The 72,089-nt window shown below is 39.8% G+C and overlaps 2 protein-coding genes across 2 annotated transcripts; both read left to right on the top strand.

Annotated features, from left to right (window-relative positions):
* Positions 1 to 29,750: 29,750 nt before the first annotated feature.
* On the top strand, positions 29,751 to 54,385 carry LOC103697705 (protein DETOXIFICATION 42-like). Its single transcript, XM_039118931.1, is given in 10 exon segments — positions 29,751 to 30,462; positions 30,848 to 30,944; positions 31,033 to 31,133; positions 32,007 to 32,141; positions 32,144 to 32,169; positions 32,501 to 32,572; positions 32,653 to 32,769; positions 33,047 to 33,142; positions 33,285 to 33,406; positions 53,233 to 54,385. Coding segments are annotated over 10 exon segments (771 nt in total). The 5' UTR covers positions 29,751 to 30,461; the 3' UTR covers positions 53,237 to 54,385.
* Positions 54,386 to 65,082: 10,697 nt separating this feature from the next.
* Positions 65,083 to 66,112, top strand: LOC120106078. Its single transcript, XM_039118932.1, has 5 exons — positions 65,083 to 65,139; positions 65,242 to 65,334; positions 65,421 to 65,522; positions 65,610 to 65,927; positions 66,038 to 66,112. Exons 2-5 carry the CDS (start codon positions 65,305 to 65,307, stop codon positions 66,101 to 66,103), a joined length of 516 nt encoding a protein of 171 aa, XP_038974860.1. The 5' UTR covers positions 65,083 to 65,139; positions 65,242 to 65,304; the 3' UTR covers positions 66,104 to 66,112.
* The last annotated feature ends 5,977 nt before the right edge of the window (positions 66,113 to 72,089 follow it).

The following is a 72,089-nucleotide window of genomic DNA, read 5'->3' as shown; positions in this document are numbered from 1 at the left end:
AAAGGAACCAACATAACTAACCTTGAAGGACCCAAGAAAACTTGAGTACCTAAGACTGTATGATTTCTTTGTGTAGGAGTGTCTTGCAACCAAGCTCAATAAACACTGTTGGTACTTAGATAGTGGCTACTCAAAACACATGACGGGTGATAAGGAGCAATTCTTCATCCTAGAGTCTAAAAAGGAAGGTGCGGTGACTTTTGGAGACAATAACCAAGGTCACATCATTGGTATCGGTAAATACAAATCACACCTTCAATCTTTGTTGATAATATTCGGTTTGTAGATGGTCTTAAGCATAACTTACTTAGCGTTAGTCAATTATGTGATAGAAATTTTGATGTTCTGTTTAAGCCATCTTTATGCATCATAACCAACTCAATTGACAATAGCTTAGTGTTCAAAGGACTAAGACGTGGCAATGTTTATGTAGTAGATCTTGAAGATCTTGCCAAAAATAGCCGCTGCTTAGTAGCTAGTGATTCTAAAGTCAATGATGCAAGTTGGTTATGGCACCGTAAATTAGGTCATGCAAGTATTGATACAATATCAAAATTAGTTAAAAGCCCAAAATTAGTTAAAATTAGTTATATATTAAATAGAGTTTTATTGAGACCAATTATTAAGAAAACACATTATGAACTTTGGAGAGATAGAAAGCCCAAAGTAAACTACTTTCATGTTTTTGGTTGTAGGTGTTTTATTCATAACAATGGCAAAAATAATTTAGGAAAATTTGATTCCAAATCTGATGAAGGTATCTTTTTGGGATATTTTACATCAAGTAGGGCATATAGAGTGTTCAACAAAAGAACCCTTGTTATTGAAGAATCTATTCTTGTTGTTTTTGATGAGACTAATGATTCTTCCTTTAGCAAGAGAGTAGCTTTTGATGATGATGCAGGAATACTTGAGGAAAAGATGGATCACATGACTCTACAAGAGGATGAACCCAAGCAAGTTGAAGAAACTTCAACAAGCCAAGAGGTAATTGCTGAACATGGGCTTACAAAGGCTTGGAGGTATGCTCACGGTCACCCTAAAGAGTTAATCTTAGATGATCCATCTCAACCTGTTAGAACTAGAACCTCTCTTAGAAACTTAAATAATCATCTTGCATTTGTTTCACATTTAGAACCTAAAAATATTGAAGAAGCTGAAAGTGATGTAAATTGGATAAATGCTATGCAAGAGGAACTTAACCAATTTACAAGAAATAAAGTATGGAACTTAGTTGAAAGACCCTCTGAATACTCAATAATTGGAACTAAATGAAAGTGAATCCTAGGTTCTTCGGTGTTTAGCATGCTGAATTTTTTCTTTTTTTTGAAAACCATGGCTGAACCTGATCGGGTTGCCTACGTACCCCTTCATAAGGGGGATCAAGCCATACGTAGTTCTTTTTAAGTTTTAAAACGCAGTGAAAAAACCGAATCAAACAATTTAATTCATGCATGCTTACAAGATCAAATCTAGAAATCAGCACCTTAAGAATATATAGGATTATGCCGGAATCGTTTAAACAATTATGCTAAAACTTTTATGCATGATTAACTATCAGATCTGAAACTTAAGAACTCTATTCCAATTAATCTCCGAATATCCATCGAATGGATTCTGGGGATATCTCTGTGAGGAGCCCCAAAAGAGGGTAAAACCTCGGGGAATTGGACCTAGACCTTGATACCATAATAAATGATTAATGCTAGATTAATACCTTTTATGATGGATGAAAGTTGTAAATCTGATTCTTGACTTCGCAGCCACGCACACGAATGGCCTCTACGAGAAGTACACGCGAAGTCCTGAAGGATCTTCTTCCGCAACAGTGCTAGCAGCTGCAGAACACTTAAAAGCTGAAATCTGCCCGCCGGGATTCAATCAACTCTTGATCAATCGTCTTGAAGCAGATAGAGATGAGGTTTGTAAGGGAAGTAGAGGACTCAGATCTGATCTTGAATCTTCTAGATATTCACCCTGAAAACCCTATCTAAAATGGAGAAGAAGAGGAGGAGGAGGCGGGTGAGGAAGAAGGCTGCAATGGATGTGTTTTTGGTGCCCATGTTTGACCCCTTTTAATGGCCTCCGAATTTTCATTCAAAATTCGAAATTTATTTTCAAAAAACCTCTTTTAGTTGGCACATGCAAAGGAATAGGAACAACCCAAATCAGATCTCAACCAAATCTGATTTAAAATTCAAATTTTAAACACATGTGCAAGAGGGAAGGAATTTGAAATCCATGCGGCAAGGTAAAACACTTCATAATTTCGAAATCACCTCTTGAAATTCGAATTTAATCCATTCAAAAACTCAGACGCCACCTTGGCTGATCGTTTGAGTGATTAAAATCATTTAACACATTGTTTAATGTTTGAATTTAAATTCAAATAACAAACAATGTCGCCATGTGTCAAGCAATGGGTCCATGTGCCATGCAATAATTTTGGTTTATTTAAAATTCATGAAATCCAATTCCATGTCACCAATAATTGCCACATCATCTGAGCCTAATTCCCTTGGGTTGCACCTAATCAAATTTGGTCAAACCCGAATTAAAACAAAGCAATTTGGTTGAACCCAATCTAATCAGGTCAGACCCTGATTGAGCTCAAATTGAATCCAATTCAATTTTGGCTCATGCAAACTCAATCAAATTGAATTATTACTTTGTGTTGGACCTAATTCAATTAGGTCAATCCCCAATTAAGAACAAATTAATTTAAAATTAATTTGATCAGCTTAAGTCTTTTTTTTTTTGGTTCTGACCTAATCCAATCAGGTCAAAACCCGGATTGAGCCCAAACTTGAATCCAATTCAATTTGGCTCATCCTTAGCACAATTACTCAATCAAATTGAGTTTATTAGTAATTTAATTACTAATTAATCCTTCAATAATTACTTTAATTATTTTATAAGATAATTTGCCAATCAAATTGACCAAATTACCCCTGAATGATTCTTAATCATTCATCAGCTTTCTTGATCAATCAGGAATCTTCTATGCGTATGACCTCATAGGTTCTAACCTAAGCCGGTAGTATAGGAATAATTTTCAACACTAATCGATGTGACCATCTAGCAATGGTACCCGACGTCCGGATAGGTCGAATATATGCGAAGCAAATATTCTGGAATCCTGAACTATGGTTACTGTATAATTCAATCCCTTTGACTCCTAATGCCAGGATGACTTAGAGCTCACTGTCAACCCTATAATTAGTACATCCATTATGTGATTAACTTTAGATATCCCGTGACTCCTCACTGGGATTACCCTGGCCAAGGTTTTGCTAAATTAATCACAAGACATTATCTCCTATTTTCAGGAGGGGTCAATTCCATCTTGACTCACAACTGACTACGCAAGTACTTGACTGCACCCAGTGACCTTCCGTCACTAAATTAGAAATTCAGGTAGTCCGGTACCAAAGTACAATGAGTTGCTTGCTAGTCACAGGTTGCGGTCTCAAGTTAGAGGGCCAAACTTATACCCATATCCACTCGGAACATCTCTCGACAGTAGAGCGTTCCGAAATTGGTCACGTTTAGTGAAATGTACTTCTACACTTCACTTGTGTGGCATACCAGTGTCTCCACACTCCTTGGTTAAGAGGACAACCAACGTATATGTCACACAACGACCTAATCTCGATAATGTTGTCGTCCTAGTAACAACATGTCATTTCGTCGCAAACAAGTTTAAGGACTCGAAGATAAATCCTCCTTTATCATAACATAAGTCCTAAGGACTTCATCATATAAGAGTTCATTTGAAGATGAAATGATGAATAATGCCAAATAACACTTTATTAATTTGTCAATTCATTTACAAAATTCAATCATCAATATGCTGACGATTGACATTTAGGATACAAATTCCAACAACTCCCACTTAGCCTAATGCCAATCGGCACAGTATCTAATACCCATCTTCGACTTGTGTTCGTCGAACTCTTTGATGCCGAGGACTTTGGTAAATGGGTCAGCCAGATTTTCTTTTGTGTCAATCTTCTGAAGATCAATATCACCTCGATCGATGATCTCTCGAACCAGGTGGTAGCGACGTAGAATATGCTTGGTCCGCTGATGTGCTTTGGTTTCTCTTGCTTGAGCTATGGCCCTAGTATTGTCACAAAATACAGGCACTGGACCATCAATGGAGGGTGTCACTCCAAGCTCGGTGATGAACTTCCGCAACCATACAGCTTCCTTGGCAGCATCAGATGCTGCGATATATTCTGCTTCACATGTAGAATCTGCCACTGTATGCTGCTTGGAACTCTTCCAGCAGATGGCCCCACCCTTAAGAGTGAAGATATATCCTGACACGCTCTTGCTATCATCTTGATCTGACTGAAAACTTGAATTAGTATATCCCTCAAGTTTTAAGTCAGAATCACCATAGACAAGCCACTGATCTTTAGTATTTCTCAAATACTTAAGGATGGTTTTTACAACCTTCCAGTGATTGCTACCTGGATCAGACTGGTATCTGCTCACTACTCCTAGTGAGTATGCCACGTCTGGTCTAGTACATGTCATGGCATACATTATAGATCCCACTGCCGAAGCATATGGAATTCTATCCATACTCTCTCTTTCTTGAGAGGTTGTCGGACAATTCCTTTTAGAGAGGTTAATTCCATGGCCCATCGGAAGATAGCCTTTCTTGGAATTAATCATACTGAACCTCTTCAGTATAGTATCAATGTATGTGGATTGGGATAATCCAAGCAATCTTCTAGATCTATCTCTATAGATCTTCATCCCTAGGATGTAAGATGCTTCTCCCAAATCCTTCATGGCAAATTGAGATAATAGCCAAACCTTTATTCCTTGTAATGCAGGAATGTCATTCCCGATTAAAAGAATGTCATCCACATACAAAATAAGGAATATAATAACTGAACCATTTGCCCATTTATAAATGCAAGGTTCCTCTTCATTCTTAATGAAGCCATATGTTTTGATTACCTTATCAAAACGTATATTCCAACTCCGTGAAGCTTGCTTTAATCCATAAATGGATTTTTGAAGCTTGCACACTTTAGACTCATCTGCAGATGTAAAACCTTCAGGTTGTATCATATACACTTCCTCTTCTAAATCTCCATTTAGAAATGCGGTCTTTACATCTATTTGCCAGATTTCATAGTCTAAATGTGCTGCTATCGCAAGCACAATCCGAATGGACTTGAGCATTGCCACAGGAGAAAACGTCTCGTCATAGTCAATACCATAACGTTGACGATAACCCTTCGCAACCAAACGTGCTTTATAGGTCTCTACCTTTCCGTCTGCGCCCCGTTTCCTTTTGAATATCCACTTACACCCTATGGATTTAATTCCTTCGGGTGGGTCAACTAATGTCCAAACATCATTGACCTTCATGGATTCCATTTCGGATTGCATGGCTCCAAGCCATTTATCAGAGTCATACCTCTGCATTGCATCCATATATGTGATCGGATCCTCATCGTTTTCATCAAGTTCGATAGGATCCCCATCCCGGACCAAGAAACCGTAGTATCTGTCCGGCTGACGTGGTACTCTACCCGATCGCCTTAATGGTGCATCTAATATGGGTTCTGGATCTGATCTAATCAAATCCGACTCAACTGGTTCAGTAGATGGTGTCGGATCTTCTACATGTTGAACTTCTCTAAGCTCAACATTAGAGCTATTTGTTCCTTCACCAAGGAATTCCTTTTCTAAGAAAATTGCTCTATTGCTTACGAACAACTTTTGTTCTTCAGCAAAGTAGAAGTAATATCCTTTAGTTTCTTTAGAGTAACCAACAAAGAAACATTTGTCAGACTTGGGTTCAAGTTTGTCTGTCTTCAAATGTTTGACGTACGCCGGACACCCCCAAATCCTAAGGTGAGAGAGCATCGGCTTACGTCCAGTCCACATCTCATGTGGTGTTTTATTTACAGACTTACTTGGAACCTTATTTAGAATATAGCAGGCTGACTCAAGAGCATATCCCCAAAAGGATATGGGCAGATTAGCAAACCCCATCATGGATCGAACCATGTCTAACAGAGTTCGATTTCTCCTTTCTGACACACCATTATATTGTGGTGTACCAGAAGGAGTCCATTGGGAGAGAATCCCATTTTCTCTTAGATATGTCAAAAATTCACTGAAGAGGTATTCACCTCCTCGATCTGATCGAAGAGTTTTAATACTCTTTCCAGTTTGTTTTTCTACTTCATTACGATATAATTTGAACATTTCAAATGATTCAGATTTATGTCTCATTAAATAGACATAACCATACCTAGAAAGGTCGTCTGTAAACGTAATAAAATATGAATACCCACCTCTAGCATCTGTGCTCATTGGCCCACATACATCAGAATGTACAAGGGTCAATAAATCACTGGCTTGTTCACCTTTTCCGGTAAAAGGTGATTTGGTCATTTTACCAAGAAGACATGATTCACAGGTTGTCAATGATTCACAATCATTAACATCAAGGATTCCCTCTTTACTTAACCTGTTCATCCTATTCTTGTTAATATGACCTAGCCTATGATGCCAAAGGTAGACATCCGTGACATTATCTATTCTAGGGCGCTTATTGGATTTATACATTACATGAACAGGCTGTGACAAAATGTAAATGCCATTACTCAGAATTCCATTCATTACAACAACACCATTCCAAATGACATTGCAATAATCCTTTTTTATTGATATTTCATAACCATTTTTGGCCAAAAGGCCTACAGAAATGATATTCAATAGAAAACTTGGACAATAGTGACAATCACTAAGGACATTTACATGAGAGCTGAATTCAAGTTTAAGAATTCCTAAAGCTAGAACTGGAACTGGTCTTCCATCTCCAACATTCAGGAACCTTTCTCCTTCTTCAAACCTCTTACTGACTTGTAGCCCCTGCAACAAATTGCAAATATTAAAAGGACTACCGGTATCCAATACCCAGGTCGAATTATCACAAATAGAAAAATTGCAAGGTGTTATCATATAAGTACCTTGATTGGCAATTGATTGCCCACTTTTCTTAGGCCGGTTCGGATCGAGGGATGCAATGTAAAGAGGACAGTTCCTCTTCCAATGTCCTTGCTTCTTGCAGAAGAAGCACTCCGCCTTGCTCTGATCAGCCTTTTTATTCTTTTTCTGACTAGGCTGAGCATGGTGCACCTGTTTCTTTTGGATTTTATTTTTCTTTTTCCCTTTCTTAAAGGAGCGACCCTTGGATGAACCTCCCACTAAATTCACCGTCTTCTTAAGAAGTTGGTGATCATTCTCAAACGTCTGTAGTAACCCCAACAATTGGTGATAATTCACTACAGGTTTCGTCATACGAAAATGAGTGAGAAAAGGACGGTATGATCCAGGCAATGAGTTTAGTATGGCATCCTTCCCTAATTGATCATGAAGGGGAAAGCCAAGAGAGCTTAGACGCTCGATCAACTCAATCATGTACAGTACATGATCAGTTACCGAGGTCCCATCTTTCATTCGGGCGCTGAAGTTGCCATACAACTAGTTTTGTGCCTCTCAACGTTGTCAGAAACTCCGAATGATTCATTCAACACTTGAATGATATCTTCCGGCTGCGTATTCTCAAAACGCCTACTAAACTCATCACTCATTGCTGCCAACATGATGCATCGAACAGTGATCCGGTCACTGAGCCACTTCTGATAACTGTCTCTGGCCGATCTTGATGCATTAGCAGCGGGCTGCTCAGGTGCTTGATCCGTTATCACATAAAGGATCCTCTCATGCTCTAGCACTATTTTCAGTTTCCTATGCCAATTATTGAAATTTGGACTAGTCAACTTGTCATTGTCCAACAATGAGCGAAGTGATAAATTAGTGGCCATTTCTGCATAAAAAGAAAATTTGGCTATTAGTATATGAATTGACTAAACACAGTAGACTTGGACTTTAGTCTAAAGATATTCCCACTATTTTATACAAATTGGTAGCCTCTACCTCTAATTCGAAAAATTACTCCTAATTCTTTAGTGGGCACTAGAACCCAATAGATCCCATATAGGCCCGAGTGTGGCTCGGCCAACCCATATGCACCTATTGGTAGGTTCTTAACCAATTGCTTCACCAAGCAACTTCTAGTGATGATTTTGCCCTAGGTTTTCCGGCAGGCGTGTGGCGCCTCCACCGAATACCCTAGTCAGGTCCAACCATTAAATGATAGGGTTAAGTCTAATCAACTAATAGACGACCAAGCCCGAGTGTGGCTCGGCTCACCTGACCGCCTATTGAAGGTACACTTAACTCATCATATATTGAATGACAATTCCAATGCTTGATAAGTACCAGGCGTGTGGCGCCTCCAATAATTATCAAAACATTGGACCCATTATCACCCAACTTAATGGGAGGCTATGACCTAGTTATCTCCATAACTATTTCATTTTAAGGACCTAATAATTTTAGAGGATTTCATAATTAGGATAAATGAGAAGATCTGGTTAGTCTAATTTCTCCCACTGACTTCACCAAATCAGATTAGACTCAAACCGGTTAAGGAGACACCTAAATCAGTCATACTAATTTTCCTTAAGGCATGGGCTAACTCGAATCATTAAGTGATCCAATCAAAATGTGATTGACCATGTCGGCCAGGTAAGTGAGATCGGTGGAAGGGATATGCCTTTAACTCGACAAAGACGAATCAGTGCGAGTAGCTCCCAATTAAAAACCACCGGTCAAAACTGCCAAACTTACCTTAGACACCGACTGGTTAATCAATTTCAATTTGATTACTCAAATGACTCGGGCTACACCTCTGAGCCTAAATCAAGTTCCATCTTGGTCTAATCAAAGACATGGAATTGATCAATCTATAACTATTGTATTTAACCTAGAGTTTCCTTGACCTAATCTAGTTACTACTTAATTAGATTTGATCAATTAACTCTAATTAGACCATGTTTGATTCTAACCTTAGGTCTAACCCAATCCTAAGAACTTGATTCAAGCTAACCCATATGCCCAAAGAATTATGCAATGTCAATTAATTGAGTTACAATTCTATTTCATAACACTTAATTCTCAATTAAGTTTAGACTTATGAAAGTTTTGATCATTGCATATTTCTTTTTAATTACATATTAATTACAATCTTTCAGTTCTTAAAACACATTTTCAGATCTGAGTTTTTGTAATTAATCACATGTAATCAAATTTAATTCATGTTTAAGTCATTATGTTTTATGTTCATGCATCACATATACATAACAACATGAATTAATACAAACAACATACATCTTATGTATTTGTTTTTTCACTTTTATTTTCAAATCTGATTTGTTCATTAAAATCAAAGATCATATGAATCATAAACTTTATTTAGATCTAATCTAAACAATATTATGATTTCAGATTTATTCATGTTACTAATCATAACACAAACATGCATCATATGCATCCAAAATTTCAGATCTACTTAATCATGCATAATCAGCAATTAAATCAATCATAAAAAGCACTTTAGATCTAATCTAAACATGTTAATGATTTCAGATTTAATTGCAAGAATTAAAACATAAAAGTTTAAACATAAACCTGGCTCTGATACCACTGAAAGTGAATCCTAGGTTCTTCGGTGTTTAGCATGCTGAATTTTTTTTTTTTTTTTGAAAACCATGGCTGAACCTGATCGGGTTGCCTACGTACCCCTTCATAAGGGGGATCAAGCCATACGTAGTTCTTTTTAAGTTTTAAAACGCAGCGGAAAAACCGAATCAAACAATTTAATTCATGCATGCTTACAAGATCAAATCTAGAAATCAGCACCTTAAGAACATATAGGATTATGCCGGAATCGTTTAAACAATTATGCTAAAACTTTTATGCATGATTAACTATCAGATCTGAAACTTAAGAACTCTATTCCAATTAATCTCCGAATATCCATCGAATGGATTCTGGAGATATCTCCGTGAGGAGCCCCAAAAGAGGGTAAAACCTCGGAGAATTGGACCTAGACCTTGACACCATAATAAATGATTAATGCTAGATTAATACCTTTTATGATGGATGAAAGTTGTGAATCTGATTCTTGACTTCACAGCCACGCACACGAATGGCCTCTACGAGAAGTACATGCGAAGTCCTGAAGGATCTTCTTCCGCAACAGTGCTAGCAGCTGCAGAACACTTGAAAGCTGAAATCTGCCCGCCGGGATTCAATCAACTCTTGATCAATCGTCTTGAAGCAGATAGAGATGAGGTTTGTAAGGGAAGTAGAGGACTCAGATCTGATCTTGAATCTTCTAGATATTCACCCTGAAAATCCTATCTAAAATGGAGAAGAAGAGGAGGAGGAGGCGGGTGAGGAAGAAGGCTGCAATGGATGTGTTTTTGGTGCCCATGTTTGACCCCTTTTAATGGCCTCCGAATTTTCATTCAAAATTCGAAATTTATTTTCAGAAAACCTCTTTTAGTTGGCACATGCAAAGGAATAGGAACAACCCAAATCAGATCTCAACCAAATCTGATTTAAATTCAAATTTTAAACACATGTGCAAGAGGGAAGGAATTTGAAATCCATGCGGCAAGGTAAAACACTTCATAATTTCGAAATCACCTCTTGAAATTCGAATTTAATCCATTCAAAAACTCAGACGCCACCTTGGCTGATGGTTTGAGTGATTAAAATAATTTAACATATTGTTTAATGTTTGAATTTAAATTCAAATAACAAACAATGTCGCCATGTGTCAAGCAATGGGTCCATGTGCCATGCAATAATTTTGGTTTATTTAAAATTCATGAAATCCAATTCCATGTCACCAATAATTGCCACATCATTTGAGCCTAATCTCCTTGGCTTGCACCTAATCAAATTTGGTCAAACCCGAATTAAAACAAAGCAATTTGGTTGAACCCAATCTAATCAGGTCAGACCCTGATTGAGCTCAAATTGAATCCAATTCAATTTTGGCTCATGCAAACTCAATCAAATTGAATTATTACTTTGTGTTGGACCTAATTCAATTAGGTCAATCCCCAATTAAGAACAAATTAATTTAAAATTAATTTGATCAGCTTAAGTCTTTTTTTTTTGGTTCTGACCTAATCCAATCAGGTCAAAACCCTGATTGAGCCCAAACTTGAATCCAATTCAATTTGGCTCATCCTTAGCACAATTACTCAATCAAATTGAGTTTATTAGTAATTTAATTACTAATTAATCCTTCAATAATTACTTTAATTATTTTATAAGATAATTTGCCAATCAAATTGACCAAATTACCCCTGAATGATTCTTAATCATTCATCAGCTTTCTTGATCAATCAGGAATCTTCTATGCGTGTGACCTCATAGGTTCTAACCTAAGCCGGTAGTATAGGAACAATTTTCAACACTAATCGATGTGACCATCTAGCAATGGTACCCGACGTCCGGATAGGTCGAATATATGCGAAGCAAATATTCTGGAACCCTGAACTATGGTTACTATATAATTCAATCCCTTTGACTCCTAATGCCAGGATGACTTAGAGCTCACTGTCAACCCTATAATTAGTACATCCATTATGTGATTAACTTTAGATATCCCGTGACTCCTCACTGGGATTACCCTGGCCAAGGTTTTGCTAAATTAATCACAAGACATTATCTCCTGTTTTCAGGAGGGGTCAATTCCATCTTGACTCACTACTGACTACGCAAGTACTTGACTGCACCCAGTGACCTTCCGTCACTGAATTAGAAATTCAGGTAGTCCGGTACCAAAGTACAGTGAGTTGCTTGCTAGTCACAGGTTGCGGTCTCAGGTCAGAGGGCCAAACTTATACCCATATCCACTCGGAACATCTCTCGAGAGTAGAGCGTTCCAGAATTGGTCACGTTTAGTGAAATGTACTTCTACACTTCACTTGTGTGGCATACCAGTGTCTCCACACTCCTTGGTTAAGAGGACAACCAACGTATATGTCACACAACGACCTAATCTCGATAATGTTGTCGTCCTAGTAACAACATATCATTTCGTCGCAAACAAGTTTAAGGACTCAAAGATAAATCCTCCTTTATCATAACATAAGTCCTAAGGACTTCATCATATAAGAGTTCATTTGAAGATGAAATGATGAATAATGCCAAATAACACTTTATTAATTCGTCAATTCATTTACAAAATTCAATCATCAATATGCTGACGATTGACATTTAGGATACAAATTCCAACACTAAATGGATATACAAAAATAAACTTGATGAAAATGGAGTTGTGGTTAGGAACAAGGCTAGACTAGTAGCAAAGGGCTATAATCAAGAAGAAGGTTTAGACTTTGATGAGACCTTTGCTCCTGTGGCTAGACTTGAGGCAATTAGATTGTTACTAGCATTTGCATGTTATAAAGATTTTAAATTATTTCAAATAGATGTAAAAAGTGCTTTCTTGAATGGGTATATTAATGAGGAGGTTTATGTAGAACAACCCCCTGGTTTTGAAAATTATCAATATCCCAACCATGTTTACAAATTAAATAAAGCACTTTATGGTCTAAAACAAGCCCCTAGAGCATGGTATGAAAGACTTAGCAAATTTCTATTAGACTATAAGTTTTCTAGAGGGAATGTAGACACAACCCTGTTTTTGAAGAAGACAAACAAAGATATATTAATAGTGCAGATTTATGTAGATGATATAATTTTTGGTGCCACTAACAATCATCTTTGCGAAGAGTTTGCTGAATTAATGCAGAGTGAATTTGAATGAGCATGATGGGAGAATTGAACTACTTTCTCGGACTTCAAATCAAACAATCTAAGAAAGAGATCTTCATCAATCAAGCTAAGTATGTCAAGGAGATGCTCAAAAAGTTTGATATGGATGGAAACAAGTCAATTAGCATACCCATGAGCTCATTATGCAAACTAGACAAAAATGAATCAGGCAAGTCAGTAGATCAAAAGCTTTATAGAGGTATGATTGGATCACTATTATATCTTACAGCAAGTAGACCTGATATCATGTTTAGTGTTTGCATGTGTGCTAGATATCAATCTAATCCTAAGAAATCACACCTAATTGCAGTTAAAAGAATTTTTAAGTATCTAATAGAAACAAAAAACATAGGTTTATGGTACTCTAAAGAATCAAGCATAAACCTAGTAGGGTACACTGATTCTGACTTCGCTGGATGTAAACTTGATAGAAAAAGCACCAGCGGATCATGTCAATTCTTAGAAGAAAACTTAATTTTATGGTTTAGTAAGAAACAAAACTCGGTTGCATTATCTACGGCACAAGCCGAATATGTTGCTGTCGGAAGTTGTGCTCAAATTTTGTGGATCAAGCAACAACTTGAAGATTATGGCATTAAACAAGATAAGCTTCCCATAAATTGTGATAATACAAGTGCCATAAATCTAACTAAAAATCCAATTCAGCACTCAAGAACTAAACATATTGAGATAAGACATCACTTTATAAGAGATTATGTATTAAATGGTGATGTGATGCTTGAATTTGTTTGTACTGATGATCAACTTGTTGACATCTTCACAAAACCATTAAGTGAAGATCGATTCTCTACTCTTAGAAAAGGGTTAGGAGTGATTGACACATTCATTTGATTATATCCCTTCATTCATTTATTTTAACTATTAATTTATGGTTGATATAGCATTCCACGTCTATGATCATCAAATCATTCTTTGAGATTCAAAGATTACCATATCCCTCTTTTGGCACGGTAATAACTGAGATTTTGGTTATGTGTCAGAGTTAGAGTCGACTTGAATGGATGTAAGAGTCGACTCGTATGCGAGTCGACTCGCGCATATTCAGGAGTCGACTCAAGGTCGAGTCGACTCGCACCTTACCGGAGTCGACTCGAGGTCGGAAATCCGACTTTTAACCCTAAGCAAAATATTTTTTTCTCCACTTCTATTTTCAGCCGCCACTGTTCAAAAGCCCTAGAGTCGTCTCCTACATCGTCCCCGACCCATTTTTGGCCCTTTCTCTCGTGTTTTCTCCCATTTTTTCTTGTCCTTCCCTCGGTTTTTAGGTCAAAATGCTTAGGAAAACCGTTGTTCCGAGCCGAAAGAGACCTTTCACCGCGAGCGCGCCGAGAGACGGTCCAAGGCACGGAACGAACCCGTGAGGCCAACACCTCCGGTTCCTTCTCCGCCTAGGCCGGTTCCCTCGCGTCCGTGCGTCGGAAGGGTTGTCTCTACCGAAAGGAAAGTCAACTTTGACTTCCTCTCCCGAGAAGGGTTCACCATAGGGCATCATCTTAAGGCCCAAAACCTAGAATATTTTTACTCTCTTGACCTCCCTACCTACCCAGGGCTAGTTAGGAAATTCTATGGGACCGTCACACGGGGTGGCGGTGGTATTTAAGGGACAGTAGCAAATGTCCCTATCTTTGTCTCGGAGGATCTCATTGCTCGAGTCCTCCACCTCTCTCACGAGGGGATTGCTCCCACGCATCCTACCAATAGGATGGAGGCCCTTACGGCCATTCTAGGGAGACCACCCCAATCCCCTATAGAGGAGGTGTTCGCAAATCAGCTTTCGGCTGAAATGCGACTCCTCCTGAGCATCATCTCTAGGACCCCTTTTCCTAAGACCGGTAGGTTTGACTTCATTTCAGAAAAAGACCTAGCTTTGATGTTCTATATTTTACATAACATCCCCCTGAACTTCCCCAAACTTATCTATAGATATGTCTGTGAACCCCTAGACAAACCTAGGTTGAGTCTCCCTTATGGCATGCTTTTCACACTCATCTTTAGGGAGTTAGAAGTCCCTATCCCTAAGGGAGAACCCTCTCGTTCCCTCAGATACACTGACCACATGGGTGAGGGGACTCTCCACCGAATGGGTTTCCACAAGGTGGAGGGTGTCTAGGTTAGGAGGACATCCACATCCACACCATCTAACCCCACTACTCATCACTCACCTAGCTCTGATCATGACCAGGACCACTCTATAGATCCTTCCACCTTCCCATCCACATCTGGTCCTTCAGTCCCTGCTGAGCCATCTACTTCAGCTGGACCCTCTACCGTACCACCACCTCAGCAGCCCCTAGAAGTCAGGATTAGCCCTGAGCAGCTCCAGAAGCTGAGAGATGAGATAGTGAGGGAGCTGAGAGGTGAGATAGTGAGGGAGCTGAGAGGTTCATACAGTGCACCCTCCACTGACGTCATTCCCTCCATAGCAGCGGTATCCATGATGATTGCAGAAGTTAGGGAGGACATGTCAAACATGAGGAACCTAGTTCAGGGTCAATACTTGAACCTTACAGTCATAAAGGAAGACACGAGGCAGATGCGAGACAGCATCAGAGAAGAGATGGGAAGGCAGAGTAAAGGTGCGGAAAGGCTTGCAAATGCCGTAATCTTCTAACTTGACACCATCCAGGAAAGTGTGACCCAACTAGCGGAGACACAGGCTAAGGCAACCTCAGAGATCATTACACAACTAGGAAATGTATCTAAGGGGATGAGCCTGGTCCTCCGATCTCAGCGACTAAATTTAGGAGCCTCATCCTCCTCAGCGACTAGACGATCCTAGTGTATTTTTATTTTTATGATGTACAGTCCTTTGTGGACTTTCTGAAATGTATTCCATCTTGTACTTAATACAATGAATAGAGATTTACTTTAAAAAAAAAACTATGCAATTTGACTTGTTATCTCTTTCTATGTTATGTGCTTTTTGCTATGATGACAAAAAGGAGAAGAAAAATGTAAAGGAATATAAACAAGAAACATTCTTAAGCAAAAAAAAAAAACTAATGTAATTCGTTTTTAGTAGATTCAATACCTCGAGGCTCATTATCTCTCTGTTGGGGCTCCTCAAGGAGTAATCTCCAGAATCTATTCAAGGAATATTCGGAGATTAGTTGAATCACATTCAAGAATAAATCGTCAGATTTTTTCTTCTATAATTAAGAACTTAAGCTCAAGTTTAAAACATTAAAAGAAAATTCAGAAAACTTGAACAAAGTTCAAACAAAATTGAATGCACATATTGAGGAGGAGAATCTGAAATTTTAAGAAAGCAAATTTATTAAATACATATAAGCCAAACAATTGATTGAATGATTTGAATGCTTATATAATTCCAAATGAAAGGAGGAGCTTTAATTTTAGAGTTTACTGACTCATACCTTTGAATTTTGGATAAATTAAATTACTAGACATTTGAATTCACTTCAAAACTTCGCTATGAATCACCTCTTGGATGAGCAATTCACTTTACAAATACTTAATGTTTTGTTATTATCAAAAAGGAGGAGATTGTGAAGTGATTGATTATACCCCTATTTGATTTTGATGAGCTCAAAGCATTTAAGTATATTTTATGTTGTACTAATGAATTCAATCTAGTGTTTCAGGCAAATAAATGTGAATTTCTGCTTAAGTGCCCGAGCCTTGGTTCAAAGAAATTTGGCTAAGTATTGAACTCAATTTAAACCAAAGTCTGAAGCTCGAGTCGACTCCAGAAGATTACGAGTCGACTCCAAGTGTTTCAGAGGTTCTGGCACAAGCTCGAGTCGACTTTGGTACACTACGAGTCGATTCTGACTGAGAACAGACAGAAGGACAGAAAGATGAATTTCAGATCCTGTCACCGAGTCGACTCCAACAAGTTTCGAGTCGACTCCGATGCTTGTCGAGTCAACTCCCGACGGTTCCGAGTCGACTCCAAGGAGTAACAAACAGAAAGACAAAGCGATGGATTTTAGACCCTGTTACCGAGTTGACTCCAGAAGGATGCGAGTCGACTTCGACGTTTGACGATTCGACTCCTAATTATGCCCGAGTCGACTCTCAGAAAAAAGCAGACTGAGAGGCAGAGAACCATACTCAGTAACCCTCTGAACGAGTCGACTCCAAGAATTCCAGAGTAGACCCCCAAGTCAGCCGAGTCGACTCCAACAAAGTGCGAGTCGACTCCGAGGCAGTTCAGATCAACAGACAGAGGATCGGCTTTTCGGACTCTGAGAGCCGAGTCGACTCCAAGAGAACCCGAGTCGACTCGAGAGAAAAAAGCAGATAAATGGATTTATGGAACCCTGAGAACGAGCCGTCTCCTAAAGTGCCGAGTCATCTCCAGATATTGGCGACTCGACTCCAGGACAGGACAGCACTTTAATTCAAATCCTGAATAGTGAGCGAGTCGTCTCCAGTAAAGCATGAGTCGACTCAAGCAATAGCCGAGTCAACTCCAGATCGAGCGAGTCGACTCCGACCCCAACGGATACATTGTCAGGATGTGCAGACTGTACAGAATGGGTACAAATCAGTTTCTAACGGCTATTTTCCGTAGAGAACAGTTTAAATAGCCAGAGTAACAGTAGTATAAAACAAGAGAGCTATTCCATTCAAGCAAAAAGGCATTTCCACCGACCAAGAGCTTCTTAAGAGTAAATACAAGAAAAAGAAAGAAGAGGTGCATTCAACTCAATCTGAGAAGTACTTCTTTCACATTCAAGGCTCTACTACTGTCCTCCAATCTTCAGTCCTTTCAAAAGGAGACTCAAAAATCGAGAAGCCCCCTACTTTCCCAACTAAACTCTGTTTGAGGGCTTCTAACTTTACTTTGCATTTATTATTTTCACATCTGCTTTTTTAGAAGCTTTCTTTGTGAAATTCCAAACTTTGTTTTTCTTACTTGATTCAATCAGAGGATTGAATCAAGGGTTGTAAGGTTTGTTGGTGAGCCAAAGGAAAAACCAACGGTGTAAGGTTGTGGTTGGTGAACCGGAAAAAACCAACTGGGTTTGATTGTGAACCCGGAAAAATAATCGGTTGGTTCTAGTTGGTGAGACTGGAAAAACCGACCGAGTTCGTTATGATCTCGTGAAAACAACAAGTTAGGTTGTGAGCTTGTAAAACAACCAGCTGTAATCCTAGAGATTATAGTGAACTCTCAAGTGCGGCTTGGGGAGTGGACGTAGGAGTAAGGGTTGTCTCCGAACCACTATAAACTTTACTGTGTTTGTATTGGCTAATTATCTCTTTCTCTCACTTCACTCACTGCATCTAGTAATCTAACTATTCTGCTTGCATTAGATTTAGTTAATTACTCATTATACTTTTAATTGGTCAAGATTTAATTAAAACCCAATTCACCCCCCCCCCCTCTAGGGTTGTCTCCTTGGGCAACAACCCTTTTCCTTCATCGCCGCCGGAGAGAAAAGCCGTCGGACCTTCGTCGGGGCTGAGGTAAGGCCTTCTCCTCTTCCTCTCTTGGTGATTAGCCACGGTGTATGGGGGTTTTGAGCCGGCCGATCGCCGGATTTTGGCCCAAAAAGGGATGCTCTGCTTCGGCTAGGTGCTTTAGCCGCCAGCGTGTTCGCCACCGCCAGCCGCTAGGGGTGGTCGAGCTTGCTCCGCCGCCTCCTGCCGCCGTCGGGGCCGGCCACCATGGTCGCCCCGGAGTCCGACCGAGAGGGAAGAAGAAGAAGAAGGGGGGGTGTCACGGGACCCCTTGTTTCACCGAAGGAGAAGAGGGAACTCGGGAGAGAAAAGAAGAAAGAAGAAAAGAAAAGAAGGAAAAAAAAAGAGAAAAGAAGAAAGAAGAAAAAAAAAGAAAATAATAATAATAATAATAAAGAGAGGGAGTGGTTTACGGGTATGAACCCAAACTCGGAGTGCTAGGCACTCCAGCAGGACTAACCATGGGAGGATATTAAAAATTTAAGTCTTTATATATATATTATGATGAATTTTAAAAGAAGAATATGGTTTTTGAATTTTAGGTTCTGCAAGAAATTTGCGGAATTAATTGGATTTGTTGTGGATTGCGTTCGCAAGGTAAGTGATGTAACATCTTTTCTAGATTTATCGGCAAACTATATATCTATTTTACGAATTGAATTATTCGTGATTTCGAATTTGATGCATGGATTATATGTATATTTTTATAATATTGTATGACTCTAATTGAACGTATTTGCTTCTGATTTGAATTGTATTTAATTGCTCTGACATTATACTTTTCGGTTTGGAACACCGAACACAATATAAGAAAAGATCATGACTTGAAATAGATTCAGACTTGCAGTCGGGCTATGTTGAGGACCCTGCCAATGGGGGCTAATACATTGGTACCGCAAGAAGAATAGTCGGAGATATGATCCTACCATAGGGAACATGTGGTCATAGTTCCTGGCTGTTGAGTTGAATCTGATAAATTAAAAGAAATTAAGATATGAACGACATTTGGTTTTGACACTGTATGTTTTTTTTATATAACTGAAATATGAAATAGAGAACAAACTGAACTTCGACCTGGCTATGTTGAGGACCCTGCCAATGGGGGCAGATACGTTGGCAATTGACTGTCCTGAAGGACTCACCGCAAGAAGATTAGTCGGTGTTGATGACCCTGCCACAGGGAACATGTGGTCATAGTCCAGGATCGACAAGATGAATTGAATATGTGAAGAAATCTTGAAACCGCGAAAAGAATCTTATAAATTTAAGAAATATTTGACTTATACTTTGGAACTGCATATTTATTTATTTTTCACATATTATTGCTTGATTTATCTAGCTAGAGTGTTCATTATTTACTGGGCTGTTTAGCTCATTATACCATCTCTTGTTGTTTTACAGATTTCGAGAACTAGTCTATTGGGGATTCAAAATGGGAGAGCGACTAGAAGGATTGTGGCACAAGTTATCTTAGATTAGGATTGTTGGGGAGAAAAATGGACCACCCCACAAATATAATTAAAGCACCCAAATCCGACAGCAAGGCCGAGCTCATCCAGGTCGAGCTCCGAAGGCTGCCGAGCACAGAAGGCCGAGCACAGAAAGCCGAGCACAGAAGGCTGCCGAGCTCCGAAGGCTGCCGAGCTTATTCAGGCCAAGCTCATGCAGGCTGCCGAGCTCAGAAGGCCGAGCTCCGAAGGCCGAGACCAAAAGGCCGAGCACACAAGGCTGCCGAGCTCCGAAGGCTGCCGAGCTCATTCAGGCCAAGCTCATGCAGGCTGCCGAGCTTAGAAGGCCGAGCTCAGAAGGCCGAGGCCAGAAGGCTGAGCACAGAAGGCTGCCGAGCTCCGAAGGCTGCCGAGCTCAGAAGGCCGAGCTCATGCAGGCTGTCGAGCTCAGAAGGCTGCCGAGCTCAGAAGGCCGAGCACAGAAGACCGAGCACAGCAGGTCGAGCCCAGAAATCCGAGCTCGTCGTCCACATGCTGCGGCCATGCCCTGCAGTAGCCTCACCGCACCATGCTTTACTTGCCGGCCACGTCACGACATATCAACCAGGGACCATATCCTGCTACGACTGTCAACGCCTCACCATTCCCAAGAATGGACTGCACTGCGCGGCACAAGCAAGCTCTGGCTGCACGCCATCTCCTTCTATGATGGGAACGGGCCATCCACGGTAACTCATTACTTCCACGCCTACGTCGAATCGTGACGGTAACCTATTAATTCGTCCAGTCACATCACATGTAACCCTGGCATTCCCCCTATAAATGGGGAGCTTCTCCCTCTAAAAAGGGGCTTCTTCCTCCCAAGGGAGGGCTGGGGACTTTTACATACAGTCCATCTCCTTCTCCAAAATTAAGCCCCCCTATGACTTAAGCATCGGAGGGCAGGCGCCGGAAACCCCGGCCACCGGCATTTTGCAGGTCACCTGGAGGACCCAGCCCGCCGACGGACCGCCGCTCGCCAGTGTTCGCCGGAGCTCCTTCTCCTCGGTCCGCGGCCGCCCCCGGGTCCAATTTTCAGCAATAGTTGGCGCTAGAGGAAGGGACTTTTACATACAGTCCATCTCCTTCTCCAAAATTAAACCCCCCTCTGACTTAAGCATCGGAGGGCAGGCGCTGGAAACCCTGGCCACCGGCATTTTGCAGGTCACCTGGAGGACCCAGCCCGCCGACGGACCGCCGCCCACCAGTGTTCGCCGGAGCTCCTCCTCCTCGGTCCGCGGCCGCCCCCGGGTCCAATTTCCAGCAACAATTGGCGCTAGAGGAAGGGCCCGAGTTGCGGCCATGAAACGAAGGAGCAAAGGAGCCTTTAATGCCTCTCGGCATCATGCTCCAAATTCCAAACGCTCAGTCCAGAATTCACCACCAAGATCTCCGGTAGATCAAGTTCCACAAGTCCAACCCGAGCACTTCGACGCACTGATGCAGCAAGTCCAAGCACTAGCCATTGCAGTCCAAAGCCTGCAACAAGTGGAGGCCCCTCCTGTGCCACCTCCACGGGTTCATGTTAAGCAGAGGAAGAAACTTTCTCCCGAGCCATCTCGAATCAGGCATGGCTCCCACTGCAATGACGTATGTGGGGGCAACCAGTGAGAAGTAGTAGCCCAAGTCTCACGTCAACGAGTTGGAGGGAAAGAGAAATAAAAGCTGAGGTCTGGAGAAGGAGAGTTATGGAGCTTTAAAATGGGATTGTAAGCCTCTGTGGCAAAGGGTACAGCCCCATTAAATCCCATTGCCCTTCAAACTCTTCTGTCTTCCGGCAGCAAGAAACCAGCATGTACTCCCTCCTCACGGGTGTAAGTCCTCAGGATGGCGCCCGCGACGTTGCTCTCCTTCAGAGCGTCGCCATCACCGAAGCCCCCGCCGAGCTCATGCAGGCCGAGCTCGTCATCCACATGCTGCAGCCACGACCTGCCGCAATCTCATCCAGGCCGAGCTCATGCAGGCCGAGCGGAGCTCAGAAGGCCGAGCTCACGCAGGCCGAGCCGAGCTCAGAAGGCCGAGCTCATCATCCCCATACTGCAGCAACGACCTGCAGCAGTCTCATCCAGGCCGAGCTCATGCAGGCCGAGCCGAGCTCAGAAGGCCAAGACCAGAAGGCTGTCGAGCTCATAAGCTCGAGCTCATAAGCCCGAGCGCAGAACACCTCTCCTAAAAAATCGAGCCAAAGAAGGCCGGTGCTGAGCCAAGTTCTGAGGGACTTCGAAGCTCGAGAGCTATCAAAATATCTCCAAAAAGTACAGGACGCAACTTTAGCTTCAAATAATTTCAATATTTTATCTATTTTCAGGTCGGAGAATCCAAAAAACGACCTACGGGTATCTCTATCTCCAACGTCGCCCCGCTCTGAATAAGGGCGCACGATCTCCAATGATGCCTCGACCAAGTTCGGATGCCCCAGCTGGGCCTGGAACGCCCCGCCGTGTCGATATCGAGCTCGGTCTCGATCTCCCTCAAATACCTCGACTAAGGTCGGGATGCCCCGTGTGTCGATCGTAGAGTCCCAAACTCCCTCGACCTCGGAAAGCGTCGCAGGTCGACAGTGCGTTCCCAGACCCCTCGACCTTGCGCACGATCCCTCGACTAAGGTCGGGATGCCCCGTGTGTCGACCGTAGAGTCCCAAACTTCCTCGACCTCGAAAAGCGTCGCAGGTCGACAGTGCGTTCCCAGACCCCTCGACCTTGCGTACGATCCCTCGACTAAGGTCGGGATGCCCCGTGTGTCGACCGTAGAGTCCCAAACTCCCTCGACCTCGGAAAGCGTCGCAGGTCGACAATGCGTTCTCAGACCCCTCAACCTTGCGCACGATCCCTCGACTAAGGTCGGGATGCCTCGTGTGTCGACCATAGAGTCCCAAACTCCCTCGACCTTGGGAAGCGTCACCGGGTCGACAGCAAGCCCCAGCTCCCTCGACCTTGTGCTCGATACCTCAACTCAGGTTGGGATGCCCCGTGCGTCGACCGTAGAGTCCCGAACTCCCTCGACCTTGGGAAGATAAGAATGGGGTAGTACCTATGCGGACCCCCGAGGCATTCAATGACATTCGACGACATTTCGACAACATTCAACGCCATTCGACGCCTCCTACGACGACACGCCCCGATCTAAGTGGAGGCACCCTGCTGAGTCGACCACAAGCCAAAGAAGGCTGCTGAGTCGACCTGAAGCACTTAACTCCAACTGCATGAGAGGTACACCCTACTTGGCACGCATATCTCTATATATATATTTGGCTATATTACACGATGATCGACGACTGGACTACTTTCTTCGCCCGAGCCAAAAAGCGGCTCGAACTCGAAAGTCGGGGGGTAGTGTTGGGGAGAAAAATGGACCACCCCACAAATACAATTAAAGCACCCAAATCCGACAGCAAGGCCGAGTTCATCCAGGCTGAGCTTAGAAGGCTGCCGAGCTCAGAAGGCCGAGCACAGAAGGCCGAGACCAGAAGGCCGAGCACAGAAGGCTGCCGAGCTCAGAAGGCCGAGCTCAGAAGGCCGAGACCAGAAGGCCGAGCACAGAAGGCTGCCGAGCTCAGAAGGCTGCAGAGCTCATTCCGGCCGAGCTCATGCAGGCTGCCGAGCTCAGAAGGCCGAGCATAGAAGGCCGAGCTCAGAAGGCCGAGACCAAAAGGCCGAGCACAGAAGGCTGCCGAGCTCATTCAGGCTGCCGAGCTCAAAAGGCTGCCGAGCACAGAATGCCGAGCACAGCAGGCCGAGCCCAGAAGGCCGAGCTCGTCGTCCACATGCTGCGACCATGCCCTGCAGTAGCCTCACCGCACCATGCTTTACTTGCCGGCCACGCCACGACATATCAACCAGGGACCATACCCTGTTACGACTGTCAACGCCTCACCATTCCCAAGAATGGACTGCACTGCGTGCCACAAGCAAGCTCTGGCTTCACGCCATCTCCTCCCATGATGGGAACGGGCCATCCACGGCAACTCATTACTTTCACGCCCACGTCGAATCGTGACGGTAACCCATTAATTTGTCCAGTCACATCACAGGTAACCCTGGCATTTTCCTTATAAATGGGGAGCTTCTCCCTCTAAAAAGGGGCTTCTTCCTCCCAAGGGAGGGCTGGGGACTTTTACATACAGTCCATCTTCTTCTCCAAAATTAAGCCCCCCTCTGACTTAAGCATCGGAGGGCAGGCGCCGAAAACCCTGGCCATCGGTATTTTGCAGGTCACCTGGAGGACCCACTCCGCCGACGGACCGCCGCCCGCCAGTGTTCGCCGGAGTTCCTCCTCCTCGGTCTGCGGCCGCCCCCGGATCAAATTTCCAACAACAGTTGGCGCTAGAGGAAGGGACTTTTACATACAGTCCATCTCCTTCTCCAAAATTAAGCCCCCCTCTGACTTAAGCATCGGAGGGCAGGCACCGAAAACCCCGGCCACCGACATTTTGCAGGTCACCTGGAGGACCCAGCCCGCCGACGGACCGCCGCCCACCAGTGTTCGCCGGAGCTCCTCCTCCTCGGTCTGCGGCCGCCCCCGGGTCCAATTTCCAGCAACAAGGGTTATTTAAGTTGATTTGTTATTATGAATATTTATTATGATTGATGGACTTTTGTTATTTTAAGAACTAGGTTTCTGCATGTTGGTAAATGATTATTCCGCTACGTATTTAGACTTGTGAGACCTTATGACTTGAGTTAGTCAATGGAATAAGATTGCATTTATTCAGTTAAATTATTTTAGAATTACATAATTGAGGTGTTTGGTTTAGATGCCTTGCATGCTCGTGGGGAGAGTTTCCTACGGGTGTGCAGCGGTTGGCGCGACCCCAGCTCACGATCTCGGGCCGGGGTGTGACAGATTTGGACATTAATTAGGATGTCCTCTATCAGCTCTTGTCTTAGAGCAACCCTGTCTTTTTCTAGCTTACTTGTAATCCTTTATTTTACTGTATAATTATTAGTATCAACTGCTATTCAAAAAGAGACAATTAAAGAAACAAAGTACTTTCTTTCCTTTGAGGTGCTGGATGCTTGAACTAAGACAGCTGAAGTCTTGCATCGTCACCCTGATTCTTTTCTTCTTCTTTTTTTATATATACTATTCACGTCGAAGCGTGATACCTCATGGACAAACATTCTCATTTGGTCAACTGGGCAGCAGAACTGTGCATTCTTGGATGGCCGCCATCGGTGGATGGCCGCCATCTACCAATGCATACGTACCTGTGTACATGCACCACAGAAGATCCATATGCTACTTTGGGAGTTATTCCGTAATTTGTCTAGTAAGTGAAGTGACATCAGTCAACTTGCTGACCCTTTCTCCCTCCTTAAAAGATTGCATCCTCATAGCTTTCTTGTTTAATTCGGAGGGTTTTAGATCTCTAACTGTAAAATAAGGAAGATGCGGATGGCCAAAAGGAAAAGGGCAACTATGCATAAATTTGCTGCCAATTGAATTGATCTGAAGGATATATAGTAGAGTCTGCAAAAGTTTTGCTCCACTGACCTTTATGAATTTTCATCATCAAATAATAATGCATGAATATTGGTGGATGACAATGAGATGGAGTAGAACTCTGCATTATCTTTGACTTATATTTTGGAGCCCCTTGTGATATTATGATTCTGTCTTTATGCATTTAGTCTGAATCAAGAGTTCTATGTCAGTTTTAAAGGTCTGGGTTGTTGTCTCCTTAATGTTCTCTACTTCTAGGTTGCTATCCGCAGATTATATTGTGTGTTTTGCTACATTATTTATAATAACTGCTTGGTCTGTTTGACTGACAAATAATCATTATTTATGCATTCACATGGTTGCATTTCTTATTGTGTGTGTATGCACAAATTATCCTACCAAATAGCACAAATGGATAGCATTGTTACCAATTTTAAATTTTTGTTATCGTTAAACATAGTAAATGCCAGTGAATTTTCCCTTGCTAATTAGTTTCCTTATATATTAGGATTCTCCTATGCTAACCCCAGCATTACGGTACTTGACATTGAGATCACTTGCCTTTCCTGCTGTTCTCTTGTCCCTGGCCGTGCAAGGGGTTTTCCGAGGGTTCAAGGACACCAAAACTACCCTATTTGCCACGCCCCGAGCTCGGAGCGCGATAGATGCCACCCGCCTGCATGGTGGACCGTCCAGATATACAAGGCACCGGAACCATATCAAAGCAATGACAAATTTTTTTTTTTTTAATCAATAATTTATCTCAAAGCAACATATGACAATATAAATCAATTACTTTAACTAGCCTAACTAAAATTCCAATAATCGAATAAAATCTCCAGAATTTAGCGCACTCTCCAAGTCCCATGAAATCACGTATATGAATATGAAAAACAGAAAAAGATGATAATAAACTACACTAGCCCAGTAAGTAACATGATACCCCAGAGTAGGGTCAAAGCATGCTAGATATTTAATCAAAATACAAAATAATGATTGGAAAATGAACCACAAATAACATATTTTATTTTTTGAAACTTATTATCATTTGCACAAAAACTCTAATACTAAAGTCTCAACATAAATCGGCTAAGGCCACGTAACTCAATAGCATAAGTTGTACAAAGTGCCAAATCCACTATTATTAACCACCGGTGGCAACAGTATCCAAATCCACTATTATTAATCACCAGTGGTAATGGTATCCAAATCCACTATTCTAATTATTAGTGGTGCGGTGTCAAAACTTCTCACGCATACAAGTCGACAGGGCCAACGAATAATCTCTATTGGCGGGGCCAGAACAGATCATAACCATGCTGAGAATATATATATAATAAATTTTATAAGTTGTTTAGTCATATTTTACAGATTTTATAGCATATAACAAAATTTTTAAATAATATTTAACATGCTTGATCCATTTTACTAAGTACAAAATATATTTCAAAATTAAATCCACTAACAATTATTTTGCCAAACATTTTGGAAAATATACTTTGAAGTATTAAGTTACTTACCTCTTTTCGCTTTAAATCCCATTTCAAGCAAATAGGTCAGATACACCTATTTAATATCATTAAAATATTATTAATTTTTACATAATTTTAGAAGTCACAATTAAATACTATGGTTTAATGCCCCCAGATCAGCTCGGTTTGAGCAAGGAAGATTCAATGGGTCAGGAGTGAAGATCGAAAGTGGTCAAATCCAGCTAGGGTTGAAGTTATGGCCGGTCTACTGCTCGGATATCGGAGCGGTTCAGGGTCTCCAAACTAGGTCAACTTTGATCTGAGTAACAAGAAGAACAGAGCTTACACTAGGATCCCCAAGCATGTTTAGAGTAAGAAAAAGAGAAGAGATAATCTCAGCTTGGGTCTGAATTTGGTTTGATCCTGATCTTAGGCTTGGTATGAGTGGTTCGAGTCGACCATTTGGGGAGGTCTAAATATACTCAATTAAAGAAAGAGTTTTTTGCATGAATATCCTTCTAAATATCGAATTTTGCGTGAATACCCATCCAAAATTGATATTTGCATGTATACCTCCGTAAAACTATGTTATTGTACAAATAGTTTTAATATAACAGTTGTTCTAATGGTGTTAAAAAAATATATATTTATATTAATTAAAAATAAAATAAAAATTTGAAATGATGTTATTGCCCTTACCCTCTCCTCTTCTCCCCTCCCCTCCCCCCACCCCCTCCGGCGCCCGGCTTCAGCACCCCCCGCATCTTCCCCCCCCTGGCCCCGGCCCCGCCCGCCCCCCACATATCGGGATCCCAATCGCGGGCATTTGCCCACGGGCGATCGCGATCGCGGGCGTTCCACACAGCTGTTCTTGTGCCAGAAGAAGAAGAAGACAGGAGCTCCACACAGCTTTGCTCTGCTTCAGAATCTCTTGGGCCCAGAAGAGAGAGAGAGAGAGAGAGAGAGAGAGAGAGAGGACTGCTGGTTTGGGGGGGAAAGAAGGTGGCTTGTCTAAGGCCCAGATATGATGCTAAGTAGGTGGCTTTAGCAGCACTAAGTTGGTGGTAATGGAAACAGAAAAAGAGAAACAAAATCAGGATAAAGGCTGCACAAAGCCACCTAAAATCCAGCAAAAGCTCGGAGAAATGAGTTTGCTTTGTGAAAACAAGCAAGAGAGTCTCTTCTTTTCTTTGTGTGTGGGTGGTGGTACTATTGGTCGCTTTTAAGTGAATTTATGTCGGGTTTTCAAGGCAGGCAGGAAGGAGATATGGGTTTCTTAGGAGCTTGTTAGCTTGCTCCCATGGCCTTATTATTCTCTAAAGGGATGGGAAATGCCAGCCAACGAGGAGGAAAAGCCCAGGGGAGTAGGGTTCAAGTGTGGAAGGATAGCAACAGGCATAGGTTCACAGAATCCAAAGGAACCTCGGCCCGTCAGGATTCTCTCTCGATCTATTACGCTGTCGATGCCTCTGGTGTATCGGTTAGCTGGCTCTTTTTTTTTTTTTCCTTCTGTTTTTTGGTTTTTGTTTCTTTTAACTTTTGAAGGGAGAAATTGAGGGAACACTCAACTAAATATGGGTCGTGCCAGTTTTCTGCAATGGATTGGATTTTGGAAGAAGGTCTAGGATTTTTTTTGTCCTCTTCAGAGGGGAGCAGGGAGACACCAAGTTCCATCCAATCAGTCATTTCGACAAAAAATAGTGTGATATGAAATTTGGCTTGTAGACGGCCTTAGTTAATAGGTCATGGGTCAGCTATTCTGAGAGGAGGTCAATTGCAAGTCTTTCAAGGGTCGCCCAGCACCTCATAATTATGGTATGACCAAATTAGATTTACCCAAATTGTTATTCAAAATCGTGGTAAAGTGCCCAATTACTTCTATACTCTTATAAAAATTTCTATTTACACGCCTACCTACTAAAGATATTTTAGTAATTTTAATTTAAAACTATTAATTTTTTAACGGCGTTAGATAGTATGGGTACATATGCAAAAATAAGAATAAAAAAAAGATAGAATAACAAAACAAATATTTTACGAGAATATACATGCAAATATCAATTTACGCAAAATTCGATATTTAGAAGGGTATCCATGCAAAACACCCTTAAAGAAAAGTGAGGGGCTAGGCTCCACAATGATGGTGAGGCCCAAGATGAAAATGACCCACAATAGGTGAATAGGGCTCGAAATAAATACGGCCCAACAAGGCCCGAATAGGTAAACGGCCCTATACGCCCAAATGGATAAATGGTCCAATATGGCCCAAATGAGTAAACGACCCAAAACGGCCCAAATGGATAGCGGCCCAACATGACCCAAATGAATAAATGGCCCTATACGGCCCAAATGGATAACAGCCCAAATAGGTAAACAGCCCAATAAGGCCCAATGGATAAACGGCCCGACAAGGCCCCAAACGAGTAAACGGCCCGACAAGTCCCCAATCACTGAACTGAGCCTAGATATGAACAGGGCCCAAATGGCTGTTCACGGCCTAAAATGGTTTTCATCCCGTTAAGCTTAGGGCTCGTTTGGTTCGCGGGAAAAGAAGGGGGGGAAAGTGTGGTCAACGGAAAAGTAATGAGATGCCTTTTATTTGGTTGAAGTTTTCAAAGGAGAGAGAAGGGAAAGTTGTATTCCCATGGGAATGTGATTCCCACATTTCATTGGAAAGCCTTTCCCATGAGAAACATGGGAAAATTACTTTCCATGAGGCGGGAATCACTCCATTTTTACTTTTTCCCAAAAAGTCCCTTCAACATTAAAGAAGCATTAAAGAGGCATTAAAAATCTAATTTTTATTAAGAGCATAATAGGAATTATATATAACTTTCCTAGGAAAGTGGATGGCCAACCAAACATAAGCACCTTGGAAATTTGTTACTTTTCCATGGTCAACCAAACATGCCAAAAGTACTTTCCTAGGCATCTTCTTCTAGAAATGCCACATGATTTCGCGGCTCATCACTCGGGAGATTTTCTTTGGGTAGGCCACGAGGCTGTGCCTGCGTCTTTGCGCAGTATATTGTTTTCTGATTTTGTAGGCCAGCTTCACGCCCGTCATGTGTGAGCGGCCGATTTACCAAAAAAAAAAAAAAAAAAAAAGAAAGAAAGAAAGGAAAATGCTTCCCGCGAACCAAACGAGCCCTTAGAAATAGGGAGGAAAGGATGGAAGAGATGGAGGAGGGACGGAGCTCTGGCAGTGGCCGGGCTTGGGTGGCCGGACGTCGATGACCACCTGACCGCATGGCAGCCGGCGGCTGTTGCAGTGGCCGGCGGGAAGGAAGACCGAGAGCTCTCGGTTTGGCTCGGAACAGGGGTAGACATACTTCGGTTTAACTAGAAATGGAAGAATAGAGAGAAGAGTGACTCACCGGCATGCTGATGGAGAGGAGGATCTCGGCCGAGGATGGCTTGGTCCGGCGGTCAAGTGGCTGTGGCGGCGGCGCTTCTGGCAACCAAGTGGATCTCGGAACAAAGGGAAAGGAGGGGAGAGAAATCTCGGTGGTGGTTCTTGGCCGGGATGGCACGTCGGCCACCGGAGAAGGAGGAGAAGGAGGGAGGAGACGGAGGAGAGAGAAGAGAGGGAGCTCGGCGGTGGGTCAATGGCAGAGGAAGAGGGGGTTCTTATAGTGGGTTTCCGAGGGGCGGTCGGCCCGTTCACGAATCGCGGCGGTTGAGTGGGATCGACGGCCGTTCAAGCGGCCGCGGGGCGGCCGCGGGGGGGCTGCAGCGCTGCCGGCCGTTACGCCCCGAGGAACATGGAGCAGAGGATCGCGATTCGCTTTTCCTTTGGGCCAAGGGCTGGAGTCGGAGGGTCTGCCGACTTCAGCCCATTCAAGCCCTAGTCTCACAGCAAGTGAGTTCAGGAAGTTGGATTTGACTGCGGTTTGAGACAAACATGATTAGAATGTTGGTTCTAGATTCTTGGCCAAACTCTATATGCATCGAGACTGAGGACAACCTATCTTGCCGATCATCTCCTGGACTAAGGGATGCCTTGGCCATCCATTGGACACCTATCCAAGCTACTTGACATCAAGTTTGAAATCTGATCATACAACATTTTCAAGCATTAGGGTATCATGTCTTAATTTGATAAACCAAACCCAGAGAATGGGATATGGCTTGTCATTTGTAAAGTGGTTGCTCCAAGTGATAGTAAATCTACTTTGCTGTTTCACTTTTCTCAATTTTTATGGCGTCATTTTAATTCCTGCAAATTTCCTTCCCTGACATTGTAGTGGTGGGAGATGTGACCAACATCATTTTAGATCCAATTCTGATATATGCTTTACACCTGGGAGTCAGTGGTGCAGCTATTGCCCATGTTATTTCTCGGTAAGTGCTACTTACTTTAGTCACCTATTCATTATCTTGGAATTCTCTTCGTTCAGATGTTGATGTCTCACGAATTTGCTCCTTGCAGGTGCCTTATTACATTGATATTGTTATCCAGACTAGTGAAACAAGTTAATGTCGTGCCACCTAGTATCAAAGCCCTGAAATTTAGTCGATTCCTCAGATGTGGTAAGATTTCGAACCATGCACAGTGAAACACCTAGCAAAAGTTCTGTAATATCAAATTAATATTAGCTTACATCCTCTGCTTAAACTAAACTGACTTATTGATGTTTCTTACTATGTGTGAGACTTCAGCTTATTGCCTGATGAGATTTCTGATTAAATCTCAACCTCAGCTTACTCTGGCCAATTTAAATCGCATGCTGGACTTAAATTTAGATTCTGTATGTGCATGAGATTTAGCACATAAAATTGGACAAATATTAAGATCAGGTGAAAGAGTTTGCTTCATATTAGTCATTTCAGGTGGCATGTTTAAAATATTGTAATAGGTAAGTTGATAGGTTAGAGCTATGGTTTCAACAAGCATTTTGTTGGTTCCAGCTCAGAAGGCATGGACCTCCAGATTAAGGTTAAGAATGAGATGGATGCTTGTAAGGATTATTGGTTTGAGGTTCTGAAGGACCTACACTAGGGTAGTCATGAGCTCTTCCACAATGGCATGCAGTAATAGCTTAGAGCATGGATCCTCTGTGGTGCACCGCAGAGTGCTGTACAACACTCGATGGCAATCATTAGGAGATAGACAGCCATCAAACAAGGCAGCCTTACATGTCATACACAGCACACCTTGTTTGATAACCATCGAGTGCTGCGAGCACTATGCAGTGCAAACAGCACACTGCAGAGGATCCTGGGTTGATAGCATAATAGTGATATTTCTTATTTAAAGTGAAAGTGGCAGAAAGATTATACAAAAGATAATTACAGAGCTAGGTATTAGCTATGGAGCATGGGTAAATACTGACTTCTCTCTCGACATGCTTTGATTTCCAGTTCTAATCAAAGTCGGGTTTACTGTTTTTTTATGGAACCCAGGATTTCTGCTTCTAGCGAGGGTGATAGCTGTAACATTCTGTGTAACGCTAGGAGCATCATTGGCTGCACGCCACGGACCAATTATTATGGCAGCATTTCAGATATGCTTGCAGGTTTGGTTGGCTACATCTCTCCTTGAGATGGTCTGGCCGTTGCAGGACAGGTTAGACCTCCATTCTCATCACAGCATATGACAAACATGCATCAGTTGGAGGAACCATGTGAAGTTATCACACTCGGTTATAGTTAATATCTGCTTCCACGTAGACCTCCCAACTTCTTGTTATATGCGTGTCTGAAAATTAATTGGCTATAATGATTTCAACATACTAATAGAAATTCATAAGCAATGCAACTGGATAGACTGGCTGCAGAAAGACTTTTCTCTAGATTCATAATTATGTTATCTTTTCTTTTTAATCAACAAAAGCTAAAGTTAGCGTATTTTAAACCCTGATTGTTTTTCTGAGCAACTGAACTTTGCATCTTTGCAGGCAATACTTGCCAGTGCATTTGCGAGAGGGGACTATCACAAGGTAGTAGCTGCTACAGCTCGTGTATTACAGGTATCAGAAATTCTGATTAAAATTCTTCTCCCTTTTTCCCCCTCAATGTATTATTAACAATTTTAATTCACATACTGCAGTTAAGCATTGTACCGGGAATGGCCCTCACACTTCTGCTAGGAGTTGGACTGCAGTTTGGATCAGGAATATTCACAAAAGACATTAATGTGATACATATAATTCACAAAGGAATTCCGGTATATCATCTTTGCAGTTTATCATGATGTATTATACAGTAATAGAAAAAGTACCCTTAAAAGTTGAAGGAAAAAAGGTCATAAAGAAAGCATGAACTTCAAGCTTGAGTAGACTAATTTTACTTCAAAAGCATTAGAACCACAATCAGAGAAATAAAAAATGCAATAGACCGTATTTCCTCCAACCTTTTTTCTTGAAATTATAATCATGATTCTCCCTGACTTGTATAAGTATCTGATACATCTTCTGTCGAAAAATTTGATATTTGTGACTCAGTTTGTTGCTGGTACACAAACGCTTAATTCATTGGCCTTTGTATTTGATGGCATCAACTTTGGAGCATCTGATTACACATTTTCTGCTTATTCTATGGCAAGTCCTTATCAACCTCAGTCAGCATATTATTGAAATCAACTTCTCTTCAATTATAAATCCTTCTGATATATTTTTCCATCTTTGCTGGACTAAGGCTTGATTATTATGGTTATATTTTTATATTATTCTCCATCTTTAGGTTGCCGTTGCTGCTGTTAGCATTCCATGCCTGATATATCTTTCTTCAACTCATGGATTCATTGGAATATGGACTGCACTAACAATCTTCATGAGTGTAAGAACGTTTGCCAGTGCTTGGAGGTACTTTTCTGTCATGATAGCATTTTTCTTCTTTTTTTTTCCGATGTAAAGGGAGGGTATAAAACCCACCCAGGTTTTACCTATAGAGAAGTTATTTACAATATCAATGTGAAAGTAAAGGTGATTGTACTGGAGTTTTAATTAAAAAAGATTTAAATTTTCTTGTTTTCTAAATTTTTAGTTGTTGTAAATGTTTTTAAATACCCTTTTATGTGACGCCTCTTTTAGAAGAGTTGTGACTCTTCGAAAGAAAATATTGGTTTTCGAAAATATATGGTGTTTTCGAAACATTACGTATCTTCAGAATATCAATTCTCTTCGGTCTTTGAAATAGAGTCTATAAATAGACTCCTCCGAGATTAATCAAAAAATAATTTGATCTCTTTCTTTTTATTAGTACTTTGTCTCTCGAGAATTTCTTCCACAAACAGAGAATTTTTCACTTTTCAATTTTCTGCTTTCTATCTTTTTTTATTTTCTGGCCATCTGAAGGAGTCGGTCAGGTCAAGCCTCTACAGCAATCGTGCTCGTTAGAAGAGGATCGGATTGAGCTGGATTGCTGTACCTTAGGAACGAGATCGCCACAAACCTACACGTAAGGGCGAATCATGTTCTTAGGGCAGTATATCACACGCCTCGATCCAGACAAGCTCTTTTCAATCTTTTGATTTTATTTTAGTATATTATTTTTTTATAATACTTTTATAAAATAAAGATATAGCAGTTTCTAGACAAAATATTTTCAACTGTCAAAGAACGTGATTTTAATTACACCAGAAATTGCTATTTGATCATTTATCAAATTTTGTTCAATTGCATAAGACTAAATTTAGTTTTAATTATATAGAATTAGAAAGCTGCATTTTTTTATTTACAAAAATCAGTCCTTTTAGAAAGTCATATTGCTCTGAAAATTGTGCAAACAAATTTTTTACAACTTTAAAAACTATATAGAAATTTTCTGCAGATTTAAAATATTTGCAAATATTTTTTGCAACTTTAAAGTCCATGTAGAAATTTTTTACAGATTCAAAATCTGTGTAGAAAATTACTGTAGCTTTAAAATCCATGCAATTTTTCTATATTTTAAAATTATATGCAATCTATTTTCTGCAATCTTTAATTAATGGGCAAAATTTTATCTTTAAAATCTATGCAAAAAACTCCTACCCTTTTAAAAGCTGTGTAGAAATTACTGTTGTTTTGAAAACTGTGCATATATTAGTTCTCAAAATATATACAGTTGCTTTGAAAAATATGCAGAAATTACAAAGTTGCATTACTTGTTATATTTCTTAGTACAGTTATTTAATTTTATTGATATTATTGCTCTTTATTGCATTTATTTCAAAATCTAGAATCTAACTTAAAATCTTATGAATCAAAAGCGTACTAACAACAAGATGAATAAGAATATTGGAATTCATCATAAATTTATAAGATAACTCAAAAAGAGTAATGCCATTTTCTTGAAATTTGTCAAGTCTCAAAAAAACTTTATAGATCATTTAACCAAGGGTTTGTGTAGGAGTGGAGTTTTAGGATCATCGAGGGAGGTGGGCCTTAAGCCCACATTTGGTCACCGAGAGTGGATACCCAACATCTGTGATTTGAGATCCCACGAAGGAGGTTCAATGTAGTAGAAACAAAACTGATTGAGTGATTGTGTTAGAGCACATTTTTTGGGAGTATATCTCCTCCCATTCCTATGATGAGTGCTCTTATCAATGACAAAAATATATACTAAAAAGGTTGAGTTATACTCTTAATGAGTCTAAGATAAAAAATCTACAGGGTATTAGGTTATAAATACCCTTGGAGAACTTACCTATGTCACAATTGTTATATGGGCCACGACTAGGGGTTTGGGCTAATCCTAATAAAATTCTTATGAAAAATCAAGGTACTAAGTGATAGACCTTTAAATGGAACTAACCGCATAGAGACCCAATTAATCCATACTGTATGTGTGATAAGTTGAAGTTTGAGTCAAATGACCTAGTTCAAGGTCTAATCCACTATGATTCTTTTAGATAGATACTATCAACTCTAAGTGAGGTTCAAATCCATTAGACACCTTACCTATTGCACAATATAAATTGCCTAGAAATTTTGCTTTAAAATTTTCAAAACAATTAAATCTTTTATGGAAGATTGTTGGAGTTTTAATTAAAAAAGATTTTATTTGTTTATCCTCTAAATTTTTAGTTGTTTTAAATGCTTAAAAATATCCTTTTGTGAGACGCCACTTTCAGAAAAGTGGTGACTCTTCGAAAGAGAATGTTGGTTTTCGAAAAAATATGGTGTTTTAGAATTATTACATTCTTCGAAACCACTGCATCTCTATGGTCTTCGAGATAGAGTCTATAAATAGACTCCTCTGGAATTAATAAAAAAATAATTTGATCTCTCTCTTTCTTACTAGTACTCTATCTTTCGAGAATTTCTTCCATAGACAGAAGTTCTTTTACTCTTCAACTTTTTGCTTTTTATATTTTCTTATTTTCTTGGCATTTGAAGAAGTCGGTCGGGTCAAGCCTGTATTGCGATTGTGCTCGTTGGAGGAGGATCGGGCTAAGCCTGGTTGTATCTAGAGACAAGATCGCTGTAAACTTATATGTAGGGATGAATTACGTTCTTAGGGTAGTGTATATCACGCGTCATGATTTAAGTAAGCTCTTTTCAATCTTTAGATTTTATTCTAGTAGATTTTTCTTTTATAATACTTCTATAAAATAAAGATATAGCAATTTTTAGGCAAAATATTTCCAACAGATTGTTCTGTTGGAATATAGGAAGAGAGATTTTCCTAGAGAGGAAAGGATGAAGAGGTCAAATATTTTAAAAAAATTTCTATTCACTTTAGCTCTTGTCCCTTGCCAAAACAACAAGACTTATATAGAATTTATAGGACTCCTAGGTATACATAGAAAACCCAAATACATGAACCACCTAATGCACATTGAAAACCCAAATGAATGCACATTGAAAACTCAAATACATGAACTACCTAAATGCACATTAAAAATCCAACTGAATGCACATGGAAAATCTAAATACATGAACCACTTAAATGCAGATTGAAAACCCAAATACATGAACCACTACTCTTAAGGTGATCCTTCATATATTCATGAATCTCCTAAAAAATATTTATTAAGTTTATTTTCTCAACACCTCCCTTTAAACTTAATTCCTCGTAACTCCAAGCATTATCCTCAACTTGCTAAAAGTGTCATACTTGAGAGGCTTCATAAAAATATCCACAACTTAATCATGGTCTTCACATACTTTACTTGCACTTCGTTCTTCACAATGCAATCTCTAAGAAAATGGTACCTCGTATATATGTGCTTGCTTCTATAATGGAAAACAAGATTCTTTGCCAATATAATGGCCGACTTGTTGTCAACAAAAATCTCCGTAACCTCCTCTCGTGGCATGTGTAACTCCTTCAACAATCTTCTTAATCATATGACATGACAAACACAAAATGCAGCGGCAATATATTCAGCTGCACAAGTAGAAAGTGTCACAATTGATTGCTTCTTCGAACTCCAAATAAAAGGCGTATTTCTAAGTAGAAAACAAAGCCGCTAGTGCTCTTCTAGTCATTCATATCTCCGGCCCAATCACTATCACTAGAGCCCACAAGCTTAAATTCATTAGAAAATGAATAAAGCAAGCCAAAACCATTTGTACCTTTGATATAATGAAGAATTTGTTTCGTCGCTTTGAAATGTGCCATGTTTGGTGACTCCATAAATCGACTAACAAGCCCAACTCCAAAAAGTTTGTCTGATCTTGTACAAGTTAGGTATCTCAAACTTTCGACTAGACGCTTGAAGGTTGCAGAATCTACCTTCTCTCCTTCATTCTTAGACAATTTGACTTTGCATTCCACCGAAGTGCTCACGAGTTGACAATCTTCCATCTTAAACCTCTTAAGGATCTCCTTGGCAAAACCTTCCTGGAAAATAAAAATTCCATCTTCTATTTGCTAGATCTCAATACCAAGATAATAAGACATGAGACCAATATCCGTCATTTCAAATTGTCTAGTCATAGCTTGCTTAAACTCTCCAAACATACTTGTATTATTGCCCGCAAAAATCAAATCATTAACATATAAGCAAACAAGCAAAATATTTCCATTTTTACGCACCTTAGCATAGAGAGCATACTCATGTGGGCACTTGGTAAACCCATTCTCTTGGAAATATTTATCAATCTGACTATTTCAAGCTTTTGGCGCTTGCTTCAAACCATACAAGGCTTTCTTCAACTTCAACACTTTGTTTTCATGTCCTTTGATCACATAGCCCAAGGGTTGTTCAACATAAACCTTTTCGTCAAGAATGCCATTCAAGAAAGTCGATTTGATATCCATTTGATAAATCTTCTACTTTTTTTGAGCCGCAAGTGAAATTATTATTTAGATGATCTTCAACCGTGCAACAGGAGCAAACACTTCACTTAGTCAATCTTAGGATGTTGGCTATATCCCTTGGCTACCAACCTTGCCTTGTATCTCTCTACTTCACCCTTAGCATTCTTCTTTTCTTTGAAAACCCACTTCACACCAATAAACTTTTGACCTTTCGACATGGTTGCCAACTCCCAAGAGTCATTCTTCTCAATCGACTTGATCTCCTCATCCATGGCAATTCTCCACTTCTCATCTTTTACTGCTTTTTCAAAAGCTATGGGCTCACAATTAGCAAAGTGACAAAAAAGAGATAGATTATTACTTAAATTTTTCGTTACCTCATAAAGATCTTGAAGACTCCTCATTTGTGGTTTCCTTTCATTTGAGCTTCCACTAAAAAATGAAGGTTTACTAGATGTTGTTGGTGATCAAGAAGGTGTTGTCGGCTCTTGAACTTCACTTCTTTGCTTATGCTCATCAAGGAATGGACAGAAATTATACCTCTCTTTATCTTCATTACTCCAATCCCATAAATCTTTTTCATTGAACTCCACATCTCTACTAATAGTCGCCTTGCCAACACTTGGATTGTAGAGCTTGCAGCCTTTGGAACATTGATCATATCCAATGAAGATGTGCTTCTTGCTTTTATTATCGAGTTTGGACCTCTCTTGATCGGGTACATGAACATAGCTAATGCTCCCAAAAACTTTTAAATGAGAAACACTTGGCTTTCTTCCACTTTATGCTTCTAAGGGAGTTTTGTCCCGTAGGATACTTGTTGGACACTGGTTCAATAAATACACCGCACAATCAACTGTTTCTGCCCAAAATTCTTTCGGCATCTTCTTTGTCCTCAACATGCTTCGAGCCATATCGAGAATGCTCCTATTCTTCCTTTCGACAACACTATTTTGTTGTGGAGATCTTGAAACAGTCAAGAGCCGTCGAATATCATTTGCTTCACAAAACTCATTAAACTCATTAAAAGTAAAATGTTCCCCTCTATCCGTTCTTAAGGCTTTAATATAATAGCCACTTTTCTTTTCAAGAAGTGCTTTAATTTTTTTAAAAGCACCAAATACTTCAGATTTTTCTTTCAAGAAATAAATCCAAGTTTTTCAATGAAAATCATCAATAAAGAGAAGAAAATATCAATTGTTACCAAATAAAGAAGGCTTGATTGGTCCACAAATATCGGCATGAACAAATTGAAGTGGCTCACTTGCTCTTGAAGTAGTTTCTCTTGCAAAGCTCTTTCGAAATTGTTGGCCAACAAGACACCCTTCACATAGTTGATGTTGTCCAAGGTGACAACCCAAAAGGGGGGTGAATTGGGTTTTCTAAATTTTATGATCTCAAATTAATTTGTAAATGAATACTCAATCTAGCCTATGTGAAGAGTATAAGTGCAGCGGAAGCGAGAGTAATTAAGCTCTAGGCAATTACAATTAAATCACTTTAAGAAATCAAGCTAGAGCAACTACTCAATATAATAAAGAAAATAAAGTAAGTGGCACAAAGTAAACATAATGCAAACACAAGCACGTATAGTGATACGGTGCACTCCAAGGCACCTACGTCCACTCCCCAAGCATTTTCTTGGAAATTCACTATAACCTCTCGGATTATAGTTGGATTGTTTTACCGGGCTCACAATCCAAAATTCTAACAGTTGGTTTTGCAGGATCACCAACAAGAACCTACACCGTTGGTTTTACGGGCTCACCAACAAACCTACACAGTTGGTTTTACGGACTCACCAACAAGAACATTACAAGAAGAAAGTGAATCAAAGTATTAAGCTCCTTAATGAGCAAATAAAATAAGTATGCACCAAAGAGAAGAAAAGAGAAATATTATCGCTTTGAAGGTGCTTTTCATTTCTTCACTGAGATTGCTTCACTCTTTAATGAATTGGTTGAGCTCTTGAAGGCACTTGAATTTTGCTTAACACCCTTCTTTTGGATTTGAACTGAAGCAAAAAATGAAGCTCTCTTGAATATATCTTTTTCTTGAATGCTCACTTAAATTCTCAAAAGGATAATTTTTCTGATAAATAGTAGCTCTTAAATACTCCTCCAACCTCCAAAAATCAGTTCCTAGCCATTGGATTGAAAAAACTAGCTGTTTATAGTCGTTGGAGCCTTAACAAGTACATCTACAGAACTAGCCGTTAGGCTGTCAGTCGAGCTCGGGACGACTTGAGCTTGCCTGGGCTCGACTCGAGCTTTGATGGAGTCGGCTCTGACAGGGAATTCCAGAAAACACTTTTCTGATGATATAAGCTGAGGTCAACTCGAATTTTGTTGGGTCGACTCGAGCATGGTTGGGGTCAACTCGAGCTTTGGTGGAGTCGGCTCTGACAGAAAATCCAGAGAGCACTTTTCTGTTGAAACTGGTTGGGGTCGACTCGAGTACTGTACCAATTTTTCTGGGGTGGACCTGAGGCCTCTGCCAAGTGTGCCAAAGTGTGCCAAATGTGCTAGAGTTGGCTCCAAACTTTTTGAGGTCGACTCTAATCCTGATTTTCTGCATCTTAAGGTTAGATTTGTATATGAAACTAATAAAAGACATTACAAGTAGTTTATTTTTATTTAGGATGCTTGGCACAAAAAAGAATACTTTTCTTTAACTATAGAAAGGACAGAATTGCCCTTTAACAAGAAAAACTTGACTCTTAACTTTGTCAAACTGAAATTTAGGTTTTTCCTCAAGTTTTTCTAATAAATTTGTCTTTAGATGAGTTCTTGAGAGTGGTTTTAATGGTATATGTAGAGCGTATCAAGAATGTATTTCCCTAAGTGTTTATGTACTAGATCAATTGAATTAATGGCATTAGTACTACCATATGATCTCAATGGCTTTGTAAATGTCAAAGTCACACTAGGGTCAACAATCTCCCTATTTTTGATGATTACAAAACATTGAGTATAAGCAAACTAACATTCATATTAAAAGTTAGGTTTAGTATTAATGAAGTTCTTTTGATTCAAGAGTATCGAGATAGTGTCAAGATTGGATCAAGATCGTCTAATTAAAGACCGTATCATATAGCATGGGTTGAACCAAAAACTCCCCTTATCTTATCCAAATAGGTGCCAAAAGAATTTTAACTTTTCTCTCCCTTACTCTTGTGTATCATTAAAGCAAAATATTCAAAAGTTTGTGCCAAAATAAGAGTTTCAGGTTATGTATCGAGGCAAGGCAAATCTCTATAATTAAATATTAGAACTTAGGCAAGATTGCATGGATATGTATCAAGGCTTATGATTATGTGCCAAATGCTTATGTATCATGCCTTCTTATGTATTTTGACTTATGTATCGTGAATTCTTATGTATCATGAATTATGTATCAAGAATTTAAATTTCAGATTTTTTTTTTGTCATATGTCTCCCTCTTAAGTATATAATATATGCCTCTTTGTTTAAGGGTTAATACTCATATTTTCTCACTTGTTCTCATATTTTCTTCCCTATACAATCTTTCTTATAGAATTTACTTTTTGGTTTATATTTTATATTTTCTCCCCCTTTTTGTTATCATCAAAAAGAATAAATGAATGAATGAAAGGGATACCATCACAAAGATTATAACTCAAGAAGAAACATTGTATTTCATCTATGCCAAAAGTACAATGTTCTAGATAAGAAATACAAACTACTACAAAAGATTAAATTGTATTCCGTCAATTAAAAGTAGTTCAACAACAAAAGACAAAAGTCAAAAATACATACAAGAGCTAGAAAAACTCTTATCACTAATCAAGAGGTGCTCCTGTAGTCCTATCACTAGGCCTAGATGGATCTAATAGTTGAGATGGAACTCTAGATCTCCTAGTATAAGTAGTGAGGGAGGTCTGGTCTGATGAGAGTGAGACGGTCTGCGAGAAGAGGAAGCACTGAGAACTGGCTGGCTCTGTGCTGAGACCTCAGAATCAACTGCTCGAGATGCAATGTGATCATGTAGCTCTCTCTCAATAGAAGTCAGCCTATCTGAAAGACTCATCACCTATGTCGATATGCCTATGATCTGTGCTGACAATCTGTCTGATAAGTTCTCTAGCTGACCCGTCAGCCTATCTGTCATCACATCAGCCATCCTACTCAGTTGCTTATCCGTGAAACTAGTAGGTGCTGATGGCTCTGACCTATGTTGTGGTGCTGATGATGAAGGTCCTACCTCTGTCTGTGAAGATAGATGTTCCGCAGGTGCCTCTGGCTCTGGAATGGAGTCTCCGGGCTCTAGTAAATCAGGCTCAGTTGCCTGTCTCTTTGGCTCCTGCCTTGGAGCTCTACGTACCCACTGCGCTTCCAACTTCTAGTACCCCATGCACTGGAGTGTCCGTTCGTTGTAAGTATCCATAGTAGGCCTCTAGAAATCTCTCCATCTAAACTGATCTGATGTTGCCAAAATATCAAGGTGAGAATCATACCATATGGTAAGGAAGCCTTCATCCTAGATACGGCTTCGCGCATCTGCCTCAGTATCATCGCAGGGATATTCAGGAGAATGCCCTGAATAACATACTCCATGATAACCAACTTCCGCTCCGACACAATCATAATGCCCAACCTTCAGAAATAAGATCCGACCAATGAAACTGTGAAGTAGGTGCATCTCGGCTGATAGTGAACTCGCAATCAGATCATCAAAATAATCCACATCATCACGCTTCAACACCAACTGTAACTGTAAGGCTTTCAGTTTGACCTCTGATCTCACGGATATTGAACCCTATCTCGGTAAATGTAGAAGTCGATTGAAACTCTTCTTTGTAAGCATAATCCGGACTCCTCGGACATCTGACTCGATCCCGCTCGACCCTACTCGGAGTGAAGAGTAGAACTCTCTAACTAATCTAGGGTATGTTGGTACATCCAAAAAGCACAGATACTCCCAACCTTGCTGATGAATCCATGATCTCAAATGGAAGCCCTCCCGATCTAGAAATCCAAAATCAATCTTCCTTCCGGTGGTGACGGGCCTTCCGGCAAATCTAGCAAGTTGAACCAATGGGGAAGGAGGTTGCGAAGACTCTATACGTACCTCGGCTTATGGAGAAATATCATCTTGCCCTCTTTCTCGTTCCTCAGCCGTAGATGAACGAGTCACCCTCTTAGGTCGCTTGGCCACGGTTCTTTTTGGCCCCATCTTCACCCAATCCTTCCGTACAAGATGATCTATCGGCTTGGGAGAGGAAAGAATAGGGTTTTACCGGTGATTGGAGGTCAATGGAGGAGTGGAAGGGGGTTTTCTAAGGGGTTAGAGCTTGTTTGGAGGAGTGAAATACCTTTATTGGGGGTTTTGGCCGCCCTTAAAAAGAAAGGATCCTGCCGTCAAGTCGACTCAAGCCATTGCTCGGGTTGGCTCGAGGTGGAGTCGACTTGACCATGGTCTCTGGTCGAGCCGAGATCAACCCCACCATTTTTTTTTTTTGATAATTTATCACTGATCTGATCCTTATGAATTTTCAAGGGTCAACAATGCTCATGAGCAGATGTTCTAAATTAATCATTTGAGCAATGTTTCAAATCATATGAAAAGATTTTGGAGATGAGAGGAGTGTATCATGAAACTTTTGACTTTTTCTATGCAAAAGGGTCGCATACTCCTAATTTTCTTCTAAGCATGCAAAATCTATCCTCACTAAGGAATTTTGTAAATATATCTGCCAATTTTTTTTCAGTACACACATGTTCAACATTTATGTTTCCATTTTGCACATGGTCTCTAATGAGTAATATCTAATTTCAATGAGTTTTGCCTTAGAGTGTTGAACTGGATTTTTAGTTAAATTGATTGCACTTGTATTATCACAATTTACGAGGATTTTATCAATTTTAATTCCATAATCTTCTAATTGTTGCTTAATTCATAGCACTTGAGCACAGCAGCTTCCAGCTGCAACATATTCGGCCTTAGCCGTTGACAGTGTAATTGAATTCTGCTTTTTACTGAACCATAAAATTAAATTAGCACCTAAGAATTGACATATGCTACTAGTGCTTTTTCTATCTAGTTTATATCCAGCAAAATCGACATCTGAATATGCAATTAAATCAAAATAAGAATCTTTAGAGTACCATAATCCTATGTTAGATGTCCTTCTTGGGTATCTAAGAATTCTCTTGACATCAGATAAGTGTGATTCTTTAGGATCTGACTGATATCTAGCACACATACCTACTCTAAACACTATATCAGGCCTACTAGCAGTAAGATAGAGCAGAGGTCCAATTACACCTCTATAAAGTTTAATGTCTATGCTTTTACCCTTTTCGTCTTTGTCAAGCTTACTAGAAGTGTTCATTGGAGTTTCCATTTTTTTGTGATCTTCCTTTCCAAACTTTTTGAGTATTTTCTTTGTGTATTTAGCTTGGTTGATGAAGATCCCTTCCTTAGTTTGCTTGATCTGGAGTCCGAGAAAAAAGTTGAGTTCTCCCATCATGCTCATCTCGAACTCACCTTGTATCAACTTAGCAAATTCTTTGCAAAGAGAATCATTAGTAGCACCAAATATAATGTCATCTACATATATTTGTACTACTAGAAGATTTTTATCTTTTCTTTTTAAGAACGGTGTTTTATCAACATTTTCTTTATTGAAATCGTTATGTAGCAAAAATTTACTTAACCTATCATACTAAGATTTAGGTGTTTGTTTTAAACCATACAATGCTTTATGCAATTTAAACACATGATCCGAAAATTCATAATTTTCAAATTGCTCTACATATACCTCCTCTGCTATATAGCCATTTAGAAAGGCACTCTTTACGTCCATTTGATAAAAGTTAAAATTCATGTAGCATGCAAATGCAAGTAATAATCTAATAGCTTCAAGTCTAGCAATAGGAGCGAAGGTTTTCTCAAAGTCAATCCCTTCTTCCTGATTGTAGCCTTTTACCACTAGCCTAGCTTTGTTCCTTATTACTATTCCATCTTTATCTAATTTATTTCTAAAGATCCATTTGGTTTCAATTACAGAATTATTTTTAGATCTTTCAGTTAATGTCCATGCATCATTTTTTTTAAATTGATTTAATGCTTCTTGCATAGCATTAATCCAATTTACATCATGTTCTGCTTCTTCATAAGTTTTGGGTTCTATTTGAGATAAAAAGCAAGATAATTATTTATATTTTTTAAGGAGGACCGAGTTCTTACTCCTTTCGATGGATCACCTATAATTAAATCTTTAGGGTGTCCATGCGCATACCTCCATTCTTTAGGTAGGTCATGAAGTTGTAGTAGACTTTGATCATCATCTTTTTCCTCCTCATCTTCTTTTGATGTATCTACTTGTTCTTCCGTTGGTATATCTTGAATAGTCAGTTTTTCAAGCTCGAATCTGCCCACATCATCATCAAAAACATCCTCTTTCCTAGAAGATTACTGTCAGACTCAAAACAACATACATTGATTTTTCAACAACAATAGATCTCCTGTTGAAAACTCTGTATGTCCTGCTAGAAGTAGAGTATCCTAAGAAGATACCCTCATCTGACTTTGCATCAAATTTACTTAATTTCTCCTTGCCATTATTTAGTATAAAATAGCGACAACCGAAAACTCGAAAATATTTAACAATTAGTTGCTTATCTTTCCAAAGTTCATATGGGGTTTTCTTTGTAATTGGGCGAATCAAAACACAGTTTAAAATGTGACAAGCAGTACTCACAGCTTCAGCCCAAAAGTACTTTAGAAGATCTGACTCACAGAGCATAGTACGTGCCATTTCTACTGAGGTCTTATTTTTTTTTCAACAACCCCATTTTGTTGAGGTGTTCTAAGGGCCAAGAAATTATGAGAAATACCATTTTTATTACAAATCTTTTCAAAATATTGATTTTCAAATTCAGTTCTATAATCACTACGAATAGAAACTAAAGTAGTATTCTTTTTGATTAAGACATTTTTATAAATTTTCAGAAATATCGAAAATCTTTTATCTTTATGTGCAAGGAATGAAACCCATGTGTACCTTGAGAAGTCATCTACAATTACTAGGCCATACTTTTTTCCTCCCGAGCTTGCAATTCTAGTAGGTTCAAATAGATCCATGTGGATGAGTTCTAAGGGCTAGAAGTTAAAACTATATTCTTTGATTTAAAAGAAGTTCTTGTTTGCTTACCCAATTGACATGCATCACAATTTTATCTTTTTCAAACATTAACTTTGGCAAGCCTTTTACTAAATTCTTTTTAACTAGTTTTGAAATTAAATTCATACTTGCATATCCTAGTCTTCGGTGCCATAACCAAGTACTCTCATTTACTTTGTCCTCCATAGTAACTAGGCATTGACCATTCTTCTTGGCTGGATCATCAAGATCAACCATGTAGACATTTCCATATTATGAGTACAATACTATTATCTTTGGAACTAGTAATTATGCATACCGATAATTCAAAAAATACTTTAAAATCTTTATCACAAAATTGACTAATGTTAAGTAAGTTATGTTTTAGGCCATTAACTAACCAGACATTATCTATGAAAGTAGATGGAGTGATACGGATTTTATCCTTTCCAATTATGTGACCTTTGCTATTGTCACCACCATCTTTGGATTCTCCGGTGATGAATTGATTGATATCACCTGTTATGTGTCTTGAACAGCCACTATCTAGATACCATAGCCGATTCTTCTCATTAGCTGTAAGACACACCTACAAATAAAATCAAGGATCCATTTTAGGTACCCAAACTATGTTGGGCCCTTTAGGGTTAGTATTTATGGTTCCTTTTGTAACCCAATTTTTTTGATATTTTGTTTGCCTTTTTCATTTGATTTGTTATTAAATTTTCTAAAATCACATTCATCAGCCTTATGGTCTACTTTGTTTCAACAATAACAAGTTGTGTTTTCATTCTTGGATTTTACAAATAAGTTCTTTAGGTATTTTTGTTTTCTTTTTGTTCTATATCCTAATCTTGTTTTGTCATAAACAGCTCTTTGACTATCTAGAATCATATTTAATTTATTTGAGCTGAGTGTGAATCTATCTGCTAAAGATTTATATTTTTCAACTTCACTTTTTAGTTCAATATTTTCTTTGATTAAGGTTTCAGTTTCATTAGTTAATTTCTTACTTAATGTTTCATTATCATTAGATAGTTTTAGTTTTTCTTCTATTAGGGTTTGATTTCATTCTTCAAGTTTTTATTTTTGTGAATAAGTTTTTTGTGTTCTTCCATAAGGCCTAAAAAGACATCATGCAATTCATCAACAGTAAAGTCACATTCAAGTTCAGTATCTACCTGATCATCATCATGTGCCATGAAGCAAATTTGAGCTGTATTTTGCTGCTCTTCTTCATCTGAGCTCGATTCCTCACTTTCACTCCAATTAGCCATGAAAGCTTTCTTCTTGAATTTCTTCGGCCCCCATTTCAACTGTGGGCAATTTATCTTGAAGTGTCCGGGCTTATTACATTCATAACAGTTGGGCATATCCTTTTCTTTTTCCTTGTCCTTTTTCTTTTCTTTGCTAGAGCTACCTTTGAAGAAAGACTTCTTTTTGTAAAACTCATTTTTCTTCCTCATAAACTTTCTAAACTTCTTTGCAAGCATTGCTACTTCTTTTTCATCATATTCATCTTCCTCATCAGAGTCATCTGACTCAGTGTCTTCTCTAGGAATGGTAGACTTTAGAGCAATGGTTTTCTTTTTCTTGACCTCCTCTTTAGAATTCTGCTTCATTGTTAACTCGAGTCACAAGTGACCCTAGAAGCTCTTCTAGTTGAAATGCGTTGTGGTCCTTTGCCTCCTGAATTGCTGTTACTTTGGCCTCCTACATACGAGGCAGAGACCTGAGAATTTTACGCACCAATTCAAAGTTAGAATAAGATTTACCTAAACTCTTAAAACCATTTATTATATCTGTAAATCTAGTAAAAATTTCAGTTATTGTTTCAGCAGACTCGTTAACCTGATTGGTACCCTCATGAGTAATCTCTAATCTATTCCAAATTTCTTTAGCAGAATTACATTTTGAGATTCTATTAAATTCATTCGCATCAAGTGAGCAATAAAGAACATTCATGGCCTTAGCATTGAGTTGGGTTCATCCTTTTATCATTGTCATCCCAATCCTTTTCGGGCTTAGGAATGACCATGCCATCTATACTAATAATGGGTGTGTGTGGTCCTTCAACTATGATATTCCATATATCGTAGTCTAGTGCTTGTATGAATATCCTCATTCGTGCTTTCCAGTAAGTATAGTTTGTGCCATTGAATAAGGATGGTCTATTTGTTGATTGTCCCTCAGATAAAGAACTACCGACTTGTGTTGCCATAATCTTTGGCTTTTGATCGTGAGATCAACAATTAATATTAGAGCACCTGCTCTGATACCACTTATTGCCCAATATGACAACCTAAGAGGGGGGTGAATTGGGTTTTCTAAATTTTATAACATCAAATTAATTTGTAAATGAATACTCAATCTGGTCTATGTGAAGAGTATAAGTGCAGTGAAAGCAAAAGTAATTAAGCTCTAGGCAATTATAATTAAATCACTTTAAGAAAACAAGCTAGAGCAGCTACTCAATATAATAAAGGAATTAAAGTAAGTGGCACAAAGTAAACACAATGCAAACACAAGCATGTATAGTGGTCCAGTGCACTCCAAGGTACCTACGTCCACTTCCCAAGCATTTCCTTAAGAATTCACGATAATCCCTCGGATTACCGTTGGATTGTTTTACCGGACTCACAATCCAAAAATCTAACAGTTGGTTTTATGAGATCACCAACAAGAACCTACACTGTTGGTTTTACGGGCTCACCAACAAACCTACATAGTTGGTTTTACGGGCTCACCAACAAAAACCTTACAAGAAGAAAGTGAATCAAAGTATTAAGTTCCTTAATGAGTAAATAAAATAAGTATGCACTAAAGAGAAGAAAAGAGAAATGTTATCGCTTTGAAGACGCTTTTCTTTTCTTCAATGAGATTGCTTCACCCTTTAATGAATTGGTTGAGCTTCTGAAGGTACTTGAATTCTGCTCAATACCCTTCTTTTGGATTTGTACTGAAGCAATGAATGAAGCTCTCTTGAATATATCTTTTTCTTGAATGCTCACTTCAATTCTCAAAAATATACTTTTTTTGATGAATAGTAGCTCTTAAATACTTCTCCAACCTCCAAAAATCAGTTCCTAGCCATTGGATTGAAGAAACTAGCCGTTTATAGCCGTTGGAACCTTAAGAAGTACATTTGCATAACTAGCCGTTAGGCTGTCAGTCGAGCTGGGGTCAACTCGAGCTTGCCTGGGGTCGACTTGAGCTTGCCTGGAGTTGGTCTGACAGAAAATTTTAGAAAACACTTCTGATGATACAAGCTGGGGTCGACTCGGATTTTGTTGGGGTCGACTCGAGCTTTCGTGGAGTCGGCTCCGACAAGAAATCTAGAGAGCACTTTTCTGTTGAAACTGGTTGGGGTCGACCCGAGTACTGTGTCAATTTTTTTGGGGTCGGTCCGAGGCCTGTGCCAAGTGTGCCAGAGTCGGCTCCAAACTTTCTAGGGTCGACTCTAACCATGATTTTCTGCATCTTAAGATTAGATTTGCACATGAAACCAATAAAATACATTACAAGTAGTTTATTTTCATTTAGAATGCTCGGCATAAAAAAGAATACTTTTCTTTTACTATAGAAAAGACAGAATTGCCCTTTAACAAGGGAATCTTGACTCTTAACTTTGTCAAACTGAAATTTAGGTTTTTTTTTAAGTTATTGTTACCCAAAGGTGCAGCCCAAGAGAGGGGGTGAATTGGGTCTTTTAAACTTAATAATGTGAAGTGAATGAGTTACTGAAATCTTCTAGTAACTTGGAGATTTAGCAGCGGAATTAAAGTTGCACAAATAAAGCAGTGAATAAGATGAGGAATGTAGTTAGAAATATACAGTGGAAGAAGAGAGACAAGTCACACACAAACACAAGAATATATAGTGGTTCGGTGCACTCCCAGCACCTACATCCACTCCCCAAGCAAAACTTGAGATTTCACTATAACCCAGCAGATTATAGCCTGATTGTTTTCCAGGCTCATAATCAGAAACCCAGTTGGTTTTTCCAGGCAACCAACCAAAAACCTATCACCATTTGTTTTTCCGGGTTCCCAAACAACCTAGTTGGTTTTTAGACAAACCAACCAAAAACTTTACACTGATTGTTTTTCCGGGCTCACAAACAACTTAGTTGGTTTTCAGATAAATCAACCAGAAACTTTCTCTTTGCTGAATACTTCTGATTCAGCAACTTCCAATCAAGGTTTGGAAGTGCCTTTATAAGTTTCAGATGATGAAACTGTTACAGCAACAAATAAACCAAACAAAAGATTACTGCAACCAGAAAACTAAAACTTCATAACATATAAAATAAATCAATAGAAGCAATGCTGAAGCCGATGAAGAGATTGGCCCATGATGTGAATCTCAATGCCGAACACCAACTCTTCTTGTTGTAATGGATGAGAGGTTTTGACTGATTTTCTCACAGGAGCAAGTTTCAGAGGAGTGCCGATGAGGATAATGAACTTTTTAGCTTTTTCCTTCTCTTTTCTTTTCTGAAACTTTTCTTTCTTGATAGAATATTTCTCTCTTTCCTTATTGTTTTCGTTCTAAGGTTTTCTTGAATTTATAGACAAGTTCTTTAGAGGGATTCAAATTCCTTTCTTGTCGTTTTGATGGGAATCTTTTCTGTTACATTAAAAGACAAAAGTTGTTACAAGCTTTCCGTTGTGGTTCCAGTTGCACAGTGGTCGACTCATGTAACTCAGAAGTCGACTCATGTTTATTCTGGGTCGGCACTTCAAAATATTGAGACGGCTCTTGTTGTTGTGACTTCAAAGAGTCGAGTCTTTAACCTTAAGGGTCGACTCATCTTGTTCAGGAGTCACCTATTTAAACACAAGGGTCGACTCATCCAATTATTTTTCTGGCCAATGCTGAGACTGGACTGGGGTCGACTCTTCAAACACAAGGGTCGACTCTTCAATGTCGGGGGTCGACTCATTCGGAACAAGGGTCGACTCTTCAAATCTTGTCTAAAGCGGTAAAAGCTCTCTGTTTAATTTGAACTACACAAGGATCGACTCATGTTTTACAGGGGTCGAGTCATTGACTATGCCATTTGAAGAAAACGTGCTAGAGTCAACTCAAATGTCTCAAACAGAAAACTTTAGACTTCATCTTTGATCTTCATGGATTGGATTAAGATCATTTTCCTTTTAGAACATATCCAATAAAGTGTTCATGAAGAATTAAGGATAATGATTTTGTAGTGCTTCATTTCTTCTGATTTTTCTTGACTTATAGTACTTCACAATTGAGCTAACATCATTAGTACACAACATTATCTCAAGTATTTTGTAATCATCAAAATTCATCCTTTAGGGTTGACAGTTATTCTAATAAATTTGTCTTTAGACGAGTTCTTAAGAGTTGTTTCAATGGTATATGTAGAGCGCATCAAGAATGTATCGTTTTTTTCTTCCTTAAGTGTTTATGTACTAGATCAATTGAATTAATGGCATTAGTACTACCATATGACCTCAATGGCTTTGTAAATGTCAAAATCACACTAGGGTCAATAGTTGATCCAGTTGGTCAATAGATGGCAAGCCCTTCAACATCCCTTTCTGACCCAATAACTTCAAGCCTCCAAAATTCACATGCTCGAGCCTCAAATGCCACAGCCAAGAAGAATCTTTTACACACATCTTGAGATATTTAGCAGCATCAGTTTGGATATTAAGCAAAAACATCCTATTCTTTGTCATGGGCACCTTACCAATCACATTCTTCCTATCATCTTCAAGTAAGAGACTACGATTTTTCATATAAACCTCGTATTTCTTCTCCAAAAGTTGTCCCAAACTCAAAATGTTACTTTTCATACTTGGAATAAACATTGCACATAAGTTGATGGCCACTATTTTTCATACGAATTAAAATCATACCTTTGCCTTCAATTGAAACTTTAGAGTTGTCTCCAAATATGACAAACCCAATCACTGATACGTCAATCTCCACAAACTTGCTTTTATCTCTACACATGTGTTTGCTTGTGGCATTATCAAGATACCACAAATCTTTCTTGCTTCTTTTCTGCTTTGTAGGGTGGCAACAAAGTGGCCTCCATTTCCTCATTCTCTACATAATTAGCCTTCTCTTCAATATTGCTAGGGGAACTCCAACACTTCCGAGCATAATACCTATTCTTTTGGCAATTGTAACGCCAAATATTGGACTTATCATTTTGCCTTGTGTAGTTTTCTCTACCACGTCCTCTTGAGGAATGCCCCCTTTCTTCATTGTTGGAGTTTTGATTGCCTTGTCCGCCTCTTCCTCTTCCTCTTCCTCTTCCTCTTCCTCCTCTCCTTTGACCTTGTCCACGTCCATGTCCTTTTCCTTGTTGACTTTTCTCACGCTCCTCTTCCTTCTCCTTCACCGAGAGCTTGGTGGCTAGAACTTGCTCGATCGACTCCTCCTTCTTGTTGAATCTCTCTTCATGGGCTTGTAATGAACCCATATGTTGATCAACCGTCATAGTCTCCAAATCTTTGGACTACTCAATGGCTACGACGTGTAGTTAAACTTCGAATGCAACAAGCAAAGAATCTTCTCAATGATCCGGACATCCTCCAATCTTTCTCCATAACTCTTCATTTGATTCACTATGGCTAACACCCTCGAAAAGAAATCCGCAAGGGACTTGGATTCTTGCATCGTCTACCTTCGCAATCTCCTCGTAATATTTGAAGTCACACTTTCTTTACTTTATCAACTCTTTGGTAAGAATTTTGTAAGATTTCCCATGCTTGCTTGGCAGTGGTCGCATTAGCCACTCTTTCGAACATGGCTTCATCCAAACATTGATGGATGAGAGTGAGAGCCTTCCATTGAGCAGGATTCATTGTAGCTTCTTCACGAGACTCCTAATAGCCTCTATACACGATCTTCCATACATCTTGCAATCCAAGCAAAGTCTTCATACGAATGCACCCATTCTCATAATTCTCTTTTGTAAGGCGAGCGAATTGAAATGGGAAGGTAGAATTGGCCATCTCTAGGATCAAGAAATTGTGGCCATCTCCAGGACCAACCATTGATAAATGAGAGTGAGAACTTGTTGGTCCTTCTAGATTTTCTTCTTCACAACATAAGGGACAACAAGGTTGAACATTTAATCTTCTTTTCTTTAGATTATCTACGGTCTGAATTTTCTTCTGTAAGGTTAAGCAGTGAAAAATCTTTGCTTTTTCTGGAATTAGAAGCTTCCATAGGATTCTAGCAGTTGCTGAAATAACTCTACCGTAGCTCAAGAATTTGTAGCACTTGCATGCAGTGAAAGTATTGTTGTTTTCCCATTTCCAGGTGACTGTATCCTTTCTTGTGTTAACTTCCGTGCTGTTCATCCATTGATGTAGTTCCCTCAATTCTCTGTTGCTGTTAGTGCTGAGGGTGTGGCGAAGGTGGCATTTAGTATCCTTGGTGTTCATAAAGCTTGCAACTGAAATCTCTGGTGCACAGGTTAGTAGGAATAATCCTGGAAATTGGTCTTTAAGATGTCTTTCCCCGGACCTATGATCTTTCTAGAAAGCTATTTCTTTGCCATCTCCATATTGAAAGGTTACCCTGACTCTGAAGATGCTAGTCACCATCACCACACTTCGCCAAACAGCCGGCGCTTGCTTGATATCTTTGCTTTCAGTTTGAGTAGGTAGTTTGTTTTTGTAGTGAAGTCTCCTAATCACCTCTTTCCATGGTTGGAGATGCTCTCCGAAGAAGTTCCACCATGGTTTGATCAGTAAACATGATAACATCATCTAATCGTATATAAAGAAAAGGTCTTTTAACAAACAACTTAAGATGACAATTAGTAGAATGTTGTGCAGCTGTTACTTCAAAAACACAAAAATGTCAGAAGGTTTCCATTGTTTTGTTACCCAGTAATGACTTGATTATATGCTCTGGTCAAGTCATAAACATGCCTACTTCTAAAAACTCGTTTCCATGATAGAATATGCCTAATGTGTTAAGTTGGATTGCAACAAAGTCACATGACAATGGAAAAACCACACGTTTCATGAGAACAGGGAGAACCTTTGCCCAGACTCTTGTGCTGGAAAGCTGAAAAAAGGCATCCTTCAGATAAAACTACATTGCTGGAATTTCCTCTCTCTCTCTCTCTCTCTCTCCACCCCCACTCCTGTATAAACGACAATAACTGCCCTTATTTATGGTACCATCTATCCAGGACTCAAAACTCATTTGTTTCTGCTTGTCCTTTGCGGGATGGGGGCAGCAAGGGGGCCCTGGACTTTCATCCGGAGATGATTTATACTCCCTTGTGACAAAGATCAATGACTTTGCTTAGGAAGTTATAATTAATGTGGACTAAACAATATGTGTACTATGTTTACGTCACTTTTTGTTGCACATGGACTTCTTTTCTTATAGTCGTTATACATGTAATATGGAGGCTGAGGCTCTTGTCATATCATGTCTGTCCTTGATGTTGAGTAAATCTTGTGTTGTTATTGTCAGACCCAAGCCCGAAATGCCGCAGATGCTGCACACCTGTACAGCGGACTATACAGATATGCAAGGCAACAAATCATATCAAAGCAATAGCAAATTCTTAAAATTTATTTAAGAATTAACTTATTTAAATGGCCCTTACAAAAGTTTCAAAGAACATATGCAAATATAAATGCAATAATTTAGCTAATCTACCTAAAATGCCAATAACTGAAGGAATCATCAGAAAATTTAGCAAATCCCTAAAGCTCCGAGTGATCATCCCTCTATACATTTGAATTTGAAAAATAGAGAAAACAGAATAATGAGCTACACTAGCCCAATAAGCAACATAATATTCCAGGATGGGGTTAAAGTATGTCAGATATTTAATCAAAACACAAAATAATGATAGAAAAAAAATCACCAATAAACATATTTTTCTTTTGGAATTTATTATTATTTTCACAAAAACTCTAATACCAAAATTTCAATATCAATAGGCTATGGCCACGTAACCCAGTGGCATGGGTCGCATAAAGTGCCAAACACCATTATTATTAGCCACCATATTGTTTTTAATGAATATCTTGTTCTATCTCGTATTAAATTTCTGTGACTTTAAATGAGATGTTTATACAACTGTTCTTCATGGTCACTAAGTAAATATAAAGATCATCCATGCTTAGGGAAGATGCGATGTCCTGCCATATTAGTTTAGGGTAGATATTTCATGCCAACTGAAAATGGATGTTCCTAAATTGCTTTTGTGAAATTTTATTTGAATGCTGATTAGGCTTGTAGCTAATTTGCAGGTTAATCCAAGAATAAATTAAAAAAATACAATTAATCTTTATTGCCATGTTAGCGGTGAATTTCTTGTCCTAGGCTCTTATACTTATATCATTTCAATTGCATTTCTTATTAAATTACTTAGTTTAATATTCTTCACAAATTCTCCTTTTCACATATTTTTACGAAAACAATCGTACTCCAATTCCTGTGGATCGATACCCATAATCACTATTCTACAAGATACGTGTTATTGCGTAGTTTTTAAAGTTGACTATCAATTTTTGTGGCGCCATTGCCGGAGAATCACGGAAAGCTGGATTGGCTTGGACGTGGGACTTTACATGCGAACGGCTGTGTGGGATGTGCGGAAGAAACAGGATGATGTGGAAGGAGCTGTGGACTTTGAATGGTTGATTGCAAATGGGATGAAGGCTGATCTACGGACGTGATACGGGCTCAAATAGTGCAACGTGGGAGAGGATGAAGCTGAACTCGAGAGGTTGAACTCGATTGGATGCGGAGAAACTAATCCACACATGGATGAAATGGGGACTGTTGGGACTGCTCCGTGAATAGGATAACTCGATCCTTAGACTCGACCATTTGAATTTGAAATCCATTTTGAGAATTTGACTAGACCTGCACATATTAGACTCGACCAATAAGACAAATCAATCAGAATTGCCTCTGATAATTTATTAAAATGCAATGGTGAAGGGAACACATTGTTTCCAGGTTATATTTACATAATATGTGCATGAAAATAATGATATGTGCTATTAGAAAGAGGTTAATTTACGCATTATTTAGCACTTATCAAGGTCTCTTTCATGATTTTAATTATTTACATCTCATACAAATAATAATCTACCCGCTAAATATAAACATAAAATAACTGGTGATGATCATGGATCCAGGATGAGGGTCATAGTACAAGCACATACACGTCAATTAGTTAGCTCATCTTCAACTCTTGATTCGATCTTGAGCATCCTTGATCCAATCGCGATCAACTCCTTGATCCATCTCCAATCAACTCTTGATCTTGATATGCGCAATTCGTGCTTGTAGAGGTATGTATCGATCAATCTTTGACGTGCAAACATATCATAGATTACATCCCAAAAAACTATGCTAATTAAAACAATAGTTACATTTCTTTTTTCATGAGACACGTAGGTCTCTAATACATCAATATAAGATACACGCAGGCATCTTAAATTCTGAATTACATGTCATCTTATAACATCACATCTGAATATTTAACAGATTATATCATCATATGAGTTGCTGATCATGCAAGACATGATTCCCTCTCCCTCTACTTGATGCCAAGCAGCATGTCCGATCCACGACGTCGTCTTTGGTTGGAGACAAAGTGCACTATGAAGAGGTGGGTGAGCTGCTTGAAGGAGTGAATAGACTCGGGCCGAAGCTTAAAGAACCAGAATGAAGCCACCTTGTGAAGGGTCGTAGGGAATGCTTTGCAAAGTACGACATCGGTGGCTCTGTGCAGCATCATGAGAGCTTTAAAGCTCTCGAGGTAGACCAAAGGATCCAAGGTGTCGTCGTACATCTCCACTTGAGGCATCTTGAACTGATGTGGGATCGGTTTCTCCATGATCTACCAGGAGAAAGGAGGCTTCGAGAAGAAGTTGAGGTCGTTGCACGCCCTCAGAACCTGCCTTTTGAGGACCTAAATTTGGCGGCCCCTTTCTCGATCCTCCTATCGAGTTCGACACCCCGCTGAGGCGGGGGCTCAATATGACGAAGAGGCGAGAGGCTCTGGACAAAGTTCTCGCCAGAATGGAGGCTTAAAGTGCACCATCTCCCATTTCAGGAGGGGTTGTCGGGTGTGCTGACTCTGACGCGACCGCTTAGGATCCTGGTCCTAAGAGCGGTGGCTATCTTAGAGCATGTAATGTGGGGTTGTACTGGCCAGGTTCCGGTTTGGCTAGCCACGCCATTATCTACTACAAGCTCTAGATCATCATGGTCAACGTATGCACATATTAAGTGAGCAGGTTGAACTGGTCATTGTCTACAGGCATAGCGGACTACTCCAAAGGAGCAAGTTCGAAGCTCTACAACAACTCTTGAGAGGTCGAAGCACGGTGTTGCGAAGCACGCGACACACTACGGATTTCTCGTGATTTCATGCTGGTTATCTTTTCCTTCAATTGAGGTTGATGTAGCTGGAGGCTAGGGCCCTTCCTCTATGCCAATCTTTTGCTACCATATCCGGATCAAGGAAGGAACGTAGCTCGGATGATTTTGAGATCGGCTGGAGACGGACTAAGCAGGCTAGTTGAGGCATAGGGCACTGGACTCCTCTGTTGGGTGGCCTACAAGAAGTCCACTTGTCGGAGTATTTTCGATGGAGGATTCTCTGATGCCTAAGTCAAAAAAATGGAGACAACAATATGGAAGGCAGAGATTTCAGTAGAGTCAGCGCTCGGTGAAGAGAGTAGCAAATTGCGTGTATATTGCGTAGCTGAGGTCCTCTGGGTTGCTTTTGTTATATAGAAATGTTAGTTTGTCATTATCTGGGCCGATGTGGCGTGCAATGATGGCCAAGCAGTAGTTGATGGTACAACTGCAGCATGCGTGCCAGGATATGACGCTAGTAGGGCAGAGTACGCTAGTAGGGCGTAGGATATGACGCTGTCGCGACTGCAGACTGAGAGGGCTATCGGCTGTTGAGGCTGTCAGCTCTTGTTGACGCATGCCGATTGTTCTCCGTGACCGGCGACTCCTCGATCAAAGTCAAAGTCATTTACCGAGATGAAGTCATTTGCCTTAGTTTACGACTGAGAACAAGGAGGTTAGTTAGGCTCGAGGTCGGGGTTGTCCAGTATTTCTCCCATCGGTTACCTCTTCTGACTTCAATTTAAAATTGAAATCTCATTACTTTGGAAATATGTTTTTGTTCTAGTTTACCATTGTAGGACAACTATTGATAGACTTTAGATTCTATTTGTAGTCGATGGATGCTGCTTAGGTGCTTATCGAGGTTATCCGTTCCTATCAGCAGAAGTTGAAGAGCATTGACCATCATCTCCAAGAGGCAGAGCGAGGAAGAGCCCGTGCCAAGGAGCAACGGGCTACGACGATGAGAGAGAGAGAGAGAGGAGGCGGAGGCACGAACTCACCTCTTATATGCAAGGGCCGAAACTGTCGAGGCTGAGCTGAATCAAATGGCAACAAGTTTCTAGGGGATGCAACGGGCCATTGTCGAGGAAAGGGCCCATGTTCAAAGGGAGGCTGAGGAGGAGATCGCTCGACTGAAGGATGTTGTCGCTGTGACCAAGTTCCGAACCTCTTAAGCTGAGGAGAAATTTACCTATGCAGAAGGCAAAGCTGCCTAATCTGAGGAGAAGGCTGTCCTTGCCGAGAGGGAAGCTGCTCGAGCTAAGGAGGCTTCCCACACTGAGGAGAGGGTCTAGCGCACCATCAGGGAGTACGAAGCTTCGGGAGAATTTTGCAACGAGATGTTGGTGGCCATCGGAGATTCCTTGAAGATAGGTTTCACCATTTGCCAAAGAAGGGTCGGCAAGCTACTCCTTAAAGATGATCTCAATTTAATTACTTTCTCAAAGGAGTGTTCCGATGAGGGAGCCTTCTTCTAGGTGTCCAAAAGTGAGGCTGAAGAGGAGGAAAAAGAATACAGAGGAGAGGAGTATTCTTTTCTTTCATCTTTATCATTTTTGTAATCCTCCTTTTTATTGAATGAATGAAATTCCCTCGTTGTTTCCCATTTGTTTGCTCCATTTTCTCTAAGTGTCTATCTTGAAATTTCTCAATTGGCAGACTTCCCCGGTCCGAGGTGAAGCTGCTCGGTACCTTGACCATTGCATAATCCGCTTCAGGCCCAAGGTAAGGCTACTCAGTGCTGGATGATGAGAGCGTCATGGCAAGCGCGAAAGTGCCCTACCTACCAGTCATTTTGTGGCTGGGCTCTTTCCATTCCCTCGTGAAGGTGCAAATGTTGTCATGCTGACCTTCATTTGGAGCTCCAAGAGACTCTTTTCGAGCGAGGATTCATTGAGCTTTGTGTCATCTTTATTTAGATGATGACATTGAATGATGCCATCTCAGCAACCGACTCATAGAAAATATTTTCTGAAATGAATACGGGTGGCCTAGAACTCGATAGCTGGACATGTGGCGAGCAATTATGTTGGGAGGCTCTGATCTCAGCTGTTTGTACCCTCTATAAATAGAGTACGGATCCACCTTTCGGGGCAAGGGATCGATCTCTGTGACACTTCGTTGCTTTCTTTTTTCCTTCGCTTGAGCTAGAGGGGTTGTTCAATCGCTAGGTCTATTCCGACCCCCTCTAGTGGAACTCTTAATAGGTCATGAAGCGATTGGCGAAAGTTGAAGATAGATCCGTCATTCTCCAAAGTGGGCTAATTGTTGTGAAAGTAGCATCTGGCCACTGTAGGACAACAAAGGCAGAGCTGAGGATGGATATTGTTAGCCTAGATGCACAAATATAATTGATAAATTAAATATTTCTAGTATTCAAAAACAATAAATAAAAAGAATAAACTAGCAAATAACTAACTTGACAATATAATAATAAAATGAAGAAAGAGAGAGAAGATGGCCTGTGGATCGAAGCACGCTGATGCGCTGTCCCAGGAAAGTTTATGCCCCCCACGCACGGGTCTGCTGGCACAGATCTCCTAGAGATACGACGACCCAATACAGAACCACGTCTTCCCCGTCAGTGCGCCTCCAGGGAAGAAAGAAGAGCACGTTCACGCTTGCAGATAGCTCAAAAGAAACTTAGAAAAATTATGAGGAGAAGAAAAATTTTCTTTATTTCTTTTCTCCCCAATGATCCCTAGAGCCTTTTTTATCTAGACTCTTGGAATAGGGAGAAGAGAAAATTTTGATTGTCCTTTGAAATGATCCCACTACAACAAATGTTGGTTTTGCCGACTAACTTTTTCCGACGCTAGGGGAAAGCGTCGGTAAAGGTTGGCTCACAGCCAACCTTTCCCGACGCTTTGGGTTAGCGTTGGAAAAGCGAAACAAACAACGACGCTCTAAAGCGTCGTTATAAGTTTAAGAAACAACGACGCTTATAAGCGTCGTTAGAAACCTCAACACCTCGCTCGATCGGCCCCCTCCCCTGATTTGCTATCTGCAACGACGCTCTAAAGCGTCGTTATAAGTTCAAGAAACAACGACGCTTATAAGCGTCGTTAGAAAACTTAAAACCCCACACCTCGCTCGATCGGCCCCCTCTCCTCATTTCCTGTCTGCGAGCCCTAGCCCCTCTCCTCATTTCCTATCTGCGAGCGCGCCGACTTCCCCGCTGCCGTCGAGCTCTCCTTCTGAGGTAATCCCTAGCTCGATCGGCCCCCTCTCCTTCTGAGCCCTAATCTCACCTCCATCCCTAGCCCCGATCGTCGATCGAAGACTCCGCTACTCCGCCGCCGTCGAACTTGCCGTCGTCTGAGGTAAGCCTCCTACTCCTCCTTCTCTTCCTTCTCCTCCTCCTCCTCCTCCTCCTCCTCCTCTTTGTTTTCTTCTTGTCTTTAACTCTCGCCCGGCCCCGTCTCCTCATCCTCTGCCGGTCGGTGCCCTAGCGCCGACATCTCACCTCCATCTCGAGCGAGCCGTAGCTACTCCGCCGCCGTCGACATCGCCGTCGTCTGAGGTAAGTGATCCTCATACTCTCCGTAAATAAATTTTCGGGTAAATAATTCCAGTTTTCATGTTACTAGCAGAAATTCATTGCTATTTGTATGGTATTTCCGATGATTCTGTCATAATAATGGAGTCTATTTCATTCCTTAGCATCAGGTGGTCTATTTTATCTAATTATTTCATTGACAGTCTAATTTGGGTCCTGACATAAAATTAAAATATGTGGGAGAATAGACTTAAGTTATCAATGTTCAGTGATTTGAGACTTCAATGTTCAGTGATTTGAGTCTGATATCTTCAAGTTAGTGAAGACTTCAATGTTCACTAACTTGAGACTCAATGTTCAGTGATTGGAGACTTCTGGCATTTGAATTGCCTCATGTATTTTTTTTTCCGAATTTCTTTTCTGTTTGGTGCTCTTTTTTTTCCAGCAAAAGCATATATTTGTTATAGAATCTCATTTTTCTATTCCCTTCCTTTTTTCTCTTGGTTAGTCAGTTCAATTTTCAAATTGCAGGTATTTTGTACGAAGATGGAATTTAGCAAAAATCTAAAATTAGGATTTAAGTTTATAAGGCTACCATACTTTAACTTCAAGGTTACCCTAGCCGCACTCTATTTGTTTAGATATGTACTTCCAAAAGAGAGAGGAAAGGTGAGATTCCCTATCATCATAGACCCCCAGAAAACTATTCCCCAAACCGTAAGATTTCTTTGCAGTCTTCTACTTACCAAGTGAACTCAAGAACATATATTAGAATTCCTCGAGAGTGGAGGTTATAAATAAATCAATTCTTCAGCATAGCCCTCTTTCTAGTTCTTCCGCTACTCTTAAGTTGATCTCTGATCCACCTTTACTTCAAGATGCAAAAAAGCTAGGGCCCACAAAGGAGCCCTCCCCCGTGATCGACAGCCCAAAGCAAAAGGAGGAGAGACGGAGAGGGAAAAGGTGGTGAAAAAGACTATAATAAGAACCAAAGGAGGAAAGCAAAGCTGGCATACTCCTCCATTTTAAACCACCCTAACCTTTCCTCAGAGCCAGAGTAGCCATCCAAACAGCACAAACAAAAGAGAGGGAAACTAAGGGAACGAGAGAGATAGATAGATAGATAGAGAGGAGGAGGAGGAGGAGGAGGAGGAGGACACATGAAAGGAAGAGTAGGAGGAGGTGGAGGAAGAGGGAATAATGGAGGGGCAGCAGCAGACTTCAAGTTAGTGATTTGAGTCTGATTTGGGTCCACATTGATAGCATGATGCACCCAATTATACTTCATAAATAACTGAAGTCTCCAATCACTGAACATATATGGGATGATATCTTACAATTAAGTTATCTTTGTTGTTAGTTATAACAATACAGAAACATGGCTTAAATCCTAAAAAGAGTCCCTAGAAGATAGCATGAAACACAGTTTCCATAACTTCAAATAAGGAATGCTCTAGGTCGCTGATCAAATCTCTTAAAGTGCATACAATCTCACTACCATGCAAATAGAATTCCTAAAACACATTACTTTTGTAAGATAATATGATTACTGATGTTTCATATCCTGCAAAGGCAGTTCACTTGAAGATAAACTCTGCCGCAACGTAAACATCAATATAAACAAAATCATACCTTCTGTGAACTGGTACTCTTCATGTGCCACATGTTAGCTGGTGATATCTATTTTGGCGAGGTGTCTGTTTGACAAAGGAGGCTTCAGCTTTTGTCGTGTATCTTTGCTGTTGTGTTTTTATTCCGGATTTTCAGATATCGTAACTTTTTTGCTTATATTGTTGATTGAGTTCTTTATTATGTGTGACTGCAAGTACAGGCAACCTAACAAATGACAAGGAGAGCTCTTTCCTACATCAAATGCTTCTTTTATAAGAATATTAAAAGTAATGTACTTTTAATATTTAACTAATATTGATTCTTTTTTGTGCATACTAGATTACAATATGCCGCGAGGAAGACGTTTCAGAAATATTGAGTTTCAGCACACATCTGTGGGATCTACTTCTGATCGTTCCCAACAGCCCGATGAGCCCCATACTCAGTCCGGGTCCCAGTCGGAGCACGCTCCACCTGCAGATCGTCCAGACACGGATGACGTGGACGTCCTGGGTAATTTGATTTACAATCCTTTGCCTTTAAATCATTTGCCTTTAAAAAATTTCTAGATTAAGGAATATAATCTATTTTATGCATAATTAACACTAAAATTGGATATCTGGACACGAAGAATGTACCTCATATTATTTTTGGTAAATTATGGATATCTATTTTGTCTTGCACAGATTGGAAGACCTTGTCCATAGCCAAATCTTTTATATGACACCTTTGGAGAATGAAGGACAACTGAAGGAGAACAAACTGTGTGCTATGCTTTCATAGGACCCTCTTGTACTGTGTTATCTATATTCTTTTGTAGTCATCTCTCCAGATTCCAAAACCAACCTAACCATCTAGGATAATCCCCTAATCTTTCTCCTGTATTTGTGCTCCTTATTATTTCCAATCTTTCAGTTTATTTTCTATTCCCTAAAGATCTAAGCATTTTAATCTTCCCTCGTGTACGCTAGAAAGCCTAAGCGGACAATTTAAAAGAGGTCACTACTGATTATGATTCTTAATTGCAAAAGACAATGAAATAGAGAAGATTATGGAGCCCAGGAAGAGGAAATATCATAAATTGCTAACTAGATCAGAAAATTGAAGCCTAAGTCTGTACACCTCTACAGTACTAAATTCGTTAATCTCTTCTTCTAGTGTCAATTTCTACTAAACATCCCAGAACTCTTATGGCATCTTATAGACAGATGAACCCTTGGCAAAATTTTTGATTTTATCATATATTATGTATGTTTGCTGAAAGTGAACTTTTCACTTGTTATTATAAAATCTCATGATTGTTTCTGTGTGGTTCTTTTTGCTGGGAAAGAATGGCAACAAAATTTGTGATAGTATAGATTGGCTATATTTCTGAACTTTCTGCATCTTTCTTTTCCAAGGACGCAATGCCAGATATTCAGTTAGGAGGTCATACTGTAAGATCTCATGGAGCTAAAGTAGCAAGATTCCATATGCATGACTGGATTGTAGTGCTGCTACTTATGGTCATAGATATCATATTGAATGTCATAGAGCCTTTCCACCGCTTTGTGGGAGAGGACATGTTGACAGATCTGAGATACCCTCTAAAAAGCAACACTGCCATTTTGGGCAGTTCCGGTATGTTCTTGTTTCTCTTGCATGAGTATTAACTTACGGAGAAAGAAAGTTCTCTTGGAAGATAGCAGCATGCTCCTGCATAACGTAACGATGATCTCGTGCTTTCCTTTGGACATCTGTTTCTGATGATCTCGTGCTTTCCTTTGGTGGGTCCCCTCAAGGGAAGTTGTAAAGGTGGTCCATTCACTCTTCTCACTCAGCAACCAGCCATTTTGTTCACTGATGGTTGGGTGACCTCTTTGCCATGACCAATCAGTAACACAATAGTAGAGGTCTGTTTGCTGTTCTAGGTGAGACAGCTGAGATTATATTTTCAAGAAAAGTAAGTTTAAGCTCAAAGGAATATGTTCATATTTTTATTCTGGCTTGTTGATTTTTTGAATGCTATAATTATAAGTCAAGGATGTTTCATTCGCTCTGATCAATTGCTCCTTGACTTATGAGTTCATTCCAGTTCTAACTATTTTGCTTTAAATCATTTGCTTTTAATGGCTAGATGTTCATTCCAGTTCTAACTATTTTAAATCATTTACCTTTAATAGACTTGTTATTTTATAGATGGACTGGGGAGAGTGAGGAGAACACGAGGGCCCACTCGAGCACGGGACGTATGGAGCCTACCTGAGGATGAGAAGATTGTCGTCCATTGCAACGAATTGGGGCAGCCCATCAAGAATGCTGCAAGCATTTTATCAACTTTTTTAGGATCGGTTGCGCGGAAGGGACAATTGTGTCCACTCAACTATACGAAATGGAACGAAATGCTTCCTTCGTATAAGGTTGAGCTTCTTAGAGTTGTTGAGGTAAAGAATTGAATTTGCTTACTATCTTCAATTATTTTTTGATTTAACATTGATATAACATTTTTGACTTTGATGTAGACAAAATTTGTCCTTCCTGCAAATAGCCATGATTGGGTGCTGAAGTCCGTCAACCGCAAATGGAAAGAATATAAGGCGAAGCTAAAGGCGGATTGGAAGCACGAGGGCATGACTGAAGAGGAGGTGGCCCGTGTTTGTCCTCCAGATGTAATCTCTCATCAGTGGAGGGAGCTTGTCCACTACTGGTTTTCCGAGAGAGCTCAGGTTGTGTATATTTTTTCAATACCTTAGATTGTATTTACTATTATTATAGATTAGAAATTTATACATTTTATGCATTACATTGTTTATTGTTTTTCGGGGAAGACATATTCCAATATTGGTAGAGCTGCTCGAGCATCACAGACTGTTCCTCACACTTCAGGCTCCATGAGTTATGCGAGGCGTAGAGCTGATTTCGTAAGCTTTCTTGAAATAATTTAAATTTATTTTAAATTATTCTATCATATAGCATGTATACTCTTGAAATATACTTTTTGTTGTAGATGGATGATAATGGGAGGGAGCCTGGTAGGGTGGAGTTTTATAGGATGACTCACACCCACCGAGATGGCAGCTTTGTCCGGGAGGAGTCAAGAGATATAGTTGTATGTATTCATCTTTGGCTTGTGCTGTATTTTTTTTGGTTTTATTATTGGCATACATTAATTTGAATTTTTTTTTGAGAGATATAGGATAGGGCAACAAATCTTATTTCGGAGCGCGTCGGGGGGTCATCATCATCCGACGCGACCCATAATATTGAAGCTGAAGTGCTCGCTGAATTGATGGGCCCAGAGCGTTATGGTCGAGTGAGGGGTTACGGCGTTGGAGTTACCCCCACTCAGTTGTCTTCAGTGGGTAGATATACAAGAAATGCCAGAGAATCTAGTAACACTGCAGAAGTTCGTCGGCTTCAAGCAACTATTGATGAGTTGAAGCAAAACCAAGCAAATTTGCAGTCTCAGCTTACGAATATTTCTTCCATGTTACAACGGTTTCTCCCTTCTCAGGTAAATAACTATATATATTTTAATATTTTACATATTATCAATTATGATATATGAGTTAATGTATCACATTATTCTTAACTTCTAAAGTTTTTTTTTTATTTTTTTTGTAGATTCCTGATACTTCAAACGCTAGTAGAGATGATGATGGAGCTGAATCCGTCCCTGATGCATTCTAGATTATCTTTTATGAGTTTGATATGTATATGTTTCTGCTTTTTCAGAGTACATTGTAATTTACTTTTTCAGAGTACATTGTAATTTGCTTTTTCAGAGTACATTGTAATTTGCTTTTTTAGAGTACATTGTAATATGTATGGCAGCTTTTCTGATACATGAGTCAAAAACATGGAGTTTTAATCAGATATATCAATATTCATATTTTGAATGATCTGAGTATTTGTGTCAATGTTTCAATGTAATACAGGTTCATATTGTTATAATATATGTTTTGTAATTTGCATTTTATAATACGGATTATTGTTTTATTTTTTTTATAAAAAAGACAATTCCCGACGCTTTTAAGCGTCGGTAAAAAAGGTCGTGGCACCACCGGCACGCCTGTGCCGACGCTTCGAAAGCATCGGCAATTGAGCAATTGCCGACGCTTAAAAGCGTCGGGGAAAGCTAATTTCGACGACGCTTTAAAGCGTCGGTAAATCAGGAATTGCCGACGCAAAAAAGCGTCGGGGAAAACGCTATTTTTGCGGTAAAGCCATGTTTCTGCCAAGTTTTTGCCGACGCTATATAAGCGTCGGTAAAGCCATGTTTTTGCCGACGCTTGAGTAAAGCGTCGGCAAAAACTTTTGCCACTCTCGTATATCCGACGCTTTGCCAATGCTTGGCGTTGCGTCGGGGGTATTTTAGCCGACGCTAATTAGCGTCGCCAAAGCTCAACGAAAGCGTCGGGTAAAGTCCTTTTTCCTGTAGTGTCCCTAGAGCCCTTTATATAGGCTCAGGCACGTCAAAAGAAGAAGATTCCCCTCCCGCGGATTGATGATGTGTCTTCTTGTGCTCCTTTGATTCTTCGGCTTATTGCATCTTGGCCGTTCATGCTTCCTTCCTTCTTCGAGGGGCCTTTCCATGTTTGCTCCTGCGCTGGATACATGACACTTGTCATGGTTTGCTTTCATTAGAAATTCTTCCATGTTTGCTCCCTTGCTTGTGCACGGATGCTTGCCACTTGGCCGTTAACCAATTTTGGTTTTCAAATTTTTAAATTATTTGATTTAATTCAACAATCCCCCACATAAATTAAATATTTAAAAAATTTAAAATCAAAATAAAATTAAAAAAAAAGTCAAAATAAAATGCTGAGTATCTTATATTATGTAATAGGTGTACGTAGGTACCTTTCGGTTTGAACCTTCACTTAGTGACAATTGATTACCTCTGTGGAGCCAAGGTGGACTATGCCTTGAACCTTGGTCCATGGCTTAGATTTCATCAACAGCACACATAAGATAGCGTGAACATGCTCGAAGCGGGTTTGCGCTTTACGGCCATGCGCAGGTATCTCTTCATGTGTGTTATTAGGGAACAGCCTACTTCCCACAGTCGCGGCCTCACGACTACACGCATATAGGTGAATCCTGAAAAAGGGTACGAGCAAGTAGGTACCCTGCCTCATGGGTCTCGGATTCATTAAAAGTAAAAACTCAACCTAACCCTTGCTTTTTATGAGCACTGTTGCCCTAGGGATGGGAAAAACAAATAGTGCTCCTCATTAGTCACCAATCTAGCTTGTTTCTACCCATTGAACTTTTTCAGGTTGGGTTACCACCGTGGTGACTTTACTTATGGGCTTAGCCCCATCCCCCTCGACAACTCTAGAACCACTGTTCTAGACAATCCTTTGGTAAGCTGATCAGCTAGATTCCTTTCGGATCTTACAAAATTTAGTGCAATCAAGTTATTATTTAATTTGTATCTCAATGATTTATGGCGCACTTTCAAGTGCCTATTCATTTTCACATTTGCATTTTCTTGATTGCATTTATCTATAGCAGATCTGCAGTCACAATGAATAGATATAGAAGGTAATGGTGAAGTCTCAATAGGCAAATCTATCAGTAGATCTCTAAGCCACTCGGCTTCAATGCTAGTGGTATCTAGGGCAATCATTTCAGATTCCATGGTGCTCCTAGCCACTATAGTTTGTTTGGTAGACTTCCATGATACAGCTGCACCTCCTAAAAGAAAGACAAAACTAGTGGTGGATTTGGTGTCAACTGTATCACTGATCCAGTTGGCATCACTATAGCCTTCTAGAACAGCAGGATAACCACAATAGTGTAATCCTAGAAATATGGTACCCTTAAGGTACCTGAGAATTCTTTCTAGAGCAGTCCAATGATCATTATTAGGATTGTGAGTATATCTACTTAGTCGGTTCACAGAGTATGCAATATCAGGTCTGGTATAATTTGCAAGAAATCCTAAAGAACCAATGATCTGGGCATACAAGCTTTGATTGACTGGATCACCTAAGTTCTTCTTTAGATGAAGAGATGGATTATAGGGAGTAGATACAGGATGACAATCAGAGTAGTGAAACTTTTTAAGAATTTTCTCCACATAGTGGCTTTGGGACAAAGTTATTCCATTTTCATTCCTTATGATTTTAGTATTAAGGATTAGGTCTGCTTGTCCTAAATCTTTCATGTCAAATTTTAGAGATAAAAATTGTTTTACTTCATTAATAATTTCTAAGTCTGATCCAAAAATTAGGATATCATCTACATATAAACATAAAATTATAATTTTGTTATTCTTCTTTTTATAATATACACATTCATTTGTGTTATTAAATTTAAATCCATTAGTTAGAATTATTTTATCAAATTTAAGGTGCCATTGTTTGGGGGCTTGCTTTAGACCATAAAGAGATCTAATCAACCTACATACCTTTTTCTCTTGACCTGGGACAATGAAACCTTCGGGTTGGTTCATGTAGATCTCTTCATCTAGGTCCCCATTCAAGAAAGCAGTTTTAACATCCATTTGATGTATAACCAGCTTATGAATGGAAGCCAAGGCAACAAGAATCCTAATAGTAGTGATTCTAGCTACAGGGGCATAAACATCAAAGAAGTCAATCTCAGATTTTTGAGTAAAACCTTTGGCTACTAACCTAGCCTTATATTTGTCTACAGTTCCATCTGGCCTAAGTTTCTTCTTAAAGATCCATTTACACCCTATGGGTTTACTTCCTGGGGGTAGGTCTGCCAATTCCCAAGTATGGTTTTGGATTATAGATTGCATTTCATTATCTATTGCTTCTTTCCAGAAGGGGGCATCTAGAGATTTCAAGGCATCCTCTAAAGAAGTAGGAGAGTCTTCTATTAGGAATGTGTAGTAGTCTTCTCCAAAGTTCTTTTCAACTCTAGTTCTTTTACTTCTTCTAGGTTCAGTTTCTTCTTCTTCTTCTGTAAATCTGGTTCTGCTAGAACTAGTCCCTAAGTTATTATTGGTATTTATTTGATCATTTATCCTTGTTTTAAAAGGAAATATACTTTCAAAGTAGATTGCATCTCTTGCTTCCATTATAGTGCTGTTATTAATTTCATTTATTTGAGAGTTAAACACTAAAAATCTATTAGCATTACTCTCAATTGCATATCCTATAAATATTGCATCTATTGTTTTGGGTCCAATTTTCTTTCTTTTATTTTCTAAAATTTTTACTTTAGCTAAGCACCCCCACACTTTTAAATATTTTAAGTTAGATTTTCTATATTTCCAGAATTCATATGGAGTTTTATCATTATGTTTGAATGGAATTCTATTCAAGATATATGATGCAGTTACTAGTGCTTCCCCCCAAAGATTTTCTGGTGCACCTGAACTAATTAATATAGAGTTAACCATATCCATTAAGGTTTTGTTCTTTCTCTCAGCTACTCCATTAGATTGGGGTGAATAAGAAGTTGTTACTTCATGAATTATCTCTGTTCTTTACAGAACTGGGTCAGCTCAAATGAGGTATATTCACCTCCTCTATCAGACCTTAAGATTTTAATTAATTTTTTTTTATCTAGTTGGTTTTTAGCTTCGGCTTTATAGACTTTGAATTTATTTAAGACCTCATTTTTAGCTTTGATAAGATAAAGGTGACAGTATTTAGAAAGATCATCTATAAAAGTTATAAAATATTTGTTTCTACCCCTTGAGGTTTTTCTTGAGTCACATATATCACTATGTATGAGTTTAAGCAGATCAGAATCTCTACTTACAGAGTGGAAGGGTCTTTTAGTAATTTGGCCTCTACATATATCTCACATTTGTCATTATTCTTAAATTCTAATTTTGGGATTAAGTTCAAGTGCATTAAAAAGCAAATACAATGATCAAAGATGTATCCCCACAAAGGGCCTATGACTCCCTTATGTAGACTTAAGACTCATGTGCCATACATAGCTTGTTGGCGGGATAATTGAAACTACTTCCTAATCAGCCGCATGAGGTGAAATTCAAATTCAAATTCAAACTTCTCCCATGCAGGGCACATGCTGAAAATCAAATGGGGGAGGAGAGCTGTTGCCCAAGGTGACAAGCCAAGAGGGGGGGTGAATTGGTTTCTTTTAATTTTAACTATCTTACTTGTGTTAAATGATGAGTTAGTGAACTTAAACAAATCACAATGCAAACAACAAGAAGTATAGTGGTTCGGTGCTCTCCTTAGCACCTACGTCCACTCCCCAAGCGACCCCTTGGGAATTCACTATAATCCCGCGGATTACAGTTGGATTGTTTTCCGGGCTCACAATCCAAAAACTTTTACACTTTGGTTTTCCGGGTTCACCAAAAACCTATGTTGGTTTTACGGGCTCACCAACGAACCTATACAATTGGTTTTACGGGTTCACCAATCAACCTATGTTGGTTTTACGGGCTCACCAACGAACCTACACAATTGGTTTTACGGGTTCACCAATCAACCTATTCCGTTGGTTTTGCGGGCTAACCAACCAACCTTTACAAGTAGTTTAACAAATAAAGAAAGAAGATTTAAACTCCTAGATGAGCAAATATAACAATATAATCTACAAAGAAGAGTTTAGAGAATATTTATCGCTTGATGTGACTTCTCTCTTCTTTGTCAAGGATGCTTCACTCTTCAAGGGTGGATGGAGCTCTTGATGACTCTTTGAATTTGCTCAACCACTTTCTTTTGATTCTTGAATGAAGCACTTGGATGAAGCTTCCCTTGTTAGGGTTCTCTCTTGAATGCACTTGATGTATATTCCCCAAAGCTTGCTTCCTCTGATGAATACTCCCTCTTAAATACTTCTCCAACCTCCAAATAGTCCTTTCTGACCGTTGGATTGAAGAAACTAGCCGTTTATAGCCGTTGGGAGTCCAAAAAGCATTTCTGCACAACTAGCCGTTATGTTCAGCCCGTGTTTGGGTCGGCTCAACCTGTCCTTGGGTCGACCCAACCTTTACTTGGGTCGACTCAACCATTTCTTGGGTCGACCCTCTCAGAAAACACAGAAACTTGAAATTCAGCCTTCTGTTGCCTTGGGTCGACCCAACCTTTCTTTGGGTCGACCCAAGGTCAGCTTCAGAAAATTCAGAGCCTTGAATTTCAGCCTTTCTTCACTTGGGTCGACTCAACCTTTCCTTGGGTCGACTCAAGGTTTACTTGGGTCGACTCAACTTCTTCTTGGGTCGACCCTCTCAGTAAATCCAGAGAGCATTCTTCCTTTGCATTTTGAGGTTCTTTGGAGGTTGGGTCGACTCTTGCTTACCTTGGGTCGACCCAACTCACTGTTCATTTGTGCTGTTTTTGCAGGAGTGTGCCAGATGATTCCTCGATGTGCCGGGGTCGACCCAATCAACCTATGGGTCGACTCAATCCACACTTTGCTGCATTCTCAAGGTTAGTTTCATCCAAATGAACAAGACCATATATATATTTCCAATTAAGCAAATGTACTGAGAGCAATGAACTTATAAATGAAGTATCAATTTTAACTTATAGCATACTCTAGAGAATTGCTTGTTAATCATCAAAATAACACTATCATCCTCAATCTCCCCCTTTTTGATGATTACAAAATAAAGAGTATAAGCCTATTGATACTTGTCTTTAAAATCAGTTTATAAAAGGGATTGAATTTCAGAATTTCAGCTTTTCATATATATAAGTGAAATCTCCCC

The sequence above is a fragment of the Phoenix dactylifera genome, unplaced genomic scaffold, assembly GCF_009389715.1.
Source record: "Phoenix dactylifera cultivar Barhee BC4 unplaced genomic scaffold, palm_55x_up_171113_PBpolish2nd_filt_p 000450F, whole genome shotgun sequence".
Lineage (NCBI taxonomy): Eukaryota > Viridiplantae > Streptophyta > Magnoliopsida > Arecales > Arecaceae > Phoenix > Phoenix dactylifera.
This window is presented reverse-complemented; position numbering and strand designations above follow the sequence as displayed.

Bases quoted from the DNA above. Each gene is read 5' to 3' on its own strand.
- LOC120106078 (XM_039118932.1), top strand. From the start codon at position 65,305: ATGAGTTATGCGAGGCGTAGAGCTGATTTC. The intron at 65,335-65,420 runs GTAAGCTTTCTT...TTTTTGTTGTAG, and splicing joins CGAGGCGTAGAGCTGATTTC to ATGGATGATAATGGGAGGGA. The intron at 65,928-66,037 runs GTAAATAACTAT...TTTTTTTTGTAG, and splicing joins AACGGTTTCTCCCTTCTCAG to ATTCCTGATACTTCAAACGC.